This window comes from Balaenoptera ricei, chromosome 11 (assembly GCF_028023285.1).
Source record: "Balaenoptera ricei isolate mBalRic1 chromosome 11, mBalRic1.hap2, whole genome shotgun sequence".
In the NCBI taxonomy this organism is placed as follows: Eukaryota; Metazoa; Chordata; class Mammalia; order Artiodactyla; family Balaenopteridae; genus Balaenoptera; species Balaenoptera ricei.
The window spans coordinates 11,030,594-11,089,128 of record NC_082649.1 but is presented as its reverse complement, the minus strand read 5'-3'; the positions used below and the strand labels follow the sequence as shown (position 1 = coordinate 11,089,128).

The 58,535-nt window shown below is 38.7% G+C and overlaps 1 protein-coding gene across 2 annotated transcripts; it reads right to left on the bottom strand.

The window, feature by feature from the left end:
- Positions 1-7,777: 7,777 nt before the first annotated feature.
- RNF182 (ring finger protein 182) lies at positions 7,778-58,286 on the bottom strand. Of its 2 annotated transcripts, none has more exons than XM_059940671.1 (2): positions 58,225-58,286; positions 7,778-11,154 (listed from the first exon to the last, which is right to left on the bottom strand). In XM_059940671.1, exon 2 carries the CDS (start codon positions 10,941-10,943, stop codon positions 10,200-10,202), a length of 744 nt encoding a protein of 247 aa, XP_059796654.1. In that variant the 5' UTR covers positions 10,944-11,154; positions 58,225-58,286; the 3' UTR covers positions 7,778-10,199. The 2 variants fall into 2 exon arrangements, with proteins under 2 accessions (XP_059796654.1, XP_059796655.1); XM_059940672.1 differs by lacking the exon at positions 58,225-58,286 and adding an exon at positions 15,096-15,156.
- Positions 58,287-58,535: the final 249 nt, after the last annotated feature.

The window sequence follows — 58,535 nt, the reverse complement described above, 5'->3', positions numbered from 1 at the left end:
AAGACCTAGATGGAATGAGAACTGAGCATCCGTCAATGAAACAGGAGGACCGTCCCCAGAGACCCATCAGTTGACAAGCCCCAGCCATGTGTACAGTTTCCAACCGGCATGTTTAGCTCCTCACTAAACTGAAAAGACAGCCAAGGATCAGACAGATGAGGGACTGTTCTCCATGCAAGACAGAGACCAAAGGAAACAGAAAAAATTAACTCGGAGGAAACAGACGATGTGGGGAACAAAAGAACACATAAAAATTCTAGAATGAATATTCTCACTGAGGTACAAAGATACTGTGTTCATGAAATGAGGAGACTGCCGTTTAAAAAAAAGAACAGAAACATACAGAGAACAAGAAAGCACTCTAAGAAATTTAAAATGATGGTAAACAAAATTAAAGAGAAGGGCTGATAGATAAAATTTAGAAAAATTCTAGGAAATTAGATCAAAAATGAAAGAGATGAGAAATAGGAGAGACAGGATAAGCAAACTAGAAGATCAATCAGAAAGGTTCAAAAGCTGACCAACATGCGTTCCAGAAACTAGAAGAGAAAAAAATAGAGGGGAGGATATTTGTAAATACGAATACAAAACCATTTCTAGAACCAAGGGAATAAATTTCCACATAGAAAGGGTCTACTGAACACCTAGCACAATAAATGGGGGAGAAAAAGAATGTATAACAGTTTTTCACTGTGAAATTTCAGAACAACATGGACCAAAAAAAAAAAAAAAAGACACTAACAGTTTCCACAATGAAAAAACAAATCACATACAAAGGCTCCAAGACTAGAATACTGTAGAACTTCTCCATAGCAAACTGGGGTTGCATGGCAAAGAAGCAACGAGAGAGAATGACTTCTAAACACAGCATCAATCAAGCCTAAGGCTAGAATAAGGATATTTTCAGACATGCGAGGTCTTAAAGAGTTTACCTCTTATGCCTTTTTCCCCCTGCAAGCTGCTGGACAATGTGCTTCATCAAAAAATGAATCAACCAAGAAAAAGATAGCATGTGATTTTAAGCAAAGAGGATTCCCAGGATGAAAGGAAGTCCCTGGATGCCAGCTGTGCAGAAAGCAACTAATCTAGATGAGGTCAAGACGACGCAGGGCTGCAGGAGGATAAATGGGCAGATTATCCATCCTGTTTGAGAGGAAGGAAAGGCTTTTCAGTAGTCAGAGACTCCAAGGATGATCCAGTTATAAGTGCAGAGAAAGTGAAGTACATTTTTTAATGAGGCAATTAATTCCAGGGAAAACTACAAATTGTGAAAGAAAAAAATGGGGGTGGTTTCCAGGGACTGAGGGGTTGGGGAAACAGGGAGTTACCATTCAGTATCCAAGAGGACTACGTGCTAGAGACCTGCCCTACAACCCTGCGCCTCTGGTTAACAGCTCAGTGTTATTGAGAGTAGATTTCAGGTGAAGTGTTCTTACTACGAAAAAGGAGGTGGGACAAGAGGAAATTACCAGAGGTGATGGATTTGGTTATTACCTTGAGTGTGGTGATGGTTTCACAGGTATATACACACCTCCAAACTCATCACATTGTATACATTAAAATGTCCAGGGCTTTTAAAATTAATTAATTAATTTATTTATTTATTTATTTGGTTGTGCCAGGTCTAAGTTGCGGCAGGCGGGCTCCTTAGTTGCAGCTGGTGGGCTCCTTAGTTGTGGTATGCAAACTCTTAGTTGCATGTGGGATCTAGTTCCCTGGCCAAAGATTGAACCCGGGTCTCCTGCATTAGGAGCTCGGAGTCTTAACCACTGCGCCACCAGGGATTTCCCTGTCCAGGTTTTTTTGTTTATCATTTATGCCTCAAAAAAGCTGTTTTTAAAAGAAAGAAAATGTATTCACAATGTACTATTATCTCATCTATGAACAATATTACATAGTCATTAACGATCTAAGCACTGAATATTGATTTTACCAAAAAATGTGATGATACAAGTATATTGAGAAGATGTAAAGAAGTGCAATGTGTGTGTGTGTGTGTGTGTGTGTGTGTGTGTTTAGTAGAGGGCAGGTAGTAGGAAACTAAATCCTCATTTTCCACAACAGACAGTAGATAATGACTAGAATTTTTTAAAAATGTAAATAATTATCACATAAGTATAGTTTTCAGAAATATGGAAGTAAAGAGGAAAAAAAGATTTTAGAGAATGAAGTGGTTGCCCTTAGAGGACAGGGAGGGATGGGTCAAAGGCACCTGTTTTTATTATTTGTCCTTATACATTTAGCTTTTAACACCATGAACATGTATAACTTTGGTGAAAACAGAAGTTACTCTTTTAAAAAAGTTATCAATCCCTTTGAGAAATCAGTTTCATGACAGTTGTGGTAGTCAAAGCCAATTGTGAGCCCTTCAAGAGTATGAATGGATGGTGGGAATGTGAGGGGGTGGGGAGCGGGGAAGGAGGACCAGTCACTGGAGTTGAGGTCCAGGCACTGAGGGACCAGGCATCAGAGGAGCATCTTCCCGGATGTGAGAGTCATTCCAGAGGCTGAGGAGGCCAGAATGGCATGGAGAGTCCCTATTCACCATGCAGGAAAATTGCCTCAAAGACCATTGTGACTATCCAGGTGAGGGTCTAAATTAGGACGATGCATATTGACAAAGACTCTCTTCATAGCCTAAACAGGCTCCTCTGCGTCCCCTGCTCAACTAAGCCTGACTTTGGGCTTCCTTCTCTGACCTCAAAGAATCCATTTTGAACAAGAATTCTGCTAAATTCGTTGAGCGAAAATCCCCTCCCCTTGGTATTGGACCAGCCTTGATATCATCACTTTGGCCTGCCTTCAGCAAGATTTCTATTGAGACCAGTCTAACAAGAATCCCCCTGACCCCTGATGTCTCCTCTTGGTAATTTTCTAGCCACTGATGTCCACTCTGTTCCTTGGAATATAAATTTCCACTTAATCTTGTTGGAGTTGGAGATGAGTCCAATCTCTCTCCCCCACTGCAAGAGCCCATTACAGTGGTCCCTACACCCATCTCGATGGCTCTCCCTTAAATAAAGTCTGCTTTGCTCTTCTCCAACAAGTGTCATTGAATAATCTTTTCCTTAACAGTTAGAATAATATTTTTCTTTACCAATATGGAAAGAAGAGATAGATGTGAGAGTCTCCAGATCCTGATAATTTGTCACATGTGTACTAATCTTTCACCTCAATACCCTTTTCCTTCTCCTAATGACCACAGCTATCTGCCTGCTTGTGTGTGACAAAGCTCTTCGTGTTTGTTTTATGGATAAGTTTTTAGTACCCAAATGCTTTGATCTTACTTCTCTAGGAAAAAGGAGGAAGTTGAATAATTCCGATGATTATTTCTTGTCTTCACTACATATTTTTACAGCTAGATATGACTTCTAGGAATAAAATAATGTCTGTCCAGCTGCATATTGGTTGCCCATAATTTCATAATCCATGTGGAAAACAGAAGTTGGCTGATGTTGACTCAGCAGCAGGGACATGTAAGGTAAAAAGCAGACTTGGACGTCAGAGGCCTTGGTTAGAACTTGGCTCTAGCACTTCTCACATGACTCCTTTGACCTTTTCTCAGAGTTTTACAGTCTGTGAAATAAAGCAGCTGGACTGTAATCTTAGAAATCTTTCCAGCCCTAACATTCGATGATCAAAACTTTAAGTCTGGTACATGTTTTTCAAAATTTGGAACCTTGTGTTCCATTGTTTGAGAATTAACTGGGGAAGTTTCATAGGCTCAAAAAATAACCAGTAGTTTATTCTGCTTGCACCCTCCTTCTGCATGTATTTAGCTACTTCCCTACATGCAATGTGAATACGGATGCTGGGTGAGAGGCATAGTTTGAACGTGTCATTCCATAAAACTTAAATAAGAATGTGAATTGTTTAATTTGGAAACAAGTGAAATTATCGACATTTTACTGTCGCTGCTACTGTCAGCCTGTTCCTGTCCTCCTTTGCATTTCACCATTCTTCTCGGACCTACTGTCTAATTATGACTTTCTTCTCGACTGCCTTCTTAATTCACGTACTAAGCCAACTCTCAGAATGATCTGACCCTAGTCCAGTATACATTTATTAGCCAAAAGATAATTCATGATTGGCTCAACCAAATTAGAACTGTATTGGCAAGAGTCAGGGAGAGACATTAAGTTTAGGATTATACAGCATACATCTTACCTACGCATAATACTTACTAAACATTTTAAAACATTATGTAAAGACTATAGAATCTATTATGTGCGTTGGCAATAGCTCTGCATGCATTCCATCTACCACTCAAGGGATTGGAAAATCCAAAAACAGGAGTACACGTAGGGAAAGTTCTAGAACAGTATCAAGGCTGGAAACATACAGTGAACTTTATGAATGAACCCACCACCTAGACGGGTTTTAGGAAGGGAGGGAATGGTCAGACAATAAACAAGAGGTTATTCTGACCAAACAAGATCACTTTGAAGAATAAACTGAGGAGTGAAGTAATTACTAGAATAACAAGAAAATGGAGCTGTCTGAAGTGAAGAGTTCGAGAAGAAGATCTGATAAAGATTTAGGCAAAGGAGTCTTAAGAAAAATCACACATAGTCCAAACATGATTTGGAAGATAACCAGAGAGCTTGTTAAGCAACTTAAGTAAGAGAGTAATGACGTGTTTCAGATGGGTGGTTAAGAAACCCACGCGGTACATTGGAAGTTTGAGGCTAGAGTCAAAGGCAGTATTTACAGGTTTAAAAAACTGTTATCTCACAGAAGATTTGGGTTTCTTCTTCTCTGATCTTATAGAAAATACCTCAGGAGATTAAAGATTATTATACATTTCAGTTTAGTCCTTCAATAATTGGATGACTGTAACGGTGTGTTCCAACCTTAAGATTTACCAAAGCATTAGACGGGTATAGGCTCCCATGATTCCATCTCCTCCACAATTCCCTGCCAAGAGGCACTGGACCATTGTCTCTTGAAAACCTAGATTAGACTAGATTTCATATCGTTGGAAGAATGAAATAATTGATTCAGGCAAGGATGATCTCTGGATGCTAAGGCCATCAGGTAAAAATTTTTAGGGAAGATGATAATTTGCATGGTGCTGAAGTATCACCCCACAGATTACTTGCTAATTGCACAGGGGAAATGGTGAGACCTGGAGGTCACCCTCTTAACTGAGTGATGGGTCAGTATTTCTAATGGTGGGGCAACCTTCCATTCATGTCTCATGTGATGCAATTCCAAATGCATGGCATCATCTAAGACAACCTCTTGCCCCAAATCTGAATCCAACCACACTTCTAAACCTATTTTCCGTTTACAGGAAATACAAGTGATAGAATAACATTAAACACCACCATTTGCCTGAAAGTCAGACAAATCCAGAATGTGGGACATTGTCCAAAGTAACTGGCCTGCTTCAAGTCAATGTCACAGGGAAAACAAGGTGGGGTGACTGTTCCAGAATAAAAGAGAATAAAATACACAACAACCAAATGCAACGTGTGAAGCTTAACTAGATCCTGGTTTGTGCTTTGTGTTTTAAACTCTAAAAGATATTTGGGGAACAAATAGAAAAATCTGTACAGACTGCATATTAAATAATATCACAAAAGTATTTTTTAATGGTCTTAGATATAGTAATGATATTTTAGTTAGAGTAAGTCCCTTATGCTTAGGGGAGAGAGAGAAAAAACATATAACAAGAGGTTGGCTGCTGATAAATCTAAGTGGTTAGTGTACTAGTGATCACTATAGGATTCTCTCAACTTTTCTGTATAATTTTAAAACTTGATGAAAAAAGCCTGAAAAATCTTTTAACCTAGTAATCCTAACTCTACCTTCTATCTCTCGGCTCCGGTGACCACATGTGCCCCCATTTCCATGCCTCTCCTACCTCCCTCGCTCTGGCTGCTCCTAGGCAGTCCCTTTGCTGGATCCTCTGCTGATGCTTCAAAGTTACAGTTTCAGAGCTCAGCCTTGGCCCTCTGCTCCCTCTCACTCCCCATTTCTCTATTCCCTTAGCTTCAGTTGCTATTGAAATGCCAAAGACTCCCAAATGTAAGTCTTCAGGCCAGACCGCTGATCTGGGGCAAATGAATCTGAACATTGAAAGAAACTTTCGTGCCTAAACCATCACACTTCACGGGCAAACCAAGATCTAAAATGACTTACTAACAGCATATTCTTTTCTCTTATGAAATTTAAAAGGAAAATGTCAATATGTTGCAAATCTATAAACTTCTGATTAATTAAAATGCTTATATAGTGTAATTATTCCATGTAATTGAATGTTTAATTAAATCAAGGTTCAACCACTTTTACAGATATATTAGCACCTATTCCTACTTAGCATACAAAATATTCAGGACATAATTTTTGTTTTATTTCTATTAAAGCACCTTCATGTCAGAACCATAGATTACCTGTACACTGAGTATACTTAGATTTGGATTATAACACAGATTTAAATGCTATAAGCAATCGAGCTGAATCTGTATTGTCTCCAGGACTCACTTGGAATTTACTCAAATTTTAACATTTAGTTACCTGCATTATTATTATTATTACTACTACTACTACTACTACTATTCTTATTCTCTTTCTTCTCTTTCACACAAACCTAAACTTGAAGGGAAGACCCAATAGTCTAGCATCTCACAGAGGAGTAAAAATTCATAAAAGATTTGAGGCAAAGAGAAGTAGACATCTAACATAGGGGTAAAGAGGTGGAAAACATACAAGACTCAAGTTCAAGAGCAAACGGTTAAACTTTTTCAGGGATCTTACTTTTAACCAAACTGCTCATTGGTTTTGAGGAAGGTTCTGGAATAATTTGTGGTGCTTCTGCAGTGTTTCAAAAGAATTAGGGCAAGTATTTATTATTACCAAGAAGAGTGAAAAGAGAACAATTCCCCAAAAATGCAGAAACATGTAGAACCGTAATTTGCTTCCAATATACTCTTTCAAGTTAACTAATTTCCATCTCTTCTACACCCCAGGACTCACAGGGTTCATATTTATTATGACTGTCAGTTTGCCTATCAATGCAGGATTCCTTTGGTTTCCACATCTACCTGGTTGGCGGATTAAGAAATTTCTTCAAACTCAGGGTGTCTTGGAAGCCTAGTATCTCTTTACAATCAGGCAAATGCACATCACTTGAGGGTCTCTCAGCAGGTAAGTATGAGTTCACACCTTAGGTTATGACTAGCACAGGTAACTGTTTTCCTTATCTTTCCTCATTTATGTAGATTTCAGAAGTGAATGAAACCATTACTCTCAATTAACATATGGTGCCAATTCACTAATTATCATAAGCATAAAACTGCTACATAGTCCCAAATTATTTCTACTTTGCCTAACACTGGTCATATTTAATTACCAGGTAATTTTTTTAAACTTGCCCAGATCACACAAGATTAGTGAATTCCTAACTAAAATGGATTCTATTTTGCTGAGTAGCTCAGTAAAATCTGGAAAACAAATCAAACAAATTAAAACCAAAAATTTTTATTATAAAGACAATGTTTTTATTTCATCTTTCCTATTTTTTCCTTTAAAAAAAAGGTATGAAGCCCTTTTAGAAGTAGGATGGAGCAAATCAGCTTTGTCAGAAACTTCTGGAATCTTCCTTCGTATGACAAAGGGATTAGCTTAATCAATGTTTTTGAAAGCTCACATTTGCAGTTATCTAATGTTAAAAGAAATCCAAAATAAAATTGAATTTCAACCATCAGTCAGAGAAATCAAACTTCTAGCTTGGAAATAATAACAATTTAATGGACAAACAAAACATCACCACAATAAATAAGACTGAAGCACTGTCCTTTTTTCATTCAACAGCATGAAGAGTTTTTTGTTGTCATACATTTAAAACTCTTTAACACCAAATTAACTTACTGGCAACTAAAAAAAAAAAAAAAAAAAAGACTATCACAATACAAAGAGAGACACAAATTTAGCACTGCAGACACTATACAAATAAGCAAAATGCATAGTACCCATATCCAGAGCTTTCTAGATACCTCATCCTATGATAACTCACCAATTTATTTGATGTTACATTTCAGGCAAAATGAACATTTTTTAAAAACCTTATAAATATATAAGTCTGGACCACAAAACATCTCCTAAACATTATATTTACTCTAAGTACAAATGGATATTTGGAAATTGCATTCACAATGCTATCTAAACTAGATTTCGTGAAATTATAAGTGTATTTAGCTGTACTGGGGCTTAAATTCATTGGGCCACATCCCACATATACTTTCCTGTCATACCTACCCTGGGCATACATATTCTCAAAGTTAATAGTTACAGAATTAAAGTCAAACTACTATTCTAGAAATAAGTGTCGTTTTTTACTGAATAAAGAGATTGGAACTGGTTCACTGTATTTCACGCAACAAATGTTTCATCACAAACAAGTTAACGTAGTCTTAGTAATGCCCCTAAGAGTTATAAATATTTAAATGTTTATCATCAGTAATGAGTTTTAGACTAAAAAGCTTTTTTTTTTTTGCCTACTTTCTGTGGGCATTCTATTCCCTCAAACCTAAAATCTGCTAACCAATTTCTTCTCATAAATATATACATTCAACTTCCCCTACATCATGAAAAGAAGTTCATTAACTCAAGTCACATAGCTTATGCTTTTATTTGAAATAGACTGCATAAGAACTTGAATTCTTTCTAAAAGGGAGTTAACAGGGATGGCAATAGTCAGATTGCACTCTGCCCCTCCATCTTACTTCCTTGAAGGATCTTTTCGATTCAGGGTATCAACTTGGCGTGTTTCTTGCCCATCCTTCTGCCTGACCTACTGCAACACAGTCTGGCACATAAGCCTAAACCACAGTATTTTGGTACAGCTCAGTAAAGCACAGCAAAATACTTAGGTTCTCAGCACATCCAACCATGAGCTTGAACAGCTCCTGAATTGTTTCTGGGTTTCCACTGCCGCGATTTACCCCAAATTTTTATGGGATTGAGTCCCTAATAGAATTTTAAATACAATGGGAAAAAAACAAAATCCACATAAAGTTATAGCAACTATTTAAACGGAACCTCACTCAGGATAAGGGATGGGGCTGACTGAACAACGTGGTTTAAAAAAAAAAAAAAAGAAACTAAATGAAAATGCTTTAAGGAAAAGCTCAAATCAGATCTCTGTGAACGATAACTGATCTGAGAGAATTTCAGAGAAGGCTGGAGAGTGGAAAATAAACGTGGAGGAAAGGGTGTGTCTCAAAAACAAGCGGCCACATTCCGCCTTGAAGTTTACTCTGATGCAAATTCCTCAATGTTTTTTAATTTTTTTTTAAATTTATTTATTTATTTTTGGCTGCGTTGGGTCTTCGTTTCTGTGCGAGGGCTTTCTCTAGTTGCGGCAAGCGGGGTCCACTCTTCATCGCGGTGCGCAGGCCTCTCACTATCGTGGCCTCTCTTGTTGCAGAGCACAGGCTCCAGACGCGCAGGCTCAGTAGTTGTGGCTCACGGGCCCAGTTGCTCCGCGGCATGTGGGATCTTCCCAGACCAGGGCTCGAACCCGTGTCCCCTGCATCGGCAGGCAGATTCTCAACCACTGTGCTACCAAGGAAGCCCCTCCTCAATGTTTTTAATTCTCTTTAGTAATGTGGCAAAACAGGTACATAACTGAAACCACACAAGAGGCGAGTTTCCTCTTGGCAAGGAGCATGCGCAGAGGGAACCAGCATCCGGGCTGAAGAGGATCTGCAGGAGCGCCAACAATGGGACAGGGGCAGCGGCTGAGCACTGAGCAAACGGGTGTGTCTCGGGGCTGCTCTCCTCTTGGACCAGCCTCCATCCCCGGCTAAGATTATGAGAAGAGGCATCAGTTCATGCCTAACTGTCCACAAAGACCCCTACGGCAGCATAACACGCCTGGCCCTGGTGTCTGTCTAGCAGCTCGGAGCGGAACCTGCCCTTTCTCTGGGAAGACTCAGAAGCGCTCTAGGAAGGCTTAGCTGATCCCTTTTTCTTTTTTTGCTAACACATAAGTAGCAACGAACATTTTTACTTCCAGCATACAGGGGAACCAGCTGAGTCAACATTTTGATGGAAAACGGACCACAAATATATGCCCAGTGGCTTTGTTCACGCCATGGGCACCGATCACAGAGAATACGCGAGAAAAGACGGGCTAAATGACCTAACTTGAAACATGGCAACGTGTGTCAAATTCTGAGCGTGCGTCTCGGTTAAGAGGACGGTGCCAAACAGTCCAGGAATTCGTGACAGACGCACTGGCAGAAGCCGTATACCATCAGGATGACGAGGCTGGAAGGGACGAGGCTGACGAAGATCACCCCGAGGGTGACCTTCTTGGACACCAGTAAGTAGATGCCCAAGGGCAAGGAGCTGAAGTACAGCAAACCTAGCAACCATGCCAACACCCGGACGGACGTCTGACAGAGCAGGGACGCGCAGTTCCACACGGTCCAGTTGTGCGACAGGGTGGTCGCGGAGTCGAAGCTGGAGGGCCTGTAGAACTCGACCACGGGCGTGGAGCTGAGCGACGGTGAGCTCTCCCTCTGCACCTCCATGATCGTGATGACCAGGCAGTTGGAGGACGCGTGGGAAGGGCTGACCAGCGAGGCCAGCCGCTTGGGGGTCAGCAGCAGCTCCGTGGGGTTCTCGGGCAGGCACTTCTTGCCTTTGCCGCCACAAGTCAAGTTCACCAGGATGTTGTTGTCATCGGGCAGGCTGCTGACTTCATCATCCGGCAGGCACGTCTCGAACCTGCAGAAAGGGCAGACGATGACGCCGCGCGGGGAGTCCCCGAAGTCTATGATCTTGTAGAGGCATTTGGCACACACCCTGTGACAGCACTCCAGCACTTTGGGTTTCCTCTGTCTCAGGTTGTACCGGTTGTAACAGATCTTACACTCCAGCTCGTCCGAGACCTGAGACTCAGCGGCATCCTCTGGCGGCTGACCGGCCATCCTGAACTCTGTACGTCCAGTCTTGGGCCAGATGGGTCTCCTTGAAGGACGACTTCGATGAAGCTGTCTCTCCGAATATCACATCATCCGAATCAGGCAGAGATGAAAATGGGCAGGAAGAGGAGGGACAGAAATCTTCCAGGCATTTTTTTCAGCTGCTACATACCTCTCTCTGTCTCAAACGCATATTTACAAAGGCCACATGAAGGGTCTGCAAAGGAAGAGAAATTCTAATATTGTGAACAGTTCACTGAAAAGTGCTTTATGGAATTTTCTGAGCTTCAACGATTAGAAGCAGTAGACTTGAAAGGTTAAATCCCCTTCATCTTTTCACACATTTCTGCCTCCAGGATAGGAAAGTGTTATCTCCATGCTTAGCTTTTTCAGTCCACAGATATGATAGTAAGGAAGGAATTAAGAATCGTAGTGGTGTAAAGTACACTCCAGAGCACTGTGGGTATGGCTCGATATAGAGATTTTTCTCTCCGAAACTTGTAACAAATGCTGGCCTCTATGAAGATTGAATGGGACACTTATCAGAAATAGATGTTTGCAATTAAACTCCATTCAATATAGACTCACTCATTCAGCGGATCATTGGTATAAGCTCCAATTGTCTAAATACCCTCAATAGTGCTTAGGAACACACAAAAGAAGGTAAATCTTAAGGATAAAGATTTAAAATGTGTTTTCAGAATGTGCTTTATAAAGATGAGAGCGCATTTAAATACAGCAGACGGTTCTCACCTTCCCAGTGTAAAGAAATCTGTTATAAATGTCTTCCTTATTTGACTATTCAATTTCAAACTTTTTGTTTCAGTACTAGTCTTGCAAACCATGGTTGTATACATACATACACTCAAGGAAGAGTGAAGCATATGACACCTGACATAAGCATTATAACCAAGTCAAGTCTAATTCCCAAGACAGAGAAGTAAACACAGAACACATGTGCAGCTTTGTCTCCAAATATGAAGAATCGTGCATGTCTGGCTATCAAGAAGTACTCAAACTTCACCCACTTGCCTACAGAAAGCCTGATACAATCAACAGTCCTTAATGTTGACCCCTAGTTGCTATTACTACTGGCTCTGGACAAATGGCTGAAAGCTGATTTCACGTACACAGTGTGTTCTCATTAGTACTAATGGAAGGGAGCAGCAATATGGGAAATCTCTAAATAATTTTTATTTTGCTTTAATATATGTGATTGGGGCGGTAGTACATTTGTCTTAAATTATGTTTTGCTTGGAAAAATATCAAAATGTAATTGAATTTCTGAGCAGACCCCCAAGCAATAACAGCAGAAGGCTGTCATAACAGTTCTGAGAGGGAAACTGCAGCTCTGCTAGAATTTTAAGTTTGTTATGGATCCTACTGCCTTAAAGAGAAGAGGCAGTGGGTAGGTAAACTTGGATGATTTTTGCAATCATGAATAATTGGTTTATGAATACATACTATCTTCCTTTTTCATTATGACTTTAGTTCACTTTTAAATTGACTTCATATAATACAAGAATGGATAGTATAATGGTTAGCGTGGCAAGATACTCTTGGTGGGAAAAGGAAGTCAATCAATAAATAGAATCTCTGGCATCAGCCCAAAAAATGTAGGTAGAGTTTTTTTTAATAGAGTTACTGTATATGAATGCATGTATTTCAAAATTGCTACCGTAAGCTAATTTCTCTGTATCCACACTTACATGCAAAAAAGAATATATAGACACAAGCATCAGCTCTTCTATCCCTTTTCCTTCCATGTGCCCTAAATATTCATTCCTCATCCTGATCCTGTTCAGGACACACGTGCCCAAGTTCTTGCAAAATGTGACTTTATCTTGCCACAGTTCTACCAAGCTGGCTTTTTATTCTCTTGGGGGATGAACATCTCCAGGACGACAGTCAAGGGACAAGAAGGAGCTCTATCCCTGTCACCACTCCCAGTCCTAGCTGCCTGCAGAGGATGGTCCCTAGTGCCGGGCAGGTCCCTAGTGATCCCATTCCTGGACGGCTCCCATTCCATCAGCCCTCTTGGTAGCCACACACAGACCCAAGGCCCATCCCAAGAGAACATGTTGTACTCTCTCTGCAGCTACCTTCCCACTCAGCCTTGCTGGAGCTGATGGTACCAGAAGAACTCACAGCAGTAACTGCCTCCATTACTGTCGAAAGGACTGATGTACGTGAAGTTGTGTGAATAAGGGAAAAAAAGAATGTAAGCATATACATAAAGACATCAGGAAAAGAGAGAGTAAAACATTCAGTGAGGATAAATAAGCACAATTACATCTATAGGCACAGAAAGCCAGAGTATACATCTAGAAACACCAATAAAAGGCTTAAGTGTAATGAAACTAGACCCCTACCTTACATCAATCACAAAAATTAACTCGAAATGTATTAAAGACTTAAATGTAAGACTGGAAACCATAAAACTCCTAGAAGAAAATATAGGGACAAAGTTCCTTGACATGAGTCTTAGCAATGACTTCATTTTGAATATGACACCTAAAGCACAAGCAACAAAATCAAAAATAAACAAGTGGGCCTATATCAAACTAAAAAGCTCTGCACAGTAAAGGAAACCATCGACAAAATGACAAGATAATCTATGGGATGGGAAAAAAATATTTTCAAACCATATATCTGATAAGTGGTTAATATCCAAAATATATAAAAAACTCGTACAACTTAATAGCAAAAAACCAAATAGTCTTATTTAAAAATGGACAAAGCACAGGAATGGACATTCTTCCAGAGAAGATATATGAATGGCCAACAAGTACATGAAAAGGTGCAGAACATCACTAATCATCAGGGAAATGCAAATCAAAACCACAATAAGATATCACCTCCACACCTGTTAGAATGGCTATGATCAAAAAGACAAGAGATAACAAATGCTGGTGAGGATGTGGAGAAAAGGAAACCCTTGCACACTGTCAGTGGGAATGTAATTTGGTGCATCCACTATGGAAAACAGTGTGGGAGTTTCCACAAAAAATTAAAAATAGAACTACCATATGATCCAGCAATTCCACTTCTGGGAATGTACCTGCAGGAAACAAAAACACTATGTCGAACAGATATCTGCACCCCCATGTTCACAGCAGCATTATTTACTATTTACAATAGCCAAGACGTGGAAACAATCTAAGTGTTAAACATGAATAAAGAAGTATATGTATATATACCAACTTCTTCATATATATATGATGGAATATTATTCTGCCATAAAAAAGGAAATCTTGCCATCTACAACAACATTGATGGACCATGAAGGCATTATGCTAAGTGAAATAAGTCAGACAGAGAAAGATAAGTACTGTATGATCCCACTTACATGTGGAAACTTTAAAAAAAAAAACCAGACTCATAGAAAAAGAGGTCACTTTAGATTTGTGGTTACCCATAAGTGGGGCGGGGGAAGGGGGAATGGTACAAAGGCGGTCAAAAGGTACAAACTTCCAGCTATAAGATAAATAAGTACTAGGAATGTAATGCACAACATGATGACTATAGTTTTGACAATGCTGTATGTGGTATACTTGAAAGTTAAGAGAGTAAATCTCAGGAGTTCTCATCAAAGGGAAGAAACATTTTCTCTTTTTCTTTTTTTCTGTCTCTATATGAGATGATGGATGCTAATTAAACTTACTGTGGTGATCATTCCACAATATACATAAGTCAAATTATTATGCTGTATACCCTAAACTTACAGTGCTGTATGTCAATTAGATGTCAATAAAACTGGGGAAAAATAAAAAATGTTTAAAAGGCGTATGCATATGTGAGAATACATTACACTGCCAGCATGTGACAATCGGCTGGTTACATTAATACTTTCTGTACCAAGCTTCTTACCATTAGAAGAGGAGTAAGAATGTTCTATGTTAGGCCCACCACAATTTTTAGTTCCTAATTCTGGGAACATAAGTTATTTGCTTAGGCAGTATTGAGCTGTCTAAGTGAATAACTTTATTTTAAATAAAGCTTTCTTTTTTCACAGAAACACTCTTCGTACCTTTGAATATGTTAAGATACAGTGTTATGATCATAATGTTCATATTTATAAAAATTCATATGGGGGCTTCTTGGTAACATGCAAAGAAAATACTAAATGTTCAAACATCCAATCAAAAAGATACCTACTTTAACTCTAAGGAGTTTTCTAGCAAACCCACTCCATCAGCTTGAAATACTTCATCAACTCCTGCCTCTGAAAGTGGCACTTCTGGGCAGGACTGGCTGAAAGCCTTGAGCTCTGGTAGCATCCCTGGAAATGGGACCAGCACAAGTGTTTCTTTCTAGAATGGCATAAACAGCACAGTGATTTCTCCTCTTGGGAGGATGGGGTACCAACCGCTAGAGTTCTTAAATACTTCATGTATCTCGTTATGATTCTAAGGTCCCCCAAAGAACTCGAATAATAATCTGTAACTTTATAGGGTTACGATCAGTGGAGGTGTTAATTTGATCCTCTAAAAGATGGGCATTCCAGCCCGTTCCCACCCTGCGTTCACTCCGTAATTGTGGGCAACAATTCAAATGTTGAATGAAAGAAGAAGCCAGACCCCAAAAAGCACATACTATATGATTCCATTTCTAGAAAGCTCAAAAAATAGGCAAAACTAAGCTGTAGAAGGGATGCAAGTTTAGATGGTAAAACTAAGAAGAGAAGCCAGGTTGTGATTAACATAAAAGTCAGGACAGCAGATGCCTTTGCGGTGGGGGGAGGAGCGGGGGGCGCTGCTAAGAGGCTGAGGAGGTTCCATCTCTTGACCTGGGTGGTGGAACCTTGTGAATGTCCACGTCGTGCTACACCACCAGGCAGGACATTTTTCTGTACTGGTGTCATCGTTCACAGTAAAAAGTTAAAAAAAAAAAAAAAATCCACGGCTAAATACATTAGCTATTTTGATAGCCCAGATTTTTCTGTCAATGGATATTTCAGATCAACTTATTTTTTCCTCTGTGATCTGTAAATTCATTCATTTTTTTCACAAAATTGAAATGTCAGTCATTCATTTATCACCTAAATATCCAAGCATCACTATAAATCAATATTAAAAAGGATGGAATCTTTAAGGTGAGCAAATCTGGAGCACTCCTTCATGGCAACAACTGCTAAAAGTATGCCTCACCAGGCACAGGGGAAAGAAGAATCTGGCATACTAAAACTGCCTTAAAAATAAATACATGTAATTATGTGAGGTGAGGGACGTGGTAACTAATCTTATTGTGGTAATCATTTTGCAATATATATGCGTATCAAATCATCACATTGTGAACTTTAAACTTACATAATGTTGTATATCAACTACATCTCCCTAAAGCTGGGGGAAAGAACAAATACAAAAGATTTTCTTTTCCTAGAAGAACACCTATTCAAATATCCGAAGCTGATATTTCTCATTAATTACTTAGGCCTTTGATAAATCATCTGGGGTAAGAATATACAAGGAGATAATGACCTACTATAATTCTTATAAATCAATTTGAGCTTTTGGGCAAATGACTATTTTCATTGCCCTACTTAGTATTTGACTCAAATCCACTTTCTCCACTACTCAATTCCTTTGATATTGAAGATGCAAACTTGGCTTGTATTTCGAAGCAGAGTCCCTCCAGTGGATATCTGTTGTCTGCCTACCTAGGATCTCTTTTTCTCCTTTAGACCACACTGCTTCCTTCCCAACTGCCGTGGCTTGTTTGGGGAAGTCTTCCCCTCACTCAAATTCTGTGGCTGCGGTTGGGTTGGTGCACTAGTCGCAGTGCCTCCCTTCTTTCCCACGCTGTGGATCTGTGACCCAGCTGGCTCATCACAGGACTCCACCAACCCCCTGCTCACAAGGACCAGTCCGGGTGGGCAGGCGACTCAAACCAGCCCTGTCAAAGCTCCTTCCTAGGACTTTTTAAATTTGAAGCTTGGAGGAAGAAGAAACATGCCAGGGGCCAGGGGAAGGAACATAGACCAGAAAAGGATATATCAGGGAACTGTCATGCCATCAAGAGGGAGACTAAGAGAGAATAAAGCCAAAAACAAAAAAAGGAGTCAAGGAAGGCAGGACGCAGAGATATAGACAAAGGCAAAAGACTTTTGATGAGAGCTGAACTGAGCCTCTGGACCTAATCGTGTGTGAGGCTCCCATGAGCCAATAAATCCCCATTTTTGTTCACGCTAGTTTTTTTGGTTGGATTTCTGCTACTCACAACACAAAGAGCCAGGATACAATTACCATGCTGCATTTGACTTTGAGAATTTATTGTGCTTTTAGAGCAAGGTTCCTGCTTAGTACTGCAGAAATTATAAATAAATAATGGAATAAAACAACCCAAAGCAAACAAGAGTTCTTTACTTTTAAATTTTCATTTGCACGTGTGTGCATACGTGCATGCCTGCACGCCTATACACACAAATTTATATACATAAACATATAAAAGTCATCATACATATTGTTTCTTTATTAGTGGTCTGTGTGTGTGTGTTTTATTTGGTTAACTTCTCCTCCTCACTTCCCTCCACTCACATCAGCCTGAATGCCACACCCTTGCCCCCAGTAACCCATATTAACTACCTGCTGTGTTTTCTTCCATATATATTTCCACATGCATATATCTATCCATGTACATATAATTGTAAAGACACCATAAGCACATTTATTCCATTGTTTTTTCTAACTACTATTCCCAGTTTTCTGCATCTCCTTTTTCCCACTCAATAATGGCTCAGAAAATCTCTCAATTCAACCAATACAGCCTCGAATTCCTTTTTTATCAGCTGTATAACATTTCACCATTTGAATGTATGTAATATAGCTCACCAATTCCTCCCCTGGTAAGCATTCATGTATCTCCATTTTTTTCCCCTACACTAACATTACTGCAGAATACAATCTTGTGATACACATCCATGCATACAGGTGTTTTATTTTTTTTAAGAGAACAAGGAGTGGAATTCTTGGGTCAAACAGATATTACTCCTAACACATGTTGCCAGATTGCTTTCCAAAAAGACTGTAACATGTACTTCAACTCAGTAATATGAGTGCTCTTTTGCTCTAACAGCAATAGATGTTATTGAGCTTTATAATTTTTGCCAGTCTGAGGGGTGATGTATCATTATTTGAGTTTGACCGTTTTCTCATTTGTTGGCCACCTCTGTATTTGCTCATATGTCTTCATATTTTTTACTTATTTTTCTATTGGGTTGTTGGTCCTTTCAATTTATAAATGCTCTTTTTTTTTACAAGTATTAAATTCTATCCTCTGTATTACAAACGCTTCCCCAGGGCTTTCCTGGTGGCGCAGTGGTTGAGAGTCTGCCTGCTAATGCGGGGGACATGGGTTCGAGCCCTGGTCTGGGAAGATCCCACATGCCGCGGAGCAACTGGGCCCATGAGCCACAACTACTGAGCCTGCGCGCCTGGAGCCGGTGCTCCGTAACAAGAGAGGCCGCGACAGTGAAAGGCCCGCGCACTGCGATGAAGAGTGGCCCCCGCTCGCCGCAACTAGAGAAAGCCCTCGCACAGAAACGAAGACCCAACACAGACAAAAATAAATAAATACATTAATTAATTAATTAATTATTTTAAAAAAACACTTCCCCAAATTTACTATTGACTGGCTTTGCTTAATATCCTTTGAAAAGCAAAATATTTGATTTTTTGAACAGTCATATATTTATCTTTTCTCTTGCAGCTTCTGAGTCTCTGATCATAGTTAATATTATATCGTATATGCAGTTCCTAATATTGTACATATAGTTATTCTCTTACAAAATTTTTCGTGCCTTACTTTTAACTTTTATTTTTTATTTTTATATATGGTGTAAGGTAGGATTCTAATTTTCTTTTCTTCCAGGTCAATAGCCATCAGTGTCAATCCCATTTGTTAAATAATCCATCATTTTCTGATTAACTGAAATACAGTCTTTGTCATATATTAAATTCTCATGCATTGCAAGATCTATTTCTGATTTTCTATTGTATTCCATTGATCTATTTGTCTAGCCATCTGTCTCGACCATAATAATTTGAATACCATGGCTTTTTAGTATATTTTGATACCTGGTAAGTTATGTCTCCTCTAGGGAGTTTTTTTATTAATTCATTCAACTATTTATTAAGTGTCTCCTATGTTCCAGACACAGTTATAGGTGCTGAAGATTCAATAGTGAGCAAAATCCCTTCCCTCCTGAGCTTACATTCCAGTGGTCTGGAGGGAGGCAATGGAGGAATTATATTCTTGGCTACTGGTAGCACTTAACCTTCTGTTATAAACCTTCAGATCATTTTATCAAATTGAGAAAAAAACTGTTGGGATTGGAATCACATCAAATGTATACTTCAATATTAAGACTTCCAATCCAAGAACATGGTAAGTCTCTAATTTGTTCACAATCTTGATCTATGTTCTTCAATAAGACATTTTCATTTTCTCCATGTTTCGTGCCTTTCTTTTAAACTTATTCTTCAGTATTTTTAAGGTTTTGTCACTATTCTAATTTGTCCCTACTCTTTATTTCTAAGGGCCTGTTGCTATTATGGGGCAAGAAGGAGGCTTTTGATTTTGTTTATTTATTTTTAATCCAGCCACTTACCAAATTCTCTTATTCATTCTTACAGGATTTACTTGGAGTGTCTTGGATTTACAAGGTATACAATCATATCATTAGGGGAAAAAAAGATAGTTTTAGCTTGTCTTTTCCAGTATTTATTCCAGTTATTTCATTTTTCTTTTTTTAACAAACTTACCAGAAACTCTAAGACAAGGTTAATAATTCCCACAAGAATGTAAGCTCCATGAGTCACAGCCTTTTCTCTTCTTTATTCATTCCTGAGAACACAGACCAATACCCTGGCCCAAAGTAAGTGCTGAAAAAACATTTGTTAAATGAATAAGTCATAGCAATGTTGTTTAGTTCCTAATACTAACTGTAAATTTTTGTGTGTTTTGCTGTTTAGGATGATACTGTTGGTTTTGGTAAATGGCCTATTAATGTAGTTTCCATTCTTAATTTATACTTTTTATTAGTTGTGTCTATACATTTTATTAAATACTTTTTCAGCATCTATTGATGTAACCATGTGGTTTTCTAGCCCTAATTTGATCATGTGAGGGATTTCACTGAAAAATTTCCACTCGTGTTCTTGGAATAAACCCTACCTAGTCATACATAGTTGGGTCCTCAAATACACTGATGGGTTCTATCTGCTAATCTTTTATTTAGAATTTTACATCCATATTCAACGTTAAATTGGTCTCCAGACTAGTTTTGTACTCTATCAGGTTTTGTAATTAAATGTATGCTTATTTTACAAATGAATTAGGGGGCTTTTCATCATCTTCTGGAACAGTCCAAATAATGATAAAATTATTTGTTTTTTAAAGGTTACATAAAACTCAGCTGTAACTTCATATGATCCCTTGTCTTTTTAAATGGAAGCTCTTTAATCACTTTTCCAATCTCTTTTATGGTACTGTCTTATTCAAATTTTCCACTTTTTCCTGAGTCAAATTTAGACATTTATATTTGGCAAGGAAATAATCCATTTTTTCTGGTTTTTCAAACCCATTGCCATAGAGTTGAATGCAGTTATCGTTATCTTCTTTGAATTGCTCCTATAGCTCTGATTATGTCCTTTTTCTCCTTTTGTCTTGTAAATATTTTATTCTTTATTAATTTCCGAATCAGACACATAATCTTTATATCTATTTTATTGCTTCAAAGAACCAGCTATTATTAATATATTTATCCTTTCTATTATTTTTTATTTCATTAACTTCAGCTTTTATCTTTATTATTACCTCTTTCTAATTTATTTTAGTTTGTTTTGTCATTCTTTTTTCTCATTTCATGATGAGACACACTTTGTCTTTATTCTTAAATAAGGAACACATTCAAAGGCTGTAAAATTTCCACTGGCTACAGCTTTCATTCTACCCTATAGCTTTTGGAATAAATCATGCTCCTTTTATTGATTTCTATATATCTTGTAAAGTGACTTTTGTCTCCTCCTTTGATACAAATGTTATAAAGAGTGATTTTAAATTTCCAAGGAAATAGTTTCTTTTTTATTACCTTCTCATTTATTTCTAATCTTACTGGATTATGATCAGAGAACAAGATCTATAAAAACCTCTTTTCCTTTGGCTTTGTTAAGGTCTTCTTTGTGGTCAAGTATACAATCAAGTTTTGTAAGTAATCCAGAACAGAATATTCTGTATTCGAGGGATGTAAGGTTCTAGCATATCCGTTAAATCTAACTTTTTTTATTTATTCAATTTCTCCATCTTAGGGGTCTGCACAAAGTTAAGATGGGTTGAGACAAATGAGAGAGGTTTATTAAAAGTGTCTCACCATAACTGCATTTGCATTTCTAATACTGTCCTTTACAGATTTAGTGGCTATGTTATTTTATACATACATGCTTATTTATCTTCTTCATAAACTGTGCTTTTTTAGAATTATTATATAATTTCTTTCCTTATCCTATTTATGCAGTTAACTTAAATATAACTTAAATACTAAACCTCATATTGCTAGTTCTTCTGACTCTCTATATTGGCCTGAGATCTTTGTCCATCATTTTTTTTTCAACTTCTATCACTTTGTTTCAAATGTTTCTTTAAAATACCATATACCTGGGTTTTGCTTTTTAACTTAGCCTAACAGTATCAAATTTTTAATGGGAAAATTCAGTTCATTCACATTTAATGTAAAGACTATTATATTTGAACTTATTCTTTGCTTCCCACTTGAGTTAAATGGTTAATTTAGAAATTTTCAAAAAAAAGAAAAGAAAAGAAAAATTTCCTCTATTATCTCTGCTCACCTTGAGGTATTTCTGATTAACTTTTTGTTTGGATGCTTTTTGTTTGATACTCCTTCCTTGAGTATTTTTGTTAGAAAATGGGTGATGACATCTCTGAATTCCTGCGTAACAGTAAATGTTTTTTATCCTGACAGAGAGATGGCAGCCTGGCTATGCATGTGACTTGCAGGCTGCTGGCTTTTTGTCTCCATTTTCTACAGAAGTTACTCCACTATCTCTAGCTTCAGATGTCACAGATAAGAAATCTGCTGCTTAGTCTGATACCCCTTAATGGTGGGTAATTTGTTCTCTCTTTCTGGAAGCTTTTAAGATTTTGCTCTGTATTCTAAAGAGTTCAAGAACTTTTCCAGTACACACAGAGAATTCATAAATCTAGTTTGGAACTTGATGAGCGATTTGAATGTACAGAGTCAAGTCTTGATTGTTAAGCTCAGAAAATTTGTTTCTTATATTTATTTAAGTATTGCCTTTCCTCCATCTGTCCTTTTTCTCCTTCTGGCTCTCCTGTTAGTCACATGTTATATTTCCTAGATCTGTTTTCTCTTGTGATTTCCATCCCTTTATATTTTAGTTCTGTGCTTTCAGATTCTTCCACTTCACCTACCTGGCTCCTCATTCAGGTCTCAGGGATGATCATCATCTCCTTCAATTCATTTACTGAAACGTTTGATTGGAAAAGCATGCCTCTCATCTCTAGGAAGTCTTCTTGTGTTGCATTTAAATCTCCTTATGTGCTCTTACTATTTTTTGTCCGCTCGGCGTCTGTCTCCAGCTGTCTCTCTGTTACATCACTGGGGTTCTGGTCTGATTGTTGGAGGACCCACGTGACTACACTTCCGTGAAAGGTGGGAGCGCGGTGGTCTCTACTCCTGTGACCTCACAGAGCGACAGCAGGCAGACACCAGGGCCTTGCCAAGTCACCAGGAGGGAAGTTTCTTGCAAATTTTCCTCACACCCTCCCAGCCTACAAGACAGGGAGGACTCACTCAGCCCAAGTGTTCACATTCTCCTAGGTCTCTTGTGGGACACACACACACAAACACACTCACATACATACAGTGGGATGAGGGCAATTTTCAATGTTCCTCCCAGCAGTCCCCCAGCCTCTGTAGGTCAAGCTCTTTATAGCATCCAGTGCACTCTGGTCCTCCCCCAAGACTCACCAGATGCCAATCTTCACTGCCAGCCCAGCCCAGCCCAACCCAGGAAGAAGGCCCTCACCTGTCCCCGCTCACCTCCAACTTCCACAGAGCTCAGGATTTCACCTGAACCCAGGGCTCTTTTGGCTCCAGGAACGGTTTGGGTCAGGAGAGCCAGAAACAGCAGAATTGAGACTGGCTGGCTAAGGAGCCACTGTATCTTGCTGTCTTCCCAGAATCCTTGCCAACTGTAATCCCTGGATTTTTTTTTTTTTCAAATATTTATCCAGATGGGAAAGGTGGGAATTTGTGATAAAAGTTTAATTTGAGGAGACCACTGTCAGTCCTAATCACGTTTAGTGACTATTGCATAAAGATATGTATCAAACTTTATTTATTTTAATCCCTAAGTTCATACCTTTTTTTTTTAATTCTCCCTTCTGCACATTCGTTTGTTTTCATTCTTCTGTAGCAAACTGTCTAACCCCAAGAATCAATAAATATGACACCCGAGAGTGTAAGAATCCTTTTACTTTCCCCTTGGATATCTCTCCTAAATTATACCTCTCAAGTTCTACATTTTATTTCAGAGAGTTGTATTAGCATGCACCATTTATATCAAAAAGCCATTAGATAAGGATTCTTCATATTTTTCTATTTCAAAAACATTCATATCTACTTTTAAAAACTTAGACTGTTCAGGGTCTTTGTTTGGGGTTTCCTTCCCCAGCTTTTCATGATGTAACTCTTCTATTTCAATCTTAAATTTACTAGTAGACCATTTCACCTAAATATCCTTTGGCCTTCCCCCATCATGCGTAGGGGTAGTAATATGGCTATGGTAATTCTCCACAGCCCTGTACAGCCTTTGCAATGTGACTTTCCATTCAGCCCATCAATGGCTGGAGGAATCTGCTTCCCCATCCCTTAAATCTCAGCTGGCCTTGTGACTTGCTTTGACTAACAAAGTTGAAGCGACTTTGTGAGAGTTCTGAACCCTGGCCTCAGGGTGCCTTACAGCTTCTGCTCCTGGCCCCTTGGAACTTTGGGCCACTATGTAAAGAAGCCCAGGCTAGGCTCCCTGAAGATGAGAAACCAGAAAGGGGGGGCCGGTGGGAGGACGGGGAGCCCAGACAAAAGCCAGACCAACACCAGTCATGTGAGTGACACCATCATAGACCAATCAGCCTCAGATGAACCACTAGTGACTACAGCCATTTGAAAGTGTGACCCAGAAAGAGACCAGCGAAAAAATCATCCCAGTAGAAAGTGCTGACCCACAGAATCATGAGCAAATAAAATGACTGCTGTTTTAAGCCGCTAAGCTTTGAGGTGGTTTGTTTTGTAACAACAGATAACCAACACATCATGCTAAACGATCCCTTTCCAAACTAATCCAAAGCTAATCCAAAGCTAATCCAAAACTAATCTCTGTCCCAAAGAAATTGTCTTCATTTATCCACAGCTATCATCCTATCTAAAGGACTTTCTTACACACTTTGAAACTGCCTAGCCCTGTCGTTCTTGCACTTTTTGTTTGTGTTAGAAAGTTCTTGGTCAAAATAAAGTTCCTGTATATTCTTCCGTATATAAACGTCTATAATTTTTACTATAATGACTTCTGTTAATTAAGAGAGTTTCCCTAAGAAGCTCAAAAATTTTAGAAACATTGCATAGCCTTCACAATAGTGAAGGGCACCATAATTCCCATTCAATAGATGTGTAAATGCCCATGAAAGGTAAGCATTTTTTCCAAGATTATATAAAAAGTCAGGACAAATGGAGCTCAAAAAATAAGCCATCACTGTGATCATATTTTTTGCCTGTCCAGGGCTCTATCCTGTGTCTCACCCCACTGTCTGTATGAATTATATTTATATGTCTCAGGGTGAGTTTAGTTTCTTCCAAGTATTTCTCATACAGTTTTCATTTAGCCTGAATCATGCTCACATGCTCCATCAACCATTTTAATTTGTCATTAACAAGACAGGTTATATTTTTCCCCTTACGAAACAGCAACACTGCCAAGTTTTAATTCTCATTTCCTGGATCCTCCTCCCGTCATAGAAAATCAACAGTATTAACATTGCTCCCTATTTGAGAGACAATAAGTTTTAAAGGGCTCTCTAACCAAAAAAACTGATACAAATTAAGCAACTGTCATTTTCATTATCTGTGGTTCCTGTTTTTAGAGATGGTGCTAAAGACCTGGTTCTGTCTTTAATTTCTTTTTCTGCAAAATGGAACATCATTATTCAAACATAGTCGGTTTTTGTTCATCAGTTTTTATGACATCCTAGATTCTTTGACTAATAGCTCTCCCCTACCCCCAACATACGAGAGATTCTGACACTTCTAGCACCATCCTTCTTTGTGAATAACCGACACAGGACACTGGTTTTAAGCTCAGCTACTGATAAATGACACACACTTGCTATCTCGCTAATGCCAAATCTCTCATTCACAAAACCCTACACTCCAAATCTTAGTGTTTATGGCACTTGAGTCTCAAATTAAGATTAAACCATACATGTGGCATCTACCATCAAGAAAGTGCAGTTCTTCCATCTAGAGATTTGTGAAGTTGGCTTCCAGTTAGAGTTTAAAAGGCTCACATTACTGTTAATGATTACAGATCGTCAATAATACGCTGCTCTAAGTCCCAATTATTATAGTTCTCCCTTAGGGAACATTAACAATATTTAAGCTTTTGTATAGCGTGATAGGCTCAGATTTGGGGGTTTTGCTATGGCTTTACATTAAGAAAAATCCTTCTTGTTATAATAAAAGGCTCTAACTTAGAAAACCCTGGAGGAAGAGGCTCAGCAGGTGCCGAGCGCTCATTCTTGAAGGATCAACAGCTGACTCTAAATGATTTAACCTCCAACACCAATAACCCTTAATGGCTGCTTGGCAGCATTCTGAGCACCTTCCAGAAAACTTGCCTCAGAGACTGAAACTCTTACCTTACCCCTCCTCCAAGACCAAGCAACTTAATTTGATGGGGAACCATAATCTACTTATTAGAATACAGCCAAGTTAATGACCTAGAGCTCCAGGCTGTAATTCTGGATGAGAGGCCACTATTTAAACAGATGGAGAAGGGATTTACAATGCATCATTTGCCGGCGCTTTGAAACCAGTGAATGTCCTGCAATGAGGGAGAAAAGGCAGGTACTCCTCACCCTACGTATAGCCACGCCTGCAGCCTCAGGGCCTGTGCAGCCAGAAGCATGGCCACCGCTTGCAGGCAGCCTGAAATGGACTCAGGAGACCTAGATGTGGGGCCTGACTCCAGTACTGACAGGTTATATATGATCTTGGACTAGGAGAGAACACCTGCCTCACAGGTTCTTGTAAGGACTCAATGAAATCACACGGGTAGAAATATTTTACATAAATTAGCACTATAGGGATACTATTAGAAATTTAGAAATAATGTTTCCATTGACATTAAGTACTTCAGCATTCTAAACTGGCAGTAGATATAAGATACGCACCAAACACAGTATCAAAAGGTACCCAGGTTTTCTATCTATAGATAGAACATACAGCAAGTAAAACGTAATCTACCAAGTGTACAGGATCCTAATAATCTCCACTACATGACGAGATGAAAAGGAAATTTCATTAGTTTTTTTTTCTTCCTTATTCTATCTATATGGGGCACGAACAGATAATGTATAAGTCTTATAAGTTTAGGTTGCTTGCTTGGTACCTTACTCTTTACTTGGAAGAGGCAGAAGTATAACATAAGAAGATCAAGGGTTAATAGCAATATAGGTTGCAAATTACATTATTAAAAGTGACTGAGCCCTTTCCCATTAGACAAATCTCTTTGCTATTAATTCCTTTCCCCACAATTTCCCTTGGCCAAAATTTAATAAAACTCTCTAATCATATCAAGAAAGAATCAAATGATCAAAGAAACTAACATAGGTGTTTTGCACAATTTCTACAATTTCAAACTTAGGTAGAAGTAAGTTAATTATTTTAATGCTTGTTTCACTAAATGAAACTAATAACACACACACACACACACACACACACACACTCACGCACACATACTCAAATGTTCCCTCTTCTTCCAAGCCAATACAACTGCCTTTTGGAAGACAAAGGTGATATACCTACTGGTATATCGCCCACGCCCTTCCTCCTGAGGCCCTCTCTTCTCCTCCCTGCCGGAATGCCGCACTTTCCCGGCTCTCTTCCTGACCACTCTTTCTCGGTGTTCTCTACAGCTCCTCTTCTACCAAATCCCCAAGAACTTGGTCTTGAGCCATTGTTCTTCTTATTTGCAATCTTTCCCCCAGATCATCTCATCTGCTCCCACAGCTTTAAATACCACCTGACAGCTCCCCCGATTCTGTGTCTGCAGCTCATACCTTTCCTCTGAGTTCCAGACCGCCTACTGGACCCCTCCCCTTATATTCTTACCAACATTTCAAACGTAAGTTAAATCTAAGACAAGTTTGGATCTTTACTTCTAACCACACCCAACACAGTTTCCCCATCACAATAAATGGCACCACCGATTCTCTGTTTTTCAGGCCACGGTCTAGGAGTCAGGTGTGACTGCACAATGCATCTCACTCCTCACATCTAGCCCATTGGCGGCATGAGTCAATTCTACCTCCAAAGTGTGTCTCCAAGCTTCCAACTTCACCCAACATTTGATCTTATCCATTACGATACTGCCTCCTAACTGATCTTCCTGCTTCTATCTTGCCCTAGTACAAACTATTTTCTTTGCAGCAGCCAAATATGAGCTTCTAAAAATGTAAATTAGATTATATTTATATAGACATCACTCTGAGGAGGTATACTTTGTCATTAAGGCTTTTACATTTTCTCTAAATGTTTCCCAATATACTAAGCAAAGCAGTCACCACTGTTCAATAGTTTTCCGTTACACAGACAGTGGAATCCAGACTCCATACAGCAAGGTGCTCACTGTACAATCTGGCCCTTGCCTTCCCTCCAGTCTCGTCTTGAGTCACCGCCCATATTGCCTTCTTGTCACAGCCACCTTTGTTAAGTTCCAGGAACAGTCCAAACTCTTTCCTGCTTTAGGCTGATATGAAATGTCCTTGCCAAGCTCATTCCTTTTTATTGATCTCAACTTCATCAGAAAGTCCTCAAAGAGGGCCTCCCTAATTACAGGTATCCCCCGCTTTTCGAAAGTTCACTTTATGTCACTTCCCTTTTACAAAAGACCTACATTAATACCTGTTTTTGCTAATCGAAAGAAATCTATGGAGGATTTTCAATTTTATGAAAAAAGGCGACAAGCGAAAACAGTGTTCAGTGTTGGTTTTGCAGCAACCGTTACCGAGGCAGCGCGCACCCCAGCAGCAAGAGGGGCCCCACCAAGCTCCTTCCTAGGGACCGTGCTCAGCCTCTCAACATCTCAGCATCCAGCCGCCATAGCTTTGAACTGTGTCTGTGAGCATCTGTACTTTTCCTCAATTTATTTTGTGCAGCTGTTAGCAAGATGTGTCCTAAGGTCATTGCTTCTTTGCTTTATACCATTTCAGCTTAACGAAAGGTTTTATAGGAACACTCTACCTTTAGATAGCGAGGAAAACCTGTACCTTATTTTTTAAATTCCTTACCCTTTATTTTCTATTACATCACCCCGTTTACTTTCTTCAACAGACCTCTACAAGCCCAATTTGACTAATAATTCGTTTGTCTACTCTTGATGTCCACAACTAAAACGTCAACTCTAAGAGTACAAGAGCCATCGATCCACTGTTTACCACTGTAGCACAAGCGCCTATCAGAAGCCAGCACAGAGTAAATACTCATTAAATACTTGCCACGTAAATAAATAGACTGCGTTGTCTCCAAGACTCCTCCTATCTCTACCAATGTGTGATGATGGTACAACACACCCTTCAAAGTGTGGTGAAGTCAGCACGTTGTCTTGGTAAATATTCTTGAATACTATACATTTTTAATCCAGATTTTTAAATTATAAATCTAACACCCCACCATTTCTGTAAAGAAATATTGAATCTGATTATCTGAACTCCCCAAGAAATCTTTAACTATAAAAGTATGTAAAAAAGAAAAAGAATGAAATATTGCCATTTGCAGTAACATGGAAAGACTTAGAGATTATCATACTAAGTCAAGTAAGTCAGAAAGGAAAGACAAATACCATGCGATAGCACTTATATGCGGAATCTAAAATAAAACACAAATGAACTTATCTACAAAACCGAAACAGACTCACAGACATAGAGAACAGACTTGTGGTTGCCAAGGTGTCGGGAGGGGGGGAGGGATGGACTGGGAGTTGGGGGTCAGCACACACAAACTATTATATATAGAATGGATAAGCAACAAGGTCCTACTACATAGCACAGGGAACAATATTCAGTATTCTGCAATAAAGTATAATGGAAAGCAATATGAAAAAAGAATGTATATATATGTATAACTGAATCACTTGGCTGTACAGCAGAAATTAACACAACATTGTAAATCAACTAGACTTCAATAAAATAAATTTTTTTAAAAGTATGTAAAAAGATTCATAAATCATAGTATCTAGAAAGCCCTCAATACATGTTAAACAAATGAATGAATTCTTTTATCTTCACCATTGAAAATCCCCAGTTTTCATAAATATTTATCCACTGTCAACTTCAGGTTTAGGCTCCTAGATAACCTTTAATAAAAGTCATAGAATACAACTTCTATAGGACTGTTTGTCTGTAAATGTCCAGATATCAATCTAAGGAGGCATTCTTTATCCTTAAAGTTTTTAAATTTTCTCTAAATGTTTCCTTATATACTAAGCAAAAGTCATCACTAGTATTCTCAAAACTCACAGCTTTCTCAAAATTATAAATGCAGTAAAAGCTAAAAGGATGTTCTTGTTATAATATTATTCTAAAGTAAAAACAAAGTCACACAAATATTTTTCATCTCTCCCAAAAGTGTTTTGCTCACTTCCCATAATTATAAAGAATATATCATCTCTTTTGCATCATTAATAAAAATGGCTACAACATGTCCTGTAGTGGAGTACATTTATACTTACCGAAGTCCAACTGTGCTCTGACTCAGTAAAATGTGACCAATCCAATTAATGCAATACGTCAATTAATAATGGGCAAAAAGATTTTTAAAGGAAAAAAAAATCACTTTCTAAATTCTACCACGTTTACTATATGCCTTAGTCCAAGCTTGGCAAGGAGAAACAGAAATATTAAATTAAATGTTATTGAATTTATTTGCCCTGAATGAGTTTTTGCAAAAGGCCTTTCCGCCTCAATCTTAATGAATGTGTCACTTTGCAACACAGCTACATAAAGTGGCTTTACTGATCCGCAAATACGCAACTGTGAAGATTAGAATAAAGCAAAGAACTGCGATTTTTTTTAATGAGATAAAATAAACATTTCCTTCCTCCTGAAAAAACAAATGATATTTGTATAAGAAAAGAAGCACACTGTTAGGAAAGATAGTTTTACATTTATTACACATTAAGGTTAAGTGATCTTGTTGCCTGTCAGACATACCACTCACATTCTCAAAAGGCAAACACTGCTTCCCTTCTTATCGGCCCAGAAAATAATGGGTTTGGGGAAGTTTTTAAGTCATGAAAAAAAATTCCTCCTAATTTCATGGTTGAGAGAAAAAGGATTCAGCTGCTGGTATCCCTGAAGATGGTCAGAACTCGTCTGGAAAATCTTCCTGGAAAGGAGGGAAACTTGTAGTGTGACAAGATATATTAAATGGAGAAATGTCATAGAGTAGTCCAAAGCAAGGACAGCCAGCAGATACTGGGCCAGAGCAGAGACAGGGTGCAGCAGAAGATGGAAACAGAGAGGTACGGGAGGCAACTTTCAGAAGGTCTTAAACCCATCTTCAAAATCGTTTCACTGATCAAGCAGCCACTGGGAGCTCCATGAGGGATGGGACTACCTTTAAAAGGTACCTCAGGAACATGATGTATTCCCTTCTCTTGGATTTTATTTTCAGTTGTTAAAAAAAAAAAAAGTCAAAGTTTAAACATCTCATCCTTGACAATAAATATAGAAACAGAAACATCAGAGCTCAGCAGTGGAGACAGAGTTCCAGAATCATGTGCATACGCAGAATAACTGAAATCATGAAATCAAGACTGGCAAACTATGAGCTTCCCAAGCAAGGTAGAGAGGCTTGGAGAGAAAGAAAGAGAGAAATGCTGAGGAGAGATAAAACGAGGCTCAGGAACATTGCTAATGGGTCGGGAAAAGAGAAGAGAGAAAAGGAAGCAAGAAGAGGTTGAGAAGAAAATATAAAGGTCATCCCTAAATCCAAGGAAAGAGAGGGTGACAAGTAGGTGTCAAAGCAGCAGCAGGTCAGTGACACAAACACATAAAGGAGACCTCACAAAACCACCAGCATCTAAGGGGGAAGACACACCACCATGGGTTTAGGGTGCACGTTTGGCCACAGCAGACAGAAAATGCAGACAGTGAATCTCAACAGCTAAAACAATGGAGAAAGGAAGTGAGGAGAAGCATCAGAAGAGTCCACTGATTTAAGTGAAATACGGATGACAAATCAGGAGAGAGCATTTCCGTATGTACAACAATGTTAAATTTGAGTTCTTTAAAACTGTCCATTCTTTTTCCACTAGGCACTAATGAAAAACCAAAGGGTATTAAATCAAATTTCAGATTGTAGGCTAACTAAATAATACCCCACTATGAACATTTAAATGTCAATTTTGCTTTTAATAGCAGTGACCTAGTCATGATTAAAAACAAGTGTTTTGGGCTTCCCTGGTGGTGCAGTGGTTGAGAATCTGCCTGCCAATGCAGGGGACACGGGTTCGAGCCCTGGTCTGGGAAGATCCCACATACCGCGGAGCAGCAGGGCCCGTGAGCCACAACTACTGAGCCTGCGCGTCTGGAGCCTGTGCTCCACAACAAGAGAGGCCGCGATAGTGAGAGGCCCGCGCACCGCGATGAAGAATGGCCCCCGCTCGCCGCAACTAGAAAGCCCTCGCACAGAAACGAAGACCCAACGCAGCCAAAAATAAATAAATAAATAAATAAATTTTTTAAAAAAACAAGTGTTTTAACATAGATTAAAAACCATGTAAAACTTCGAGAAGGAATCTAATTGCTGAATTTGAAAAACATTGTTTTTCTTACCTAATAAAACTGAAAACTTGAGCATCATGGATTCTACAGCTGCAGACGGAGACCACTGATTTATTGTATAACAAGTGTACATCAAACACATTCTGCCGGACAGCTAAAAACGCCTAGGAAGTGCCACATGGCTGCAGTGTGACTATTAAGACACTAGCCACTAGGCTCTCTTGTGCATCTACAGGGCCTAAGTCTAGCAGGACTGAAACATCAAATATGTAAAAAATCAGTAATTTCGGGACTTCCCTGCTGGCGCAGTGGTTAAGAATCTGCCTGCCAATGCAGGGGACACGGGTTCAATTCCTGGTCTGGGAAGATCCCACATGCTTTGGGGCAACTGAGCCCATGCGCCACAACTACTGAGCCTGTGTGCTGCAACTACTGAAGCCCGCGCACCACAATGAAGAGTAGCCCCCACTTGCCACAGTTAGAGAAAGCCCGCATGTGCACAGCAACAGACACAACACAGCCAAAAATAAAATAAAATAAACACATAAAAAAATATTTATTAAAAAATCAATAATTTCATGATGATATTTAAAAAAACAAAATGATCACCTTTGGAAGATGCTAGGAACCCAACACCTTATTCTGAAGATGTATAATAAATCAAGGGAAAGACTCAAGAATTTACCCTGCCTTTCCTTTGCAAACAGTTCCTTAGGGTAACCAAATAATTGATGGGGCAAAATTCTTCTTTACAGAAGCATTTCATAAACAAAGAAAGAATGACAGAATCATAATATTATTTTGCAACCCCTAATGAAATAACTGATGTAGGTCAAGAGTTGGCAAATAAGGGCCAGCAGGCCAGATCTAATCTGGTAAATAAAGTTTTATAGCAACACAGTTATACCCACTCATTTACATATTGCATCAGGCTGCTGTCTGCAATGACAGAGACCATATGGCTCTCAAAGCCCAAAATGTTCACTATCCAGCCCTCTACAGAAAAAGTTTGCCAGCCCCTGATCGAGACAATAATTATCAATGGTTGCTAAAACCACTAGGCACAAAGCAGATGCGAAAGTTTATGATGGATGGATCAGGCTGACAACACCTGTTCACAGGTCAAACTTAACCTCACAGACAGGGGGACCAGGTAGTATGTGCCCCCTGATGTCCTACAGTAGAAAGTATATACCACCCCTTCCTGAAATCTTGCCAAAAAATGGAAAATCTGTCAAAGCTTTGGTTCTAATTACCAGTTTACAAGAAATATAGGGGACAGAAAAATTAAGCTACACCAGGGGGTATAATTAGCAAAAATCCACACTGTGGGAAACTCTACAGGCAAAGGATCTGTTTTTTTTCAATAAATTGCAAGGGGGGAAAAAAAGGGTGAACCTATAGATTAACAGTATCCTAAGACATTTATCAGCTAAATGCATGTGTAGTCCTTATTTGGATTCCAACTCTAACACACCAACTGGGAAAAAGTTTACAAGACAATCAGGGAAATGTGAACACTGATCAGATATTTGATGACAGCAAAGAATGCTGTTTTCTGGTGTGCTAATAGCATTGTGGTTATATTTTTTTAAAAGGCAAGTCTCTTTATTGTTTTAAAGATACCCTGGCATTTTCACAGATGAAATAATACAACATCTGGGCTTTGTTTAAAATAATCCAATGGGGAGGGGGCAGATAAAGGCTAGATTGGCCATATGTTGACCATTGTTAAGGCTTCATGATTAGTAAAAAGGGATCCATTCTACCATTTTCTCTACTTTTGCATATGTTTAAAGTTCTTCCATAGTAAAAAGACAAAAATAAAAACCATTAGCAAAGCTTTCTGTCTCTACTTTCCAACGTTTGTGTTCAGGGATGTTGAGTTTCTCCTGCTGCCCATCCACCATGTGTATCTGTTCATAAACCAAATATTTATTGGACCTCGTGCTTGGTGCTGATGATGATCTAACCCTCAAGGAATGTACAATTCGAGGTGGAGCCCAAGTAACTCGGCTATGACAGCACCTGATGATAAACGCTGCGAGAGGAAGAGTCAAAGGATGCTGAGGGGATGCAGGAAAGGGGGAGCTACACCTCCTGCCTTCCTTGTTTCCACACCTTAATATTCTTTTACATTATAGTTAACATACCCTGATTTTCTACTTTTCTCTCTTAAGGAGTAGATTTCCTTTCTCTAAGTGGCCCTGACTGACCCCATCTTATAGCCCAGGCTTCCCGTTGCCTATTCCATGACTCCATGAAAATGAAACACAGTTCTCTGCCTCCACTCTATTCCCCACGGGCCCTTCACTTTTGCGGTAACTTAATCTGACAGCCCCCAACTCCCATCCTCGCCCCCTGCTCTCCTACTTATTCATGCTCATTGGTCGTTAACAACTCCCCACTCACTCATGTCCACCGCAGCGCTAACCCCTCTGTTCTATGGCTTCGCTAGTAACGCCACCTATCCCCCCGTGTGACCCAACAGAATGAAGAGCCATGCGATGTTTCCACACCCAGGGATCCAAAGGGATAACCGGGATGAAAAGGATGTCCAGAAGGCAGGGGGGAAAGTGAGACTACATCCAGCTAAAAGGCTTCTGCCCAGCAAAGGAAACAATGCACAGAGTGAAAGGGCAACCTACATAATGGGAGAAAATATTGGCAAACCATATATCTGATAAGGGGTTAATAGCCAAAATATATCAGGAACTCCTTCAACTCAACAGCAAAAAACTAATAATCTGATTTAACGATAGGCTAAGGGGCTTCCCTGGTGGCGCAGTGGTTGAGAGTCTGCCTGCTAATGCAGGGGACACGGGTTCGAGCCCTGGTCTGGGAAGATCCCACATGCCGCGGAGCGAATGGGTCCGTGAGCCACAATTGCTGAGCCTGTGCGTCTGGAGCCTGTGCTCCACAACGGGAGAGGCTGCGATAGTGAGAGGCCCGTGCACCGCGATGAAGAGTGGCTCCCGCTTGCCGCAGCTAGAGAAAGCCCTCGCACAGAAATGAAGACCTAACACAGCCAAAAATAAATAAATAAATAAATAAAATTAAAAAAAAAAAAAGATAGGCTAAGGACTTGAAGAGACATTTCTCCAAAGAAGACATACAAATGGCTAAAAGATTAAAAGAAAAACAAAAAACAAAAACTGTTCAATGTCACTAATCATCAGGGACGTGCAACTCAAAATCACAATGAGACATCACTTCATACCTGTCAGGATGGCTAGTATCAAAAAAATCAGAAAATACCAAGTGTTGGCAAGGATGTGGAGAAACTGGAACCCCTGGACACTTGGTGGAAATGCAAAATGGTGCAGCCACTATGGAAAACATAATGGAGGAAACACTGTATGATCCAGCAATCCCACTTCTGGGTATTTATCCAAAAGAACTGAAATCAAGATCTCAAAGAGACATTAGCACTCCATGTTCACTGCAGAAAATTGAAATCATATCAAGCATCTTTTCTGACCACAACGCTATGAGATTAGAAATCAATTACGGGGGAACAAACGTAAAAAACACAAACACATGGAAGCTAAACAATACGTTACTAAACAACCAAGAGATCACTGAGGAAATCAAAGAAGAAATCAAAAAATACCTAGGGACTAATGACAATGAAAACACGACAATCCAAAACCTATAGGATGCAGCAAAAGCAGTGCTAAGAGGGAAGTTTATAGCTATAAAGAAACAAGAAAAATCTCAAACAATCTAACTTTCCACCTAAAGGAACTAGAGAAAGAAGAACAAACAAAACCCAAAGTTAGCAGAAGGAAAGAAATCATAAAGATCAGAGCAGAAATAAATGAAATAGAAACAAAGAAAACAATAGCAAAGATCAATAAAACTAAAAGCTGGTTTTTTGAGAAGATAAACAAAACTGATAAACCATTAGCCAGGCTCATCAAGAAAAAGAGAGAGAGGACTCAAATCAATAAAATTAGAAATGAAAAAGGAGAAGTTACAGCAGAAACAGCAGGAATACAAAGCACCCTAAGAGACTACTACAAGCAACTCTATGCCAATAACATGGAGAACCTGGAAGAAATGGACAAATTCTTAGAAAGGTATAACCTTCCAAGACTGAACCAGGAAGAGATAGAAAATATGAACAGACCAATCACAAGTAATGAAATTGAAACTGTGATTAAAAATCTTCCAACAAACAAAAGTCCAGGACCAGATGGCTTCACAGGTGAATTCTATCAAACATTTAGAGAAGAGCTAGCACCCATCCTTCTCAAACTCTTCCAAAAAACTTCAGAGGAAGGAACACTCCCAAACTCATTCTATGAGGCCACCATCACCCTGATACCAAAACCAGACAAAGATACTACAAAAAAAGAAAATTACAGACAATTATCACTGATGAATATAGATGCAGAAATCCTCAACAAAATACTAGCAAACAGAATCCAACACATTAAAAGGATCACACACCATGATCAAGTGGGATTTATCCCAGAGATGCAAGGATTCTTCAATATACGCAAATCAATCAATGTGATACACCATATTAACAAATGAAGAATAAAAACCATATGATCTTCTCAATAGATGCAGAAAAAGCTTTTGACAAAATTCAACACCCATTTATGATAAAAACTCTCCATAAAGTGGGCATAGAGGGAACCTACTTCAACGTAAAAAAGGCCATATACAACAAACCCACAGCAAACATCATTCTCAATGGTGAGAAACTGAAAGCATTTCCTCTAAGGTCAGGAACAAGACAAGGATGTCCACTCTCACCACTATTATTCAACATAGTTTTGGAAGTCTTAGCCTCGGCAATCAGAGAAGAAAAAGAAATAAAAGGAATCCAAATTGGAAAAGAAGAAGTAAAACTGTCACTGTTTGCAGATGACATGATACTATACATAGAGAATCCTAAAGATGCCACCAGAAAACTACTAGAGCTAATCAATGAATTTGGTAAAGTCGCAGGATACAAAATTAATGCACAGAAATCTCTTGCATTCCTATACACTAATGATGACAAATCTGAAAGAGAAATTAAGGAAACACTCCCATTTACCATTGCAACAAAAAGAATAAAATACCTAGGAATAAACCTACCTAGGGAGACAAAAGACCTGTATGCAGAAAACTATAAGACACTGAAGAAGGAAATTAAAGATGATACCAGCAGATGGAGAGATATACCATGTTCTTGGATTGGAAGAATCAATATCGTGAAAATGACTATACTACCCAAAGCAATCTACAGATTCAATGCAATCCCTATCAAATTACCAATGGCATTTTTTACAGAACTAGAACAAAAAATCTTAAAATCTGTATGGAGACACAAAAGACCCCGAAGAGCCAAAGCAGTCTTGGGGAAAAAAATGGAGCTGGAGGAATCAGACTCCCTGACTTCAGATGACACTACAAAGCTACAGTAATCAAGACAATATGGTACTGGCACAAAAACAGAAATATAGATCAATGGAACAAGATTGAAAGCCCAGAGATAAACCCATGCACCTATGGTCAACTAATCCATGACAAAGGAGGCAAGGATATACAATGGAGAAAAGACAGTCTCTTTGTTAAGTGGTGCTGGGAAAACTGGACAGCTACATGTAAAAGAATGAAATTAGAACACTCCCTAACACCATACACAAAAATAAACTCAAAATGGATTAGAGATCTAAATGTAAGACCAGACACTATAAGACTCTTAGAGGAAAACATAGGAAGAACACTCTTTGACATAAATCACAGCAAGATCTTTTTTGATCCACCTCCTAGAGTAATGGAAATAGAAACAAAAATAAACAAATGGGACCTAATGAAACTTCAAAGCTTTTGCACAGCAAAGGAAAGCATAAACAAGACGAAAAGACAACCCTCAGAATGGGAGAAAATATTTGCAAATGAATCAACAGACAAAGGATTAATCTCCAAAATATATAAACAGCTCATGCAGCTCAATATTAACAAACAACCCAATCCAAAAATGGGCAGAAAACCTAAATAGACATTTCTCCAAAGAAGACATACAGATGGCCAAGAAGCACATGAAAAGCTGCTCAACATCACTCATTATTAGAGAAATGCAAATCAAAACTACAATGAGGTATCACCTCACACCAGTTAGAATGGGCTTCATCAGAACATCTACAAACAACAAATGCTGGAGAGGGTGTGGAGAAAAGGAAACCCTCTTGCACTGTTGGTGGGAATGTAAATTGATACAGCCACTATGGAGAACAGTACGGAGGTTCCTTAAAGAACTAAAAAGAGAATTACCATATGACCCAGCAATCCCACTACTGGGCATATACCCAGAGAAAACCACAATTCAAAAAGACACATGCACCCCAATGTTCATTGCAGCGCTATTTACAATAGCCAGGTCATGGAAGCAACCTAGATGCCCATCAACAGACGAATGGATAAAGAAGATGTGGTACATATATACAATGGAATATTACTCAGCCATAAAAAAGGAATGAAATTGGGTCATTTGTTGAGACATGGATGGATCTAGAGACTGTCATACAGCGTGAAGTAAGTCAGAAAGAGAAAGACAAATATCGTATATTAACGCATATATGTGGAACCTAGAAAATGGGACAGATGAACCGGTTTGCAGAGCAGAAATTGAGACACAGAAGTAGAGATAAAAACGCATGGGCACAAACGAGGGAAAGAGGCAGGTGGTGGGGGTGGTGGTGTGATGAGTTGGGAGATTGGGATTGACATGTATACACTGATGTGTATAAAATGGGTGACTAATAAGAAAAAAGTAAGAAATTTAAAAAAAAAAAAAAAAGCAGACTGAATTTACCAATACAGGAAAAGGTTTATACAGCTGGGACAAGTGAGATTTTAACTCTGGAAAAGAAGGTTGGTGGAAAATTCAAAAATCAATTAATGTAATAAACTATATTAAGTATAATATTAATAAAGGAGAAATTCATAAATACTAATCAAGGGCAAAACACATCATCATCTCAACACATGCAGAAAAATATTTAACAAACTCCAATACCCACTGATAATTTTGTAAAACTCTCAAACTAAGTATAGCAAGGGTCTTCCGCAACCTAACAAAAGGGCATCTATGAAGAAATCTACAGTTAACATCATATATAATGTTGATAAACTGAATGTTTTTACCCCTAAATTCAAGAATAAAGCAAGGATGTCTGCTTTTGTCAATAAACAAGGTACGGTTGTCCACTTTTGCCACTTTTATATAACATTGTAGCGGAAGTTCTTCAGGCTACTACAATAAGAAGAAAAGAAGGGAAGAAGGAGGGAAAGAAGGGAGGAGAAAGTAAGGGAGGGAGGAAAGACAGAAAGGTTTTCAGATTTGAAAGGAAAAAACAGAACTTTCTTTATTTGCAGATTATGCGATCCAGTATGGTGAATATAATATGGAATCCACAGACAACTACTAGAATTATAAATCTTTTAGAAGAAAATATAGAAAATTTCTACATCTCATGAAAATACAGAAAATCTCAGATTAGGCAATAAATTCTCAGGTATAATAACAAAAGCATGCCACAGAAGACAAAATTAATAAATTGAACTTCATCGAAATTAAAATCTTTTGTGCTTCAAAAGAAGACACCATTAAGAAAATGACAACACTAGCCACAGATTTGGGGAAAATATTTGCAAATCATATAGCCAATAAAGAGCCTGTATCCAGAGCATATATAATACTCTTACAAATGAATAAGAAGACAACCCAATTTAAAAATGGGCAAGAGAATTGAACAGACATTTCACCAAGCAAAACATACAAGTGGCTAATAAGCATATAATATAAAAAGGTGCTCAACAGCATTCATCATTAGGAAATTTCAAATTAAATCACAAATTAAAATCTATACACCCACTAGAAATGGCTGTAGTCAATAATTGTTGATGAGAATGTGAAGAAACTGAAAGCTTTACACATTGCTGGTGGGAATATATATTTATAAAATGTTACAGCCACTTTGGAAAACAGTTCTGTAGTTTCTTAAAAATTAAACATTCATCTATCACATGACCCAGAAATTCTACTCCACTACTCATACCCAAGAGAAATGAAAATATATGCCTACACAAAGACTTACATGAATTGTAAGCACCATTATTCATAGTAGCTAATAACTGGAAACAATCCAAATTTTCATTAACTGATGAATGGATAAACAGACTATAGTATATCCATACAGAATAATACTATTCAGCAATAAAAAGCAATAAAATACCAACACATGCTACAATATGGACAAGCCTTACAAGCTTCAAAAAACATGCAAAGTGAAAGGAGCCAGATACAAAAGACTACATACTGTAAAATTCAATTTGTATTAAATGAGTAGAAAAGACAAATTTATAGAAAAGTGGTAGCTTGGGATTAGGGATGGGAGCAGAGCTTGCAAATGGGCACAAGAGAATTTTGTTCTAAAACTGGATTGTGGTAATGGTTGCAGAACTCTATAAATTTAATTAACATCATTGAATTGTACATTTACAATGCATAAATTTTATGGCATGTAAGTTATACCTCAATAAAGCTGTAACAAAATAAAAACTCAACAGATGTTTTTAAGAGCAAATTAAAGACTAAGAAGAAAGCATTCATGCCTTGAAAGATAGATCATTAGAAAATTTGCAAACTAAAGCAAAGAGGTGAAAAGACAATGGAAAATACAGAAAAGAATTTAAGAGTCAAAAAGGACACAGTGAAAAGGTCTAACATATGTAAAACTGTACTTTCAGGATGCAAGGAGAAAGATTGGACCAGAAGAAGCAATATCTGATGAGATAATTGCCAATACCCTAAAACTGATTAAAGAAGCTTTATAACACCCAAGCAGGATGAATAGTAAGGCATATTATAATAGAACTCCTCAATATCAAAGACAAAAAAAATTTTAAAGCACAGGGAGAAAAACAGTACATAATCTTCAAAGGATCAACAATGAGACTGCCAGCTGATTTCTTAAACAAAAATAATAGAAGACAGAGGATGATGAAGTTACATCCTTAAAGCAATGAAAGAAATTGACAACCGAGAATTCTACATGCAGCAAAAATATACTTTAAGAATTAAGAAAAAAAAAAGAATTAAGAAAAAATAAAGTTTCAAACACACAAAAATACAAAGAAATACTAAAGGGAGTTCTTCCAACAGAAGGAAAATAATCCCAGAGGGAACCAAAGACTCACATGAAGGAATGATAAATATAAATGAATACTAACTGCATAAAACAGCAATAACAATATGTCATGAGGTTTTATTCATATGTGAAATTAAAATAAATGACAGCAACAGCACAGAAGGGAGCAGGGGATTTTTTGAGTTGAAGTATTCTCAGAACCATGCATTGTGAGGGAAGTGGTTGAAGTAACAATTTAAATTCGTAAGTGAAGGACAGATGTTGTCCTCTCTAGGATAATGGCTAAAAGAATAACAACAGAATATATAATTAACAAGCCAATAGAGAAGAAAACTGAATGCTAAATACTTGATTAGTTTAAAAATGCAAGAAAAAAAGAAAACAGATCAGATCATTAGAAAACAAATAGTAAAATGGTAAATTTAAACCTAAATATATTATCAATTACTTTAAATGTAAATGGACTATAAGATACTCCAAAGATTTGTAAGGTGAGAGAAGAAAAGCAAAATCCAACTACATGCTGCTTATAAAAGAGACAACTCAAAAATAAGTCTGAAAAGTTAAAGTATGAAAAAGATACACGAGGGCTTTCCTGGTGGCGCAGTGGTTGGGAGTCCGCCTGCCAATGCAGGGGACATGGGTTCGAGCCCTGGTCCAGGAAGATCCCACATGCCGCGGAGCAACTAAGCCCATGCGCCACAACTACTGAGCCTGCGCTCTAGAGGCCGTGAGCCACAACTACTGAGCCCGTGTGCCACAACTACTGAAGCCCGCGCGCCTAGAGCCCGTGCTCTGCAATGAGAGAAACCACCACAATGAGGAGCCTGCACACTGCAACGAAGAGTAGACCCCGCTCGCCGCAACTAGAGAAAGCCCGCGCACAGCAACGAAGACCCTACACAGCCAAAAATAAAAATAAATAAAATAAAATAAAATAAATTTATAAAAAAAAAAAAGATACACCATGTAAACACTAACCAAAGGAAAGCTATACTAATATCAGACAAGTAGACTCTAAGTCAAGAACCATTAGTAGAACTAGAGGCATTTAATTATAATAAAAGGATCCAATACAACAAGAATATATAACAATTATAAATTTGTATGTCTCTAATAACATATCCTCAAAATATATTTGAAACAGCTAACAGAATTAAAAGGAGACATAAAAACTCATCGTGACAGCAAGAGATTTAGCTTATCTATCTCAATAATTCACAGAATTGACAAAAAAAAAAACCCTATAGATAGGAAGTTTGATCAATTCAATTAATAAATCAGATCTAATCTACAGATATAGAATGCTACACCAATGACTACAGAATATACTGTACAGTCTATTCAAGTGTACATGTATCATTTACCAAGAGTAACCACATCCAGGCTATAAACAGGTCTCAAAAATATCAAAAGACTAAAATCTTTACAGCATGTTATTTGGTAATAACGGGATTAAGCTAGAAATCAATTTTAGAAGATCATTAGAATATCCCAAATAACTGGAAATTAAGCATTAAGTGTCTAAGTAACCTATAGGTCATAGAAAAAAAAGTACAATGGCCATTTTAAAACTTCTTGAGCAGAAAAATTTAAATATGACATCAAAACTTATAGGATGCTATTAAAACCATGGTTTAAAGGAAAATGCAGACCTTTGAATGCATGTATTAGAAAAGCAGGCTGAAAATCAATTATCTAAGTATCTTTCTCACAAAAAGTTAGAAAAATAACAGCTAATTATAGCCAAAAAATATTAAACTTGACATAAGAAGAAATGGCAAATATGTATAGGTCTATACTTAATATAATTGTATCCATAATTTAAAACTTTACTGCAAAGAAAATCCCAGTCTCAGATGGCTTCACTAATGAATTTTCTATCAAACATTGAAGGAAGAACTAATACCAATCTCTTCCAGAGAATTGGATGAAAAAGGGAAACACTTCACAATTGATTTTATAAGACCATCATATCCTTGATACCAAAACAAGGCAAGTTCATTACACAAAACGGAAATTACAAGCTAATCTCTTCCCTAAACATAGATACAAAATTCTTAAGCAAAATATTAGCAAATTGAATCCAACAAAACACAAAAATGATAGCACATCTGTTGGGTTTATGACAGAAATGCAAGATTGTTTTAACGTTTTTTAATATGATTACCACGCTGAAAAAATAAGGGAAAAACAAATTTTATGATAATCTTAATAGATGTAGAAAAAGCTTTTGAGAAAAGTCAACACATGTTCATGATTTAAATGCCTATCAAATTAGAAATAAGAGAATTTTCTTAATTTAGCAAAAAGGTTTCAACAACACTAAGTGCCTACTTTAAATATTGAAAACTTTCTCCCCTGAAATTGAGAATGAGAGTAAGACAAACACATGCTATCATCACTACTATTCAAAATTATAAATGACGTCCCAGCTAGTGCAATGAGGCAATAAAAAAAAAAAGGAAAGTATAAGAACTGGACAATAAAAAATAAAACTCTTTACCACATAAAATGATCATGCACACAGAAAATCCAAACGAACCTATGGATAAACCATTAAGACTAAGAAGTGAATGTAGCAAAATCCTTGGAATCGAGGTCAACACACCAAAATCTATCGTATTGCAATAGATTTATACAGGCAACAAAAATTAGAAGGTGAAACGTTAAAAGATGTAATTTGCAGTAACGACGAAAAGAATACAACTTAATGAAAGATATATAAGAATGCTACAAACAGAACTTGAAAACATTAGTTAGAGAAATTAAAGACAACCTAGACAGAGAGCTATATGAAGTTCATTGACTAGAGGACTCAATATTGTGAAGATGTTAACGCTCCCAAATTGATTTACAAATTCAGTGAAATCCTAATCCAAATTTCAGCCAGTATCTCTTTTTTTAAGTGGACTTTCCCTGGCAGAAAAGTCTACTACTTATAGACCAATTGACCGTGACCTAGAGGTTAATAATCAAACCATTTAAATTTACTGCAGACCAAAGAATAAACGAATCTCAGTCTGGATATAATTTTGAGTTCTAAAATGCTTTAAGCTCCTCCTAATTATGTGTCTCACTGTTGCAGTAAACATTTTTAAAGGTCTCAAACTCTTCCATCATTGTCTATAAGATATAGGGAAACCTGGTCTGTTTATATTACCAGAGCTTAGAACTCTGCCTGACCCACGGCAGCCACTCAATAAATATTTGTTGAATGAATAGTGGTGCCTGACCTGGTCAGGAGTGTACGGGAAGATTTCCCTAAGGAAGTAACAACTGAGCTGAAATCAGGAAAACAAGCAGGAGTTACTGAGGGAAGAGGGAAGGGAAGGACATCCACACAGAAGGAACAGCCAGTGCAAAGGCCCAGGGGCAGAAGGAAACACTGCACAAATGAGGGCTTAAAAGAAGATGCATGAGACTGGAGGTCAGAGTCCAAAAGGAAGTAACAGCTGAGAAAGATGTTAGGAGAGATCTGTCAGCTGTTTGAAGGGTATAAAGGCAATTCTCACAGAATGAGATTAATACGCCTGTCAAGTTTGAGCAAAAACAAGAGCTCTATGTAAAAAACACTACATAATTATTTCATAATAATAAAACCAAATCTGGCATATAAAAAAGATTAAAATGTATTCAATAAGTAATACTTTTTAAAAAGGTGTTACTACAATAAATTTAACCTAAATCCCATAATTTAATCATATCTATTCCTATTTTTCTATCCTGATTTCAATTGATTGCTCCATCTAAAAAAAAAAACCTGCTATATGAAAGATGTTTTATAAAACACATCAACTGATGAAAATTTATTTGTAGATCTATAATAAGAAACCCTGGTTCTATTGATTGAGATACTATTGATACTATAGTAAGTATGTCTAATATTTTAATGTTAAACTATTTAATAGTAATATGTGTCATTTATCTTACCTGTGTAAATGCACTATGTAAATGAACATATTCTCTTATAAAACCAAAAAATTCATGGGCTAAGTATAGGATTGACACCAGAACTATACATAATAAGAGCTTTAACAAAAAGAGTGCTCTTTAAAATGTGAACTTCCTGCCTTATCCTAACAGATTTATTGATTCCCAACATTCTCCAAATCATTCATTAACAGCCCTCTCTTCAGAGGAAGAGCTAAATCTAATTACTTCCCACCTGCAGACGGATATTAGATACGAGAACACGCACTCTAATCCTGGTGCGCTGTAACTCCAATGAAACTGCCATCACTTACAAAGGAGCTAAATGACAAAAACGTCTTTAAATCTACACGAATCAATTCCCAGCACTAGAAGAGGTTATGTTCAAGATAGCTATACCATCTTCCCATATAAAATTGTACTTACTACTATCCACTTCTATTATAATCTCCCCAAATTAATAATACTGTATAGCTAATAAGAAACATAATAAATAAGATGATAATAAATAACAATAAATACATATATTACCTCATTAAAAATTTTTTTTTGTTTTTCTTGGCGGTGCAGCACAGCTTGCAGGATCTCAGTTCCCCGTCCAGGAGTCGAACCCAGGCCCTCGGCAGTGAAACCCTGGAGTACTAACCACTGGACTGCCAGGGAATTCCCTCATTTAATCCTTTAACCCTCCAGACAACTCACCATGATAGGTACCATTAGCGCTCCACTTTGTAGTAAGGAAGGGAACTTACTCTAGGTCACGCGGGCCACTAGGTGGCAAAGCCAGGACTCGGACCAGATCTGACCACCAGGAAGCCCACGCTCTTCGTGTCCATGCAATGCGGGCACAGTGAGCCAGCAAGGCAGACCACGCACCAATGAATAACTTCCATCTTTTAGTACCTAGGAGCTAACTTAATAATCTCCAATAAGTCTGTTCACTTTCTCAGGACACATGGATGCAAGCTCAAAAGGAGAAAGTTCATAAATGACACCCACACATCAGCTACAATTAATAGCAGAATTGTTTTTTAATTCATAGGTTGGGAGTGGGGATGTATTTTGTATTCTCTATAGTCTTGTTCACATTTCAGTGATTATGAGATAATTAGAAGCTTTGCTAAAGCACAACTTTCCAACCCCTCTCCTCCCCAAAATACATTTACTTCAGTTTGAAAAAGAGATAAATCTATTAGACTTACTTGATTTTGCAGCCTCTAGCTCTTGGGACACTATGTTTTTTAAAGTGCTTGTTATTATCATTAATATTTGAATATCTGCAAGCAAACTGCTAATTCAAGCTTGTAGAGAAGTGGGTTTTAGGTGTTTTCCTTTTATTTCTTAGCCCTAAAGTTGCACATAAGAAATTCTAGTTCATATTTACATTGGCAAGAGTTCAAAAATGATCTTCAAATGGTTTATATCCATTTTGACAAAGACTTGAGAAGAGAGAACTATACCTTTTTTTTTTTTAAGACTTCAACAAAACAGTTAACGTATAAAGGAACTATTACAAGCCCTCACCTAATAGAAAAAGTCTCTGCCGTGGAAATGCTCATGTCTCGATGATTACAGACGTCTCAAGTTCTACCACATAAGTAATTCTGATCTGTTTACCAGCACAGAGGATGGCATCTTCTGTGCTCTTCTCTGGAATCATTTAGTAAGTTACAGAGACAACCACTTGACAACACTAAGGCTTGACTATGGGAATCTAAAACTCTTCTATAATATTCTGGAGTTTTTCTAAGATTGATCCCCTGTGCTGGAAACAGGTATCTGATAAAATTCTTTTATTCTGTCAAGAAATATTTATTGAACACCTACTACGTTCTAGGTATTGAAGCTGAAAATACAGTAGGAAAAAAAAACAGAGCCACTGTCTTTATGGGTTTTACACAGTAGAAGAAAGAGGAGGACAAAGATATATACTTTTTGTTTGTTTGCACAATGTGCGAGGTGGTAACAGTGCTATGGAGAAGAACAGGTAAGGGGGACAGAGAGTTTGAGAGACAAAAAGATTACATTTTTACAGAGTGTTTGGGTGGAGTCACTCTGATAACACTCAAGTACAGACCTGAAAGAAACAAGGAAGTAAGTCATACAAATATCTGGCGAAAGAAGAGTCCCAGCAAAGGGGACAGCAGTGCCAAGATCTGGAGGCCAGAGCAGGCTTGGTACATTCAGAGAAGAGCAAGCCTGGAGTGCAATGAGCCAGCGGGAGGCGGGGCGGGGGCTAGCAGGGCCCAGAGCATGTGGGGAGGCCTCACAGGCCCCTGAACGGACTTTGCCATTCATTCTAAGTGAGGAGGGAACCTGGGGTGGGGATGGGGGGCTTGTATTTTGTTTTCTCTTGGCGTCACAGTCCTTTGAGCAAGGAAATGATTGGAGCTGATTCCAAGTTCCAAGATTGTTCTCGTTGTTACAAAGGAAACAGACTGTAAGGTATTAAGGGCAGAGGCTGGGAAACCAATTAGAAGGTACCTGCAGTAAAACAAAAGAGTAATGGTAGCAGACTGTACTGTAGTGGGGGTGGGGGAAGTGGTGACAAATGATCAAATCTGAAGGCAAAGTCAACAAATTCACTAATGGATTCAATTTAACGTATGAAGGGAAAAGGGAGAAGTCAAGGATGACTCCAGAGTTAGGGTCAAGGCAACTGAAAGAACGAAGATGCCATTTACTAAGTTGGGAAAAGCTGTGGGAGGAGCAGGCTGGGGCAGTATTGGTACAGGGACTCAGGAGTACATTCTTGGACCTGTTGAGTTTGAGATGCCTATTTAGCCATCCAAGTCGAAATGTCAAGTGGACACATGAGCGTGAAATGAAGGGAAGAATTTTCTACTGAAGATAAGAATTTGGGATTCATCAGCAGGTGAGATGACATTAAACCTGTGCGATAAGATGAGATACCTAGAAAACTGGGGTAGACAAAGAAAGGAAGGACTCCAGAGACTAGACCTGAAGGCCCTGCAATGCTTAGAGAAATCTGCAGAAACCGTCAAAGGACACTCAGCTGGAAAGCCAGTGAGATGGGCAGAGAAGCAAGAAAGAAAGGTGTCCTGGAGGCCACATGTGATGTGCTGAATGACTGTTCAGCAAATATTCACTCCCCTTCCCTTCCCAACTGCGGATGGAGTGGCGTCCCTGCCCACCGATGTCAGGCCTGGCTATGTGAGTTTCTTTGGCCAACAGGAACATTAGTGGACAAGACGAAAGAAAAGGCCTTTGGTGTGCTTGTGTGGCTTGACTTCACTGTGGGACCCCAATGATCTGCCATGACAAGAGCAGACCCTGCGTAGTCCCCTCAGCCTAAGTCCCAGAACAAATACACAAGGAGCAGATCTGAACCCAATCCACAGCCTGGAGCAGGGCCACCCAACTCAGCCCAACCTAGATCAACTGAAATGCAGCCTACCTAGGAGACCTATGAACGAAAACTTAAATGTGAGCTACTGAGTTTTAGGGTGGTTTGTAATGCAGCATGACTAAAGCACCAGTGAATGTATACACCAAGTGAAGGAAGTCTTTCAAGAAGAAGGCATTGATCAACTCTCAAATGTTACTGAAAGGCTGGGTAAGATGAAGATTGGGAACTGATTCCGGATTTGGCAAGGTCACTTTGAAGCACTTTCAGTGGAATGGTGGGTGTGCACATCTAACTGAGATAGATTCAAGCATGGGAGGAGAGAAGCAGCAAAGAGCAACTCTTACAGGACATTTTGCTATAAAGGAGAGCACAGAAATGGTGTTGAAGCTGAAGAAAAATGTAGGGGTTAAGGAAGTATTGTGTTTGTGGGGGTTTTTTAAGGTGATCTTAAATTATTAAAGTTTATAATATTACAGTATATAAACTGATGGAAATTATCCAATAGTGGGGGAAAACTGATGATAGAGAAAAAGACCATTATCTGTGAGTGGGCAAGAGGGGAAGGTACACAACGCACAAGTGGAGGAGGAGGGTTTAGATAGGAGCTCAGCCACTTGGGGTCCCTCGGGGAGATGGTAGTAGGTGTGCGTTCAGAAGCAGGTGAGACTGGGCTTCCCTGGTGGCGCAGTGGTTGAGAGTCCGCCTGCCAATGCAGGGGACACGGGTTCGAGCCCTGGTCTGGGAAGATCCCACATGCCGCGGAGCAGCTGGGCCTGTGAGCCACAACTACTGAGCCTGCGCGTCTGGAGCCTGTGCTCCGCAACAAGAGAGGCCACGATAGTGAGAGGCCCGCGCACCGCGATGAAGAGTGGCCCCCGCTCCCCGCAACTGGAGAAAGCCCTCGCACAGAAACGAAGACCCAACACAGCCAAAAAAAATTAATTAATTAAAAAAAAAAAATCACTTTTTACTTTTTTAATATGGCTACCTGAAACTTAAAATTACATATTGGACGGCACTGGTCTAAGGATTAAAACACCAGAACTATCTGAAGAGCACGATTTGGAGTCACCTGTTGTCATGGTGACTACAAAAGAGGGTGAAGCCTGTCATTCAAGGTCACAGGAAGAACTATCCAGGATGTATGTAGCCCAAGTGCAGCATCTAAGCCTTAGGTCTGTGATCAATAAGGAGCCATATTTTAATGAAAAACAGTCAAGCAGTAACTTGAAATCAATGTGGAATGGTATGATAACGAAAGTTCACCTAAAATGGTACCTCCAGCTTACCCGAGATAATAAACTTCTTTCCAATGGGTAAGTGCCTTTCCAATCTAGAGAAGGTTTAGAATTAAATATAGATATGATGAAGCAAATCAGACTCACGTTAATACTTTTTAGAAAAGTTTAGAAATATGTTTTATATTAATTGGAACAGTTTGTGCATAATTATTATGTTTTTAGTGTTTAAAAGAATCTGACATAAACTGACAGATTAGCCCTGTGATTCTCGTTTAAAATGTGTGCTATATTTAGGCATATGATTTATTTAGATTGAAATGTTTAAGAGGATTTGGCTATGTCTATAAAATATTAATTCTGTAAGTGATGGAACAGTCAAAGGAACTTGAGCTAAGTATTTGGAAAGGTTTCATTCATGTGAGTCATACATTTGCCCACTAAGCATCTGATTTGTTTAAAAAGAAAATCAAATATATTAAATTTATATACACAATTGAAAATATTTAAGGGTTTAAATTTAGCTAAGTTTATCAATGAGACTGATAGTTTAAGGCACTCAATCTGTTCGGTTTGAACTAAAGTTTCATCAAAGAAAAAATGAAGGTGATGGCTCACATTTACCAGATTTACAAGCAGAATAAGAAGATAAGTAAGTTGGAACTTAGAGGCCTAAAGGAAACTCGATTTTTATTTTTACCTGTAAAAACGTCAAATATCAGTTGTCCTTTCTGTAGACAAAACATACTCTTAATAGCTAATAATTAAGACTTTACAAATATTTATTCGCTTAATCCTCACAACCCAATGAAGTAAGTAATATTATTCTTCCCATTTCATAGTCAAGAAATGATGGCACAGCACGATTAAGTAGCTGCCCCAAGGTCATACAGCTAGATAGTAGCACAGCCAGCATTCAAATACAGGCTGCCTGGCTTCAAAATGCATGCTCTTAACCACTGTGCTTTACTGACTCTCAGATTGCCCTTGAACCTGAAAAAAAGCTCACATCAACAAAAATAACTAATTGTTCCAAAAAGTGAGCTTTTACATGCTGTTAAGATTTTAACTAAAAGTCTCTCATGCCTCTTTTTTCCCAGTAGCTATCAAGAAAGGTTTGCAGTAGGAATTCCAGGAAAAAACCGTGATGTACATACAAGGGAGTGACCCAAATGAGAACAGTTTTCAAGGCTTCAGACTTCATTCTGATCCCCATTCTCCAGGCCTCCAGCTTCCTAAGACAAGGAACTCTCCCGCAGTGACAGAAAACATATTGCTCTGACCCTCAAAGAAATCCAGCCTGAGGGATGTGACATTTATTGGGTGACTTTTCATTGCATTTCTTTTCATTCTATAACATCTTATATGGCCCTTTTGGGGGTTAATTCTGAATCCAGGGCACAGTACAAAATAAAACAAATTCAGGAGAGAGAAGAGAATTCCTTTTCATCTTGTTTTTAATTCTAAAAATAGGTTTCAGGGGAAACATTCTCCCCCTCCTTCTACACAAAAACCCCACCTGGAGTCTGCAGCAATGAACATAAACAAGGACATATGGTTTTGGTTACCTCCTGAGAACCATCTCCCCTCTCGAAATTGACCACACCCACCATCCTGAATCTGCCCCACCAGGCAGTTCTCAACTGCCACTCTTTCCAAAGCATACATAATCGAAAAGCATCTTCACTGCAGCAGGAAGCCCTTCTTTGTTGGCTGGTAATTAACAAAGCAATCATAGTCAACTTCAGATTGTGATTTATCACGCAAATCATGTTTTTAAATGTACTGACTCTGTGCGATCTTGGATAAGCTATTTATTAGCATTTTACACATGAGGAAACAAGAGTTATTGTGAAGATCAAAAAGACAGTTTGTGTAGCATACTTAATAGACTACCTGGTACCAGGTAAGTGATCAATAAATGATAGCTATTACAATATTTATTATTAAAAGAACCTACAGAACTATATTTCATTACTTGCTTTTATGGACACCTGTCTCTTATTTAATCTTATTTTTCATATAGCTTAAATAAGAAAAGCCCCCTGAAATTAAAACACTTAATCACTCTTCTATGGAGACAGTGAGAACATGAGCTTAGAAGGGGGAGAGGGGTTAGAAGGTAAAATACGAAAAGCATTATAAAGACAAACTTAAATGATTTTTAAAGATCCATTTTTTGCTCTCTTTGACTAGAATAATCAAAAGTTTATGCATAACTGCTAGTATAAAATTAAGCTAGCTAGTGTTTTTTATGCTTTTTATATATAACCTTTTAAGATATGACCTTCAGGAATCCAAATAAATTGAAAATGAAATTGTGGTATTTGATTTCTAATGTCGTACTTCAAATAACTAAAAGCTCAAAGTAATTTTATAGTGCCCTAAGGATACATTTTGAAACTTGGATAACTGAAGTAATACTACTCTAAGAAATTTGAGTCACTTTCCTAAGACCCTAATATTGACATTTTAAGGCCCTCAATACTGACTTTGGAACTAGATTTAAAAATGATAAGTTTATATCACATTAAAAATCTTTTAAGTATTCAAATAAGAAAAGCACATTTGTACCTATCTTATCTTTGGAAATGAGTAAGACACAGTTCTTGTTCTTAAGAAGTTTACAGTCTAGCACAAAAAACAGATACATGTATTTTCAAACAACATGCTAAATTGTTAAAGAAAAAAAAAAGATGGTATACACAGAGTTCTCTTGGAAGAGAATGAGTGAGAAGGAGTCCTGGTCCTCAGGACAGGTTAGAGCTACTGAGAAAAGAACAGATGAGCCTATAGCAAAGGGGATTATAGTCATTATCTTGTAATAACTTATAATGGAGTATAATCTGCAAAAATACTGAATCACTATGCTGTCTTCCTGAAACTAATATAATATTGTAAATCAACTGTACTTCAATTTTTTTTAAAAGGTGAGCCTAGACTGATGATAGTCTACATAAGGCAATGCAAAATAGACACATATAAAAGATATATTTACATGTATATAGCAAGGCTAACACCATAGGGAATATATATTCTTTCAATATATGAATACAAATAATAAGTGAAAGAACAACTACCTTCAAAAGTATCTTTTCTATAAATTAGCCTATTCTAGTTTTTTTAAGTATAGAAAACACTGGCATATGTCACAATACACTATGAAGAAAGGATTCTCGTTTTATGACTTTAGGTTTTGTTTCTTTTCATTAAAATAAGAAAAAAGCCCAAGTGCCATAACGATTAGTGCCTTTATTTCAGTGAATTAAAAAGCAAAGCTTGCTGCATTCCTTGACATAAAGAAGCCAGGAATCTGGTACATTTTGTGTACCTGTAGGTTAATATAACAGAGAAAGATCACATCAGTTTCCTCCTTCTGAAAATGGGGAATCACAGTAGTACCTACTTCATAGAGTTCTTAAGAGGATTAAATAAATTAATATTTGTAAAGTGTTTAGAACACAGCTTCTATTAGGAAGCACTAGCAAGGGTTTGATTGATAGAAAAAAGATGGAACTGCAATCATACTAACCAGGGTCGGAGGAAACTATATGAAACAAGACGAAATGCCAGATAAGACCACACAGAAACCTTTCATTAGAGGTTTACCACTCAAGAGTCTGAGTAAGCATCTATTCTTCAATACAACTATGCCTGACACAACACGTAGTGATAAAATTGTGTAAAATGCCATGTCTCCCTTGAACGGCTTTGGTTATCATAGAGGGAAGACAGTTCATAATGGACTGATACTCAGAGCAACAATCTCTCGTTTGAACACCTCAAATATGTGGGACAAACACACAGTTTTATTTTAGAGCTCCATTACTGTCTTGATTATCTAACTGTTCTCCCTGACCAATTAGATTATATAATATATCTGTGTCGAAATTCTTTATTCTTATGCCCTAATTTGTGGCTTATAATATTCAAAGTGCACTTGCACCACAATTCAGGGGAGTCACTTTTTACTCAGTCGGGAGAAAAACAGGGCATAAGTGACCAGAACAGCATCTCTGTTGCAGGAGTCTCTGGAAACCATGTAAACAGCCCGTGGGGAATTGCTTCAGGATCTTGAACCATAAGGTGTTGAAGAGATGATCAGTGCCATCCATCTTTTTCCTCCCCTCCCCTTCACTCCAAGCCCGGCGGGGTCTCAGTGCATATTAATCTCCCTTTCTAACACTTTTTAACTCACTGAAGCCTCCACTTTGAGGGTCTTTGACTTTCATTTCAACTGATTATGAAGTAAAGAAGCAGAGATCTAGATCCAGGCAGTTAGGGAAATGAGCACTTGGTCACCTAACAGGATCCCAAACTTTCCTATCCACCATGCAACCTCTGTACATGTCCAAAATGTGAAATTAAGGATTATAACATGCGTTGTGGGTTTTTTAAAAATACACACCATTATAAACTAAGTTTCTAATATTTTTCTTATTGAATAACAAATTAACCAACTCATATTTTCTAAAAGCCCTGGGGATATAAAATTACTTAAATAGCATTAAGAATTAACTGGTAACTTTTCCCCATAAGAAAAGGAAGGCTGAAAACTAGGCCAATGGAGAATATTTGGGTATTGTATGTAATGAGTTACACATACAATAAAAGAATAATCATAACAGTTGGAAAACAAGTAAGTCCTCAACCATAAGAGCTCAGGTGACTTTATCAAGTGATACGGAATAAAGAGAAGGAAACACTTGATAAACATTTGCTGATGGATGTCCAAAACTATATAATTGCTACAAAGAACTGGCACATATGGAAATCAATCACTGACCTCGAACTATGTTTATAACACTCTAATTCTGTGCTAGACTGTATAAATATATGTGTTTCCCATTTTGTAAAGTGGTTTCTAAAATGGCTTAAGAGAGCTTATCCTCATTTTAACTGAGGGCACAAAAAAATGAAGTATGGGCCCACAAATGTTTTTCAACCTCCGTCAATCCCTACTAATAATCCACGGCACGAAACACCCCTTCATATCACCACCAGCGTGGGTTTCCCATGCCTTTTCTCAGCACAATGGTCATGATCGATACCCACCACGCACAGCAGGTCAGTTGACAATACCTTACATTTATAGCATTTTTTCCTCGAGGTCACAGGGCTAACATTACTCTCCCCAGCCACAAATCCAAACCTAAGTGTCTTGGTAATGAAGAAATCATTTTTAAAAAACTATCACTTTTTCAGAAATGTGCTTTTACAAACGCTACAACACATTGTACAACGTGCTAAATTACCAAGCAGTCATCACATTACCACAGTGCTAGAAATTGCTAGAGAACACTGACCCAGAAACAGCCAACAAAGGCTTCAGTGGCCTAATACTGTCCATGCAGGCTCATATGGTTACAAACAAATGACTTTCAATGGCACAAGTACAAGGTTAATCCTACTTAAACAAGAACATGCCTTGGCTCTTTTTATCTCTTTGGACCTGCTTGGTAAGTCAAGTTACATAATTATTCAGGTAGAACGATGGCTGTGGTTTTAATTATCAGACCAAATTTTACAACGTAAACCAAAAATTAGGACCAGGTTTTTTTTTTTTAATCATTAAATTAAGACTTTATAAAACTATGACTTTACAAAATTATAAAATAATTTTACAAAATTAAGACTTTTCTAATTTTAAGACTCTGAAGCCTAGAATTGCAGAAGACTCCTATTACTGTGAATGAGGGAGAGTGACAACTGCTATTTTACACCTGAGGATGCTGTGTGCTGTTCCCTACCTCCACCAGGTGGCCAGTCTCAACCACGGAGGTACACCACACTCCCATTTGCATTTCCTAAGAAGGTACTGTGGATATCACAGCACTTTTTGCTCTCATTATTTGGCTCTGCACATACCTCATGATGCTAGTAACATATATAAGCATGCCAAATTGCTGTTTTTCACTTCACTGACAAAAGCTTCATTTTCTGCTTCAGAGCTTGTGTAAATAAACCACTAGAACAAAGCGGTGCTTGCAATACATGCCTGTTTATTGCTGATGTTTACTGACTTTAGTTTTTTGGCAGAAAGCGATACAGCTTTAAAGATGCCAAACTATTTTGAATCCTGTGCCTTGTGTGAGCTAGCAGCAAAGGCAAAACATGAGCCCTTATTGTGCTGAATTAACACTGGCTATCTCCTTTCTTCAGAATACAAACTAAGTGCCACAGGCTAGAACTCATAGTGAGGGGCCCACATGGCTGAAAAGCAGGTCCAGAATACTTTCACTTGAATGTTGGATTTGCTAACAGAGATGTGAATAAAGCTGTACTCTTGGTGCCTTAGAAAGAACACAAAAATTATTATTTTTGCTACAAAACATGAAACTATATTCTGTCTATATAACAGGACCAGGATTCAATATCCTGGTTGCCTTTCATGCTTAAATGAGAAAATACTTATTTTTCTCTCCTGGTTATCTTCTGAAAACAGATAGACTTCATTTTAATCAATGTCCCATTTCATTACCATCATCAAAGAGTATTTAGCAGAACATCTGTGAATCACTCTACAGGTAAAATTCAGTTTAACAACAAACCCAATTGTGAAATAATCTGTAAATTGTTGCTGTAACTCAATTCCTTAGTTTCCAATACAATCTTCTAATGAAGTGACATGACTTAAAACTACTAGCAAAGGGCTTCCCTGGTGGTGCAGTGATTAAGAATCCGCCTGCCAATGCAGGGGACACGGGTTCGATCCCTGGTCCGGGCAGATCCCACATGCCATGGAGCAACTAAACCCGTGCTCCACAACTACTGAGCCTGCGCTGTAGAGCCCGCGAGCCACAACTACTGAGCCCGCGTGCCACAACTGCTGAAGCCCGTGTGCCTAGAGCCTGTGCTCCACAACAAGAGAAGCCACTGCAGTGAGAAGCCCTTGCACCACAACGAAGAGTAGCCCCCGCTCGCCGCAACTAGAGAAAGCCCGCTCGCAGCAACAAAGACCCAACGCAGCCAAAAATAATAAATAAACAATTTTTTAAAATTACTAGCAAATATGAACAGACTCAGAAACCTAGTAATCAGCTAGCTAACAGGTGTTGAAATCCCAAAAGAGGGAAGAGGAATATCACTTTATGTCTGAAACCTCAAGTAGCTTTAACATCCGTAATTCTAATCAACTTAACTGCAATTCAAAATGATCACTGCCAATGATTTCTTCTCGTTAACTACCTTTTAGCAAAAATATAATTTCTTGTTTTCCATGTAATGTTCTCTAACTGACCTCTTCCAACTTATAAATTATTTTACTAAGTTGGGTATACAATTTAATAAGTTGAATTATTTTCCAGTTATCAATGTGACATTTCTCCCCAAATTAAAAAATATTAACAAATACATTATTTCCTTCTGAATTGATCAGCTATATTTCTAAAAATGAAAACTGTTTTCCATCTTTCACATGAGTACACCTAAGATGATACCTAAGTAGCTACGAAACAGTCTTCACAATCCTATTTTTAATCCATTCTTTGTGTCTGCAACAAACTAAATATCACGAAATGATGGCGAGGCTTGGGGCCGTTGAGAAAAGAGGAGGTTACCCATAACTTGAGCAATTCCCCATCCAGTACCTGAATGCCCTTACCAAGGCCATCGTAACCCTCTTCCTCACACTCAGAAACAGATGCAAACACCGCCCAGATACCTGCCCTCAGAGGTGCTTTGGTTTGCTTCCTCACACATAGAAACGCAAGGCATTTTCCAGTTCCTTAAAGCACGAACACAATACCTTCCAGAAACAGCAGCAATGACATCGGTGCCAAGTATCTAATCTACAAAGTATTGATCCTATTAACGCTGGTATTGCTGGATGGGAAACCCGGGCTACCTTTCCCATTTAGTCACACCTTCCAAAGATAAAGGCGGTTATGTTCAAAATCCAAACGAACTTCAGAAGCACCTCAAAATGCTCCCGTCCCAGGCATGGAAGCCTGGGCTCACTTTTCAGAGATGGTTTAAAAAAAAAAAAAAAGTCTCGTTTGTTCCCTTGGAGACCCTAGCACCATCCCGTCCTCAAAGAGAATCAACTAGGAAACATGAAAGTCCAGAGGTAAATATTTTCATATCTTTTTTTTTTTCTACAAGCCTCGATAACACGCCGAGAGGGAGGGGGAGAGAGAGAAAGGATACGCAGGCAGGTACCACCCCCGCCTCCCCGCACAGCCTCACCCGCGCGCCGGGCCGTCTCCGGGCAGCCCCGCGCCCCGTACGCCGTCGAGCGGAGCCGAGACCGGCAGGGCCGTCGCGCCGGGAGGAGGCTCGGGCCCTGCGCCGACCGCGAAGTTTGCCGCCCGCCGCCGCCGCCGTGACCCGGGCGCCCTCCGAGGTTGCGGGGCGGCCGGGGAGACCGTCTCCGGTGGAGACGCGCCCCTCGGGGACTCCGGTGCAGCCGGGCCCCGGCGCCCGCTCCCCGCAGCGGGCGGACCCCCACCCCCGGCGCCCGGCCCGAGCCCTCCGCGCGGCGGGCGCGCTCGCCTTACCTGGCCCGTGGCGGCGGCGGCCGTGGCGGTGGCGGCGGCGGCGGGCGCGGGGCCGGGAGCCGCTCCGGCGGCGGCGGCGGCGCCTGGGAGGGGAGGGAGGCGCCGGCGGAGGAGGAGCTCGGGCGAGGAGCGGGCGGGCAGGCGGGCGGCTTTGTTTCCACTGCGCGGAGCCACCGACCCTGCGTCACCATGGCAACCGCCGGGGCCCCCAGGCCCAGTGGGGACCCCCCCCGGCACCCGGGGTCCGGGACCCGCCGGGCCGCCGCCGGGACCCTTGCCCTTCTCCTCAGCAGTCTGGCTGCTGCGAGGGG

What these genes read in the sequence shown, in the direction of transcription:
- RNF182 (XM_059940671.1), bottom strand. Translation starts at nt 10,943, where the DNA reads ATGGCCGGTCAGCCGCCAGAGGATGCCGCTGAGTCTCAGGTCTCGGAC.